General features: G+C 35.6%; 6 protein-coding genes and 1 long non-coding RNA gene across 10 annotated transcripts in view; 4 read left to right on the top strand and 3 right to left on the bottom strand.

The window, feature by feature from the left end:
- Window positions 1-12,151: 12,151 nt before the first annotated feature.
- On the top strand, window positions 12,152-18,887 carry LOC105255569. Its single transcript, XM_011264909.3, has 9 exons — window positions 12,152-15,197; window positions 15,432-15,676; window positions 15,750-15,927; window positions 16,119-16,282; window positions 16,430-16,611; window positions 17,146-17,257; window positions 17,340-17,522; window positions 18,131-18,373; window positions 18,514-18,887. The coding sequence occupies exons 1-9, from the start codon at window positions 12,152-12,154 to the stop codon at window positions 18,592-18,594; spliced, it is 4,434 nt and encodes a 1,477-aa protein (XP_011263211.1). The 3' UTR covers window positions 18,595-18,887.
- A 49-nt stretch (window positions 18,888-18,936) lies between these two features.
- Window positions 18,937-24,035, bottom strand: LOC105255571 (39S ribosomal protein L10, mitochondrial). Of its 2 annotated transcripts, none has more exons than XM_011264911.3 (3): window positions 23,896-24,035; window positions 19,323-19,844; window positions 18,937-19,244 (listed from the first exon to the last, which is right to left on the bottom strand). In XM_011264911.3, the coding sequence occupies exons 1-3, from the start codon at window positions 23,915-23,917 to the stop codon at window positions 19,018-19,020; spliced, it is 771 nt and encodes a 256-aa protein (XP_011263213.1). In that variant the 5' UTR covers window positions 23,918-24,035; the 3' UTR covers window positions 18,937-19,017. The 2 variants fall into 2 exon arrangements, with proteins under 2 accessions (XP_011263213.1, XP_011263214.1); XM_011264912.3 differs by lacking the exon at window positions 23,896-24,035 and adding an exon at window positions 19,939-20,173.
- On the bottom strand, window positions 20,310-23,889 carry LOC105255570 (partitioning defective 3 homolog). Its single transcript, XM_011264910.2, has one exon. The coding sequence runs from the start codon at window positions 23,303-23,305 to the stop codon at window positions 20,417-20,419; it is 2,889 nt and encodes a 962-aa protein (XP_011263212.1). The 5' UTR covers window positions 23,306-23,889; the 3' UTR covers window positions 20,310-20,416.
- Window positions 24,036-24,565: 530 nt separating the features above from the next.
- LOC105255572 (UBX domain-containing protein 4) lies at window positions 24,566-27,494 on the top strand. Of its 2 annotated transcripts, none has more exons than XM_011264915.3 (7): window positions 24,566-24,811; window positions 24,963-25,097; window positions 25,183-25,631; window positions 25,716-25,985; window positions 26,084-26,404; window positions 26,476-26,708; window positions 26,862-27,494. In XM_011264915.3, the coding sequence occupies exons 1-7, from the start codon at window positions 24,730-24,732 to the stop codon at window positions 26,986-26,988; spliced, it is 1,617 nt and encodes a 538-aa protein (XP_011263217.1). In that variant the 5' UTR covers window positions 24,566-24,729; the 3' UTR covers window positions 26,989-27,494. The 2 variants fall into 2 exon arrangements, with proteins under 2 accessions (XP_011263217.1, XP_011263216.1); XM_011264914.3 differs by having other exon boundaries at window positions 24,568-24,811; window positions 26,853-27,493.
- A 1,647-nt stretch (window positions 27,495-29,141) lies between these two features.
- Window positions 29,142-37,681, top strand: LOC105255573 (homeobox protein MSH-D). 2 transcript variants are annotated; one of them, XM_020028894.2, is made up of 6 exons: window positions 29,142-29,612; window positions 29,947-30,141; window positions 30,566-30,688; window positions 35,114-35,334; window positions 37,041-37,177; window positions 37,384-37,681. In XM_020028894.2, exons 2-6 carry the CDS (start codon window positions 29,973-29,975, stop codon window positions 37,598-37,600), a joined length of 867 nt encoding a protein of 288 aa, XP_019884453.1. In that variant the 5' UTR covers window positions 29,142-29,612; window positions 29,947-29,972; the 3' UTR covers window positions 37,601-37,681. The 2 variants fall into 2 exon arrangements, with proteins under 2 accessions (XP_019884453.1, XP_011263218.1); XM_011264916.3 differs by having other exon boundaries at window positions 29,142-30,141.
- A 418-nt stretch (window positions 37,682-38,099) lies between these two features.
- Window positions 38,100-39,894, bottom strand: LOC105255574 (cyclin-H). The gene is made up of 6 exons (XM_011264917.2): window positions 39,641-39,894; window positions 39,184-39,408; window positions 38,934-39,107; window positions 38,645-38,870; window positions 38,447-38,558; window positions 38,100-38,377 (listed from the first exon to the last, which is right to left on the bottom strand). Exons 1-6 carry the CDS (start codon window positions 39,755-39,757, stop codon window positions 38,239-38,241), a joined length of 993 nt encoding a protein of 330 aa, XP_011263219.1. The 5' UTR covers window positions 39,758-39,894; the 3' UTR covers window positions 38,100-38,238.
- A 13,158-nt stretch (window positions 39,895-53,052) lies between these two features.
- The window catches only part of LOC109610328, a 20,541-nt gene continuing 3,692 nt past the window's right edge, over window positions 53,053-69,901 (top strand). Inside the window, exon 1 of the long non-coding RNA XR_002192756.2 lies at window positions 53,053-53,197. This is a non-coding gene — a long non-coding RNA (uncharacterized LOC109610328). The remainder of the gene's footprint in view (window positions 53,198-69,901) is intronic.

Raw genomic sequence — 69,901 nt, 5'->3', positions numbered from 1 at the left:
ATCACCTAGATCATTCCACTTCGTCGAGCCCGACGCCCCTTAATTCCATTCTCTCCGATGGCGTCTTTTACGCTCGAGCGAATAAACGTATCAACCATATGCTCGAGCACCGGATGGAAAATATTGTTTCCCGCCATGTTATAACGGTGCATAGACGAATCATCTTCATGAAGAAGATAAGTATTACTTTAGAAATAGGGGGTTCTTTGTAAGCAAAGTAAAGGAATTCAACGTCCTCTCTCGCTTTCTTGAAAAATAATATAATTCTTTTACAATGTAAGAAAACAACAAATTATAAATTGCAAAGAATACATCATTGCAGCACACAAGGAATGATTAAATAATCAAATATTAAACGAATCTAATTAATACCCTTTATAATTATTATTTATACAAATTTTACATAAATTGAATTAAACTATGAATTAAACAGCTTTGGGTATTAATTAGATGTATAAATTTTATGACTAAAGAAATTAATAGAGATAAATTTAAAATATAAATTATGTACACAATCGCCTTGATGTGAATATATAATACTACATATCGATATATATATATTGATCAAGCAGTGATTCGCATTTTATTCACTCCGAGGGCAAAAGAGAGAATCATCGCGATGACGTTCGCATACATATCTCGCAAAGATCTTGTCGCAGAGATCGGAATTCCACGTCATACTTCGCCCGGGAAGAATGACCCCATAAAAAGTTCATAAAAACGCCATTGCGAGAATATGCCACAGGGATGTCGAGCGTGTGCAGGACGATCTCTTGAGTTACTCCGCTGCAGCAATGGCGCGTATCACGCTTCCGTGTAGCCGCGACATAATGGACCGAGGCATTCGCTGGAATTTTCATTTTTCCGGTCGACCTCGCGGAAAATCATAACCCGGACGCGCGACCGTCGCCGCGGAAAACGCACGGCTGACCGATCTCGTCGTCGTCGCGCAACAACAACGACGTCGCGTCGTGGATACTCTTTGCCACGAGCTAAAATGCTTCGCAATTCTTAGAGCATCACCCCGTAAAGTCCCGATGCATAATCGCTACCGAGGTATCTCATGGTTTTTTTCTATTTTCTTTGAGAGAAATTGCGGCTACCCGCACTCGGACGACGAGGTGAGCTGCGAAAAAGAATTTATGATTTTGCGGAACGCTTCACGGATGCGAACATCATTTGTAATTTAGACGATAATTTTCAGGTATGATTCTTTTTCACGACGTGTATTTTTTCTCGCGAAACACGAGATAAATCGCGTTTCTTGCGACTTAAATTTTTAAATTAAATCGGGTTAAGTTGGCTTCCGCACGAAAGCGAAAAAATAGATAGTGAGGAGAGAAAAAATAAACGAACAGTATGCGCTGCTAAAAATTAGAGGGCGAGAGATGCAAATCGAAAACATTTCAGATACATTGTCTTCGGCTTGGCATGGTTGTAGATTGCGAGACATTTCTATTATATATATCTCTACATAAATCTACCGATACTAAAACAAACAAACGGTGGCAATAACCAATATCCAGTTGTAGATTGCAATGGCGTAATAGTGAATAAAATTTTCATGGCGCAGAATATCCAGAGTGAATGTTTTATTGCAATTGTCGCCGACTGATAGTGATTCGTTTCTCTCATTGTGTTCGCATTCTTTCGCGCAAACGAATCGATCGTAAAGTAATGGGACCACAGTTGCCGTGACATCTATCATCCGCAGACTCTTTGACAAATTTATAGTCAATTTGTTCTGAGTGAAAGTTTATCGCAACTTCATCTTAAGAATCAAGTTTTCCATTAAACTCTTATTAAAGTGGAAGTACACTGGAAATTGAAGAATAAATCTTTATTCATTCTTCCATTTCCATTTTTTCCCTTGAAATTAACGTAGCCAAAGCTCTTCAAATCTTGTTGATGAAATAAGTATTATTAGATATTTCTTCTCGCGCAATTTCTTATTTCCATTATAAGAAAAATATTACGGTACGAAATTTAAACAGTAACTTTACAGTAAATTTAAACAGTAATATTATAATTGCAAGTATTAAATTTTAAATTCTACGACTTTATGTAAGAAATAAAGTTACACGCTTTACGAGTCTATATAATTTTCCCTTTATTCTTGCGTTCTCTCTCATCTTAGTTTTACATTGTAAAACTGATTTCTAATCTTCGATCAATACCGCTGGATTTTCCAACATAGATATCACATTCGCATTTTATATTTCGCCGAGCAGTCACAGGAGAAAATACACTTTAAAGTTTAGATTTCTCCGCTGTCTCGTCCGCACGATACGTATCCGGCGTGTCACTGCTCTCGCAAATCGAAAGCTGAACTACAATGATAGAGTTCGAACATGTTCCTTCTTGATTTCTTCGAGCTGGTTGAAAAGTCCGAAAGTCGGGGCTTGCGACGACCGTTTGATTTCCTCGTATCGTTAAATTGCGTCGAGAAAAAAGCTCGAGAGAAAGTGTATCGATTCTTCATACTTCTCATATACATTTCGCGAATAAAGCAAAAAAGAGTGAATCCAGAGGATCCACGAAGCTCTCTATGCGTCTCAGCCTTTACGAGGCTGCAGTAGAAAAGGACTGCATCATGCACGCGCACTCCTGAGACTGATATGACTACAACGTTCACGAATGAGATGCATTTCTATGACGCAACGATATCTGATATAATCGTGTAATATTGAAACAGATGCCTGATTAAAGTAAATATTAATAGACTACTAGAGATGGAAATTTTTAAACACATATGAAATCCAAATAAAAAAACATGGCTGCATATATTCCATATGAACGATATACTTTTTTTTCAAAGCAAAATAATAAAATGACCAAAAGCAGAAGCAAAAATACACTCTCAAATCCAATAGAGGCTATTGAAGTTTCGATATACATGGAGCCGTATGATATTGAAGACGGACAAAGTAAGCGCAACGAAAAAGGAGCGGTCGCTTTTAAATCGTAGCATGAATAGGAATGAAAAAGGCCGCGCTGCAAGGTAAAAGATATGCATACATCTAAAGATATAGTTGAAAATGGTTTAAAGGTGTAGACTACATTAAATATACACGTCTCATGGGTGTGCCAAAAATTCAGCTAAAGAATAAATGTACAGCAACTGCAGACTATTCAAGGATTCAAATTATTCCACGAACATCTTCCACAGAGCGCGAGTCAAGTCGTGATTTTCTATAGCTACCAATTGCGAGTGTATGCGGGAAAGAGGGAGAGAATAAGCAGAAGAGGAAAAATCCGGTTGATATCAAGTGGGTACGAAAAAGGAAGAAAAGGAAGGAGAAAAATGCGATATTACGAGTTTATACCGGATTTCCGGGTCCGGTACAAGAGTTTGTTCGGGCTCGAGTATTCGATTTTAAAGCATCTCTTCTGGGCCAGCATAACCGTGCTATCCGTATCTTTTCCCGCTCGAAGGTGGGCACTCATGAAAATATATTGCACTTTTCACCGCGGTTTACACGTTGCATTCTCTGACGATTGGATTGAAAATCGATCACTCGCGATTGGAACCGGGGATCTCGACAGACAGGATGATACTTCTTATCGTCTGCTTGTCCTTCCTCTTATCCCTCTCTGGATACGTGAATCTCTCGCCACAGAAGCAACAATTTAAACTCTTAAACCGCTATTGGACTTTTCTCAATTCTATTCTCAGTTTCTTTCAACTTTCGCTAATTATTTCCTATCTTCATCATCTCTTCCCTGTTCTTTCAAAGTATGGAAGATATTTCCTTCATATCTTATTTTTCTCAAATATTATTGAACATATTTAGATTAAAATTGTCTAATATTAATCAATACAAGCTTGCAGAAATCAATAAAAACAGCTAGTAATTATACAAATTAAAAGAGATATAATTGTTTATATTTATTATACATCTAATGTATCACTTATTAATTAGTTTACCAAACAGAAAATATTAATGAAATCTTGCCATTTGTTTCGGAGATGTCAGCGGAGTTATTTTGTGGCTTTAATTACGACAAGTCTCGCAAACAATTTCAATGGTCACGCGAGGCAAAAAACGACATTCACGACGATGTCGTAAAACATTCACAAGCTTAAGAAATGTAGTTCGGACATATCGTATCGTGAGTACCATATGCGCCAGAAGCAGCCAGATCTAGAAAAGCTTAGCCACACTGCGATGCGGCGCAGCGGTTGGATTCCGACGCCTAAGCGAATAGTATACCTGCATAATACCGGGATATGCAGACCATAAAATGCCGCGGGGTTGGCGGAGAAAAGGGACGGGCAAACAAACGCTCTGTGGGACGTAAAAATCTGTCGTAGAAAAATTCGCGTACAGTTCACCGTGCGATTTTCCCGCTCCGCGAATGGCATTTAACGCGGGATGAATATGCACGCACGCATGCATGTTAATGCGCAAGCACGCATAAATACACATATTATCCTATGGCTAGCAAGTTAAATAATAACGCCATTGTATACAGACGTATATACGAGTGCATATTCTAATGACGGTTTTTCCTTTTTCTTTTTTTTTTTTCAGAAAAACACTTTGCACTCTAATAAATTTTCAGGCGCGCCCCCGACTTCTTTCATTTATTAGCTTATTTAATTTTTGCAATTTTTTGTAGACTACAAAAAGGCATTGTGTGTGCATACCTTTAAAGATACAATAGAGGGGTAGTATAATTTTTATATGGCTATGCGTATGGTAATGTCTAGTATTTAATGTATTATATTCAGGAAGTTGAATAAAAGCAAATACGGCGCAAACAATGCTATGCAGCGTCCTATGATGCGCACATGTGCACATCTGTATCCTCCTCCCCCGCTTTTACTACTGATTTTCTTTCAAATACAGCTGCGGCCTCAATATCTTGCTGTTTACTTTCCGAGAAATTTATATCCAATGAGAAATTCGTTCGTATGAGTTCCATTGAACGTTATTGAACGTTATTTAACATAAGCACGCGCGCGCGAGCTTTCATATGTAATACAGCAGCTGTATCGGCTCTTAATGAGAGATAATTAATAGGATACTGATGATGATTGAAACATTGGAAAATAGAAATTAACGATTAATAAGTTTGTACCGCTATTCTAAATAAAGACATATCCTACATATCTACGCGCATTTATGTAAAGGAAAAACAGATATCAACACGTGCATTTCACATTTTTGTCCATGAATTGCCAAAATAACGCCGACGTCATTTTGCACATATGTGCAGACGATAAATTGTGGTTGAAGCTTACGTGAGAAAAGAATTGGTCGAGATAAAATAGTCCCGAGAAAAATCTAGGTCGTTAGGCATCGCGGCGCCGCGTGGTTCAAATGACGCGTCGCCTCGTGACGAATTTCTCGGATAGCGGTAAAGCTGAGCGAAATACATACAGTGCAATATGCATTTTTAAATTTCTAATTTTGCTAAATTTTATTTTTTCAAATTATAACCGAACAAATCAAATGAGGCGAATGTAATCAAGTAACAAAGTGTAAAGCATAAATTAAAGTAAAGTATAAATTAGTAAGAAATCAAAATAAAATATTAATAAAAAAATGCGCTGTGTTATATTGTGAATAACAGTTACATAGAACATGGAAACATTTCGTTTTTCCGCGGACAGAGAACTATTGACCGTTATCGCGATCGATTTGTTTCTTCTCTATGACAAATAGTTATGTCTGATTTCGAGTGTCGCATGCACTTTAGGTAATGCATAGAAGAAAAAGGAGGAACGTATCGTGTACGAAAAGTACGTCATATATTTTTAAATATATATATGAAAAATTGCACACATGTAGGATCGGCACTTCGCAAATTGGGGAGAGTTGATTGGCAGGCACAGATTAAGTTCTCTCCAGCTTTTAGTTTAATGGAACGCCAGATCGGATTTGATATTTCAGATTACGTCGATGAGTTCATACTGATTGACGCTACGGATATTGCTAAGCCTCGCGTAATACGATTATGAAACGAATACGCTGGAAACTCGCGATGACAACGCGTAGGAAATCGAATTTACGTGACGAAAAGGAAGAGGAGACGCGAAGATGGCAAGCGCGTATCTCATAATTTATTTTACACCTCGGGAGAATATATCGTAGAACATCGTTTGATGGATAATCTATCACATAAAAGTATTCGATAACTTATTTAGTACATACATACATTCCAATATTGTTTTATATTCCAATATTGTTTTATATTCCAATTTGTCATATTGAAAAATTGTCTTGAGTTTATCAATATCTTTTGAGATATACGATATTTTTTAAGATATTACTAAAAATTAAAACAAAAAAATGCGCAAAATAAGATATTTGGGATATATATGCAGTTATATCGTTGGGATTTATGTACAATTATATGACAAAGTATTTGGCAATCGTATCTATTTTTAAAACTTTCAAATTTTTTCATTTCATCGCATCGATTAATAAAATAACTTACTTAAATAAAAGAGCAAATTATATGTTTTAAGTTTGCTGGAAATACTTATGAAGCCTGTCAGAACTACGTTCTACGGCTTCGTATTCATCAACTCAGATACCAATAAATATTGTGAAAGTAAGAATATTACGTATGTATGGGGTCAATAGAAACTGTAGAGAGAAGAAAAGTTTAACATCATGTAGAAACATAACTTGGGGAAGACAATTCAACTACGTGTACATATCTCGCGTACGTATGGCTGAAGCAATTAAGTAACTAGCACATCCAACACGTACTGAAATTTGCTTAAGAAATATTTTATTCACTGGGGATATCTGTCTCCTTAAATCTTCAAAAATCAACGAAATATATGCATATTCATATGTCTACATTAATATTAAAAAAACTTAAATATTTAAGATAGTATAAGACTTTTTTTATAAATTCATAACAGATTTTAAATATATTTTAAAAAGTGTGTTCTGAATTTTCATCAAAATTTTTGCATATATAAAATTATTTCTAATATTTTTAACAATACCCAAAAATCGGATTTTATAAATAAAAATAAAATATATAGTTGTAAAAATAGAGAATATAATAGTTATAAAAGAATAAATATTGAGAATATTGAGATGAATGATATTGATATGAATTAAATTCGTTTAAAATAATGTAAATAAAAAATGATATAATACAGTATAAGATAAATAAAATAGTAAATAGTATGTAATAAATGGTATAACATTTTTATTAGTTTTTTGGGGAACCAGTATCAAATCGAACTATATCTTTCTTCTATGATATCTATCGAGAAACACGATCGATAGAACCTTGTGAAATTTGCATATTGAAGGCATCGCAATTCCTTATCAGACTGTCGAGAATCTAGAATCATCGTCGAGAGAACGTTTGTTTGCATTTCTCTTGGTGCAAAGCAATGTGAAGACGTAATGCTATACATTTCTAAGTAATACGACGATACACTAGAAATACACGATTTCAAAAGTGTGTCTCATCTTATAATAATAAAACCGATGTATTATAAAATATAACGAACAAACGGTAAACTTGATATCTTGAGATAAAACGTTCTTTATGTTGAATTTTCTATTCGTCAGAGAACGACTGAAAAACTAAGCTATTTTTTATTGTCTATTGCTTACAAATGTAATTTCTCTACTTTTCAGAAAAGAACGAGGATTAAATTATTGCCATAGTTGCATGTTATTTAATTTTGCTGTTAATGAATAATTCCTATGGAAAAAAATTTTTGCATTCATGGTAAACTTGCTTGTAACATATTGTGCAGGCAAAGAAGTATAAAACGTGTGTAATGTAAAAATAATTCTGCACATACAGAGCATTTTATAATTTTGCCCTCATTGAACATACTCTAATTCAAACGTAATTAATGACGGTGCCTCGATTTGACTTGAAGCGACGTTTTAATCTCGCAGTTTTATTACACGACGCAAACACATTTCTATAAAATAAATGACACGACACCAACGTCGTAGTAGCGCGTCCTCGTACAGCTGTTTTATTATGCATTCGCGTGTATTTACATGCGCCATTCATAACTAAAAAATTACGGGGAACGAACGATTCATAATTCAGCTCGTCCTGTTCGCGCAGGATCCAAAATTGTCTGTCTCCTTATTTAAATCTCTCACCAATCAGGCGATCCTTCGCTTTACAAGAGAACCCGAGGAGAATCCGTTATTCGATAACTAATTTACATGCGATTTCCGCGTGAAGTCCAACGCTACTCGAAGGAGGGGGAGGAAGAGATGCCTAAATAAAACATCCCCCGGCGAAACTTCGGCACTCTCCTCGCCGTTGACCTTTCGCGCCGGGTTCAACGACACGCGCCAGCGACGTTCCCGGAGGACGCGCGAGTATAAAAATTGTAAATCGCTGAATATGAACGGAGGTTTGTATATCCGGCAGGAATAATCTCGCATTTGCTGTCGGCCTCGGAATTTTCGTCCTGGCCATCGTGAATTGTGCGTCTAGGAAGATGCTATTAGTCGAAAGGAGAAGGAAGAAGGCGTCCCCGATGTTGCGCCACCGGCATCTTCATTAATGATAATGATCGTGCGGTCTTGGCAGTCTGCGGAAGAGCTCGCGAAAGGAAACACCGCGATTTGTATTCAGAACATGGCATATACACACGGCGAGAGCCAAGAATTGTGGGGCAACCCGGTGGATTCGCGAAATAAACTCTCTTGTATAAGAGAGAGAAAGAGAGAGAGAGAGAGAGGGAGGGAGAGAGAGAGAGAGAGAGAGAGACGGAAGCGACGATGCACCACCGACTCGAGAGGAACGAGGGGGTGCACACCCTTGCGCTCCAGTTCGGCTTCCGACAATAAAAGTGAGCTAAGACCCACGTACACCCCTCGACGCGACAACCACCGAGCGGTCTTTTATTCGACGGTAGCGTTTGCTCCGTCGTGTTCCATCGCTCCGTATAATCAAGGAACATTGGAAAAGAATCATTCTCCTAAAGCTGTGTTCTATCAAGCAGAACAAACCGCCTGATAGCATCCATTCACTATTTGCTAAACGTGGATGAAGCTACACAATCCGACAGAATCATCCTCAATTAATAATAAAATATTAATTTTAACTGTATGGTACAATTGCAAGTAATATGCTTTTTCTTTTGTCATCGCAACTGATCTTATGATCTCTCAACATTGTCGAAATACTGTAAAATAACTATTATATATTTCATAATTTATTGTTTGCTTATATATAAAATTATTTTAATGAAAGAAAGAGAGAAAGAGAAATAACCAATGGTAAATATGCTCCTAAATAAAGATATATAACGAGAATAATTTTCGATTAATTATCTCTTTTTACAGGAAGCGGATGCAATTAAAAATACATGCTCCATTAATTAAAAAAAAAAATTTTAGTTAAACTTTTATAACAAAAATTTTCATTGGTGGCATACAAAAAAAAGATATGAAATTAAATTATAAACTTAATGTGCAAAAAAACATGATTGATATGGTTATAAAAATAATAATCTTTTTAATAATAATTTAAAACAGTTTTATCAACAAACATATGCTATTTTTTATTGTGTGAAAACATCCATGATTGATGATTGTTCAGTTTATAAACTTTTATTAATCTCATGTATCCCAATAGAAGAAACTTATTGCGATAAATCTTTTATGTCAACGCATTAAACGGTCGGCAAAATCACATGTATAAATCCGGATTAAGAAAGAAAGATACAGAAATCGATAGTCCACGGTTTATTGTTTGAATAATGGACGTAAAATATGAGAAAGAAAGTTAGCATTACACGATGAGAAAATCTATGCGATGAGAAAATCTATGCGACAAATTTATTTTCACTTTATCGGTTCTCTGTCTTTCTACTATCTCAGGATAATCAGGATAATTATTACTAAACTTTACGACGTAGTATATGTATATACACAATTTCATCGAGTGTTATCTGAGTCGTAAATTGAAGAACAGATAGATCATCAAATTGACGACGAGATTGTTATATGTATATAAAATTTAAGCAGTTTTTTCGGAATTGCCAACGCTAAAAATTGATCGTCATGAAGATTAAAAAGTACAAGTATAAACTTTAAAATATCTAAAATTCGTTTATATTTAGAATTCCTTTATTATAAATGAAATTCCACTATTATAAACCATGATAATTTTCAAATGTTTTGTAGCATAAAATAATTGATTTTCGTTTTTTTTAATTTGCAAGCAATTGTGTGAAAAAATTTCATAATCATATTGTTGTATACGTATTTTAAAGATCACACTAATTGTTTTGCAGGTTTATTAACTAAATTTTAAATAAATTTTAATTAATAATTAAATAAATAATTAAATAAATTTTAATTAATAAATTTTTATTTTAATTAAATTTTATTTAAAAAAAAATAAATTATAAATAAACATTTCTGCACGATTTATCTTAAATATTATCTATCAAATATGCAATATTTCCAAGCTATTTTAATAATTAATATAAAAATTCGCATTATACAGATCTTTTTATATCCGTCGACACAATGTCTTGGTATTCACTATTTCCACAAGAAGTTTGATATATTTTTGGAGAGTTCGCAGTTCGAAATGCGCGACGTGCAAAACGCGAGTTTATTTTCGGTGGAAATCCTACATGGTGCGGGGCAGTGTCCGATCAGCTTAAAAAAGCACCTCTATCCGTCTGTTGCGTAGGATTTTCAAGAACACGGAGAAAGCTTCCCGGGAGAACGAATTGTATCGAGTGTCATGGGAGTGTCTCGCGGTCTCGGGAATTTTGTCAAAATTCAGACTCTGATTCACTCAACGAAGGAGCAACGTCTGGTCATCGCTTCGTTTGTCCATGCCCTCTCACGGGATTAGTCAAATCCAAAAATAATATCACGCGAGCCGCGCATCGTGATGCAAATGAACATAGCGATGTAAATCAAACGTTTTAAGCTCTCAAAACCTGAGATACATCGTCTGGCGCAATAGAATTATGCTCCACTGAGCACAGATAGGAATTATTGAGGAAATAAATACAATCGAAAACTGCAGACGAATTTATCAAGGATCGATTAAAGATTCGCGCATCAATCGCTATTAATATGCTCAGCTGAACATTGGCAGCTGAAGGTATGAATCTAATAAAAAATAAAACACAAGCTATATATGACGTAAAAATATAATATAAAAATAATTTTACATCAACGAATCTTTTTAATATTATTGCCAGCCAATAGCTTATTAATTGATAATAAATAAGTAATGAGAAATAACGAACAAATTATACAATAATTTGTATTAATTATCTTAATCAATATGCTGTTGTTAATTAGCAGTTTTTGCTACAATTAAATAAATTTATTATGTATTATACTTTTGAGCTAGACCAGAGAGATCGACCATACGTTTTATTAAATATTTATTCCTTCCATTCAAACTTGTCCATTAATATAAATATTTTAGAGATGCAGCTTTATTAAAATGCAAAAAAAACGATACGCACAGAATCACTTATCACTTTCAGTTAGAAACATTTTTACGTGGAATAAAGTCAAAGTAGAGCCACAATTAAATTTTTTTTCACGAAGCCGTGCATTGAAAAGGCACGGGCATTAAGGCCGTATTTCTCTGTTTTGATTTCGGTCGACGCGCGGTGTGCAAAGTGGACTTGAAAATAACCCCGCCACGGGAGGACCACCCGATCTATTAATAGAGGACCGACGTGAGTATCTTTGTCGCCGGTTCGGCATCGACTACGGCACGGTTTCACCGCAAAATCCGCCGATACAATTCGCATACGTGCACGTGTATCGTCGTCCGAAGACATCGTCGCGATGCACCTGACACCGTCATCGTTCAGTGAAGTCCGGTAAAGTCTACAGCGGACTATTCTCGAGGTCGTCGAGTTGAAAGCTTTCGGTTAAGAGCGAGAACGAAAACGAGAGAGAGAGAGAGAGACAAAGAGAGGAAGGAGAAGAGAAGTCGTGCCAAGGAAGTCTGTTCGGACGCGACCGTCGTTGTGCGAGACGACCTCTCCGAGGTTTCCATCGAGATTTTTGGCTATCGCGCGTAGCAGAACTGTGGAAGGAACTTAAAACCACGCGTTTCGAGTGAATCTAAATAAAGAAACTCTATGCAGTGCGAGGGCTGAGGCGGGAGGCGCGGTGCCTCCCGGGATGTGAGAGAGTGAGTAAGAATGGTACAGCGAACCGCGTGCAATAGCGAGACGAGCGCATCCCTCAATGGTGCATCGAGCGGCGACCGCGAAGGTGGAGGAACATCCGGAGTCGCGACAGACGCGGTGGTAACGCGAGATACCGTCGATGGCGAGGCGACTTCCTTGACACGCGGCGGCGGCAAGGAAGGCAGGTTTTCTCTGTTCAGGTGGTTCAAATCGCGAAATCGCGATTCAACCGTGGAGAAGCGACGAAGAACGAGCGCGAGATCGGACGATGAGATCAGCGTCGTCCGACGACGCAGCAGCGTCTACTCCAGCGTAGAAAGCATAGACACCTTCTACAGCACCACCACGGTTCGCAGTTTCGCGTTCCACGCGGGAACGATAAACCGTTGCAACGTACTGTCCCTGGACATCCTCAGGCAAGCTGCCGAGGTCGGCCCGTTTGCTGCCGGAGCCTCAAAAGTATCCGTTGGAAACAAAGAGAATAACGCGGCTGCCTGCACGTTGCCGATCAACGTGCACTCCAGGAGACGAGACATTGGTGCCAGATACTCGCTGCATCCGTCCACGACCTTCGCCTCATGCGAGAACTTCCCGTCGTCCAAGAAAGGCTCCTCGGGTTCGTCAAGAACCCAAATCAATTGCAACGGATCCGTGCGGCGGCGGTTACACGTGAAGGGAAAACGAAAAGCACCCAGTCCTCCCGCGGTAATCAAAATCGTGGAAGTCGATGTACGCGAAACGCCCGCGAGGAACAGTAACAGGCGGAAACGACGGGCACCGCAACCGCCGGAGAAAGCGACCGCGGAAACTCGTTTCACCGAGGAGCGGTCGAAGCTTATCATCGATGGCGGCAGCATGGAACTGAAGAATGTCGACGAGAGACAATCGATTAGCAACGACACGCTGGTTCTTCAGGGCGGTATGCTGCTATCGAAGAAGGAGGTTTGCGGCAGCCCAAAAGAGGGGAGGAGCAACAGAGGCGGCGATGATGAAACGTCCAGCGTCCTGATCCCACGGGAAAAGGCGCAAGGCTCTATTGGTGCTACTTTGAACGCGGCTATGCCGCGACCTTGGTATAAGCGCAGCGTCTTCGAGCACTCTCGCGACCTCGGATCGTCCAAGAGAGGAGGCACGGTCTTTCACGGTCCTACGACTTCCTGCGAAATGAAGGAGAAGTGTATCGGAGCAAACTTGAATTATTCCGTTGAGTCTTCATCGAGGCTAAACTTTTTTCACCGCGGTGATCGGCAGAGCGACGATAAAAAGCGACAGGAGGTTAAACGAAGATCCGGTTTATCTATCCTGACGAACATCAGCGAACTGGATAAAGAAGCGGCGGCGATCGTGCAGGAGGAGCAGGCGAGAACTCGGGCGTCGATGTTGTTGAAAACATCGAAGTTAGTCGATGACTTCGAGAAGAGAAGCGACGTTAATGAAGAAATCGTTCAGGACATGGTCACTTCGGCGATGGAGAGCTCATCGCCTCGACGAGGTACACGCGCGCTGATCTCAAAGTTTAATGCTATTAGCAACATCACCAAAGTCACGGTTAATGCTAATTTCTTCGCTAAGAAGGATCAGTCAGATTACAAGCTCGATCGCGATGTAACAAGGAACAGCAGATTCGAGCAGATCGGAGACTGGAGGAGTCAGAGATTCTCCGCACAACAGGATCTCGGCCATAGTGTTCGTGTTGATAAAGATATCTCCAAATACTTTTTGCCTCAGCAGAAATCATCGAGGAATAAGACGGAATCGACGCATACGAATGTAAATTCAGTAGACGTCAAAAGCACCTCTAGCAAGGAACAGAACGATCAGCTGATGAAGGAAGCGTCCAATAGAATATCATATCTGCAAAGCCAGCTGGCTGCGAATCGCGCGAACGAATCTTTAGCTATTCAGAAAAACATCGCGTTATCGGCAGCGGAGGAAAAGGTAAGATCACGGCAGGAAATCGTCGAAGAAAAAAAAGATAGAGAATCGCCGAGATTAAATAATGAAACTAGTAAGAAATTTTTGCTGTCCCATGCTCGTAACTTAGTTGAAAGCACGGAAAATACGTTAGATCCCGTCAGAGAGAAGGCGAAAGGAAGCGAAAAGCGGCTGGAGGGGGTGCAGAAAGAATTCTCGAACATCTTCGACGAGATCGATCGACAGCTGCATTCTAGAGAGTTCAAACTCGAGCGAAGACCAGTAGTCGAATCCGACTACGTCAGAGACAAAGTTCCAGAGGATGAAGTCGTATCGAGCAGAGTGGCTAAAGTGCTCGATATTCTGGTGGAAGCCGAAAAGGATGGCAAGGCGAGATCGGCGGTACAGTTGGAAAGATCGATGCAAGACAAGGAAACATCGCGTTTGATTAATTCAAACCAGAAGACGAAGTCTAGTAAGACAAAATCAACCGTCCTCAATACCGTCGAGGATCCAATTACCGCAGATTTGAAGGAGATGCTGAAGGAGATGAAGCACTCGTTACCGAAGCGGCCTAAACCGAGGAAGGCTACGTCAAACGACGATGACGTTCTCGAAAAGGTTGAGAAACGCTCGCCCGTATCGGCGAACAAGACCTCATACGTTGCCTCAATCACGACGACGAGGATGGAAGCAACGTCGTCAAATGATTACGAGGCAGATAAGCAAAAGGTGTCCTCGTCGGCCCAAACCAGTGGAAACATCCGTAGATTAAATCAGCCTTCTACATCCGCTGAGCGACCGTCTACGTCAGGTTGGAAGCACGAAAACGTGCTCTACAGAACTTCCGGCAAAGGTTCCGCTCTTGTCAAGAACACTTTCCAATTGATACGACCGCGTGATTTCGCCGAGATAGAAGCTACAAAAACTACGAAGGAGATTGACAAGGAAAACACTTATGTCAATATGATGGAACCATCGTTGTACGCCAATGCTCACGTCCCTCCTAGCTCCTCGCCGAAACAACGATCACCAAATTTGATGCGATCAAAGGGTATTCCCTTAAGTAATCATGTTAAAGTATCGCCCAATATCGTAAACGAAAATAAAATACTGAATAACGAAGAATTTACAGAGGAAGAAGGTAAGATTGCGAAATATTCAATAACACGATATTTTTAATACAACTATTTATTTGAAACGACAATCATATTGGAATTATTCGTTCTAAATAAAGATGGTAAATAAAGAAATGTATAAAGTTTTTTCGGAGAAAAAAAATAAATTAAAAAAAAATAAAATGCTATATATTTTTAATTAGTTTGCCTCGATTTAGTACTATTTTAAAAAAAGGAATTTAATAATATGATTATTGCAGACGATAATTCAACGGCGAAAAACATGAATACCCTGGCTATAAATCGATTGCTGAGAAAGCTGGAAGGTGCCATCGCGTCGGGCCATCATCAGCAAGCAGCGGGATTAGCGAAGGAATTGGCAAGGCTCAAGATCCATTGTTCTGTGATACGACAGCGTTCGGCGGCGCGTTTAAAGGATCAGTCGATCAAAGTCAACATGTATATCGAAGACAAACTCGCTCATCAGGGACCTATACCGCTTCAGGTAATTATACGATAGTTATATGATGGTTACTCGATATGCAAACAAAATGCTTCATGGATTCAATTATGATAAGCTGCCGATGAAAATGACGGTAGCCGAGCTGAAGACGAAGATACATACGGAGTTTGAAATACCCACGAATGTGCAGCGCTGGATCATCGGGAAAAACCTGGCTGATCATGACGAGACCACCCTCGAGGAATTACACGCGGTGGATGGTTCATCAGTGTTTCTTTATCTCGTAGCACCCGGTAATCTGATTCATTCGGCGCTAATTTTATTCAGATTAAACAAAAGATCAATTTTCCGTTCTGAGGAAATATAGAAATAAAAACAGAAATATATTTTTTAAGATACAAAACAAAAAAAACATGATTATTATAATTTATAAATATAACGCTTTTCTCTCTTGTTTAATCTAAATTAATTTTTTTTTTTTTAGAATTGCATGTCGACAATGTAACGCAAACGAATAAAGCACCGTCCACGGAAGATAAAGTTCTTGAAGAATTGCCGCAAGATCCACCAACGGAAATCTTGCAGATAATCGAAGAAAATCAAGAGACTGTCGAGACAGAGAAAACAGTGACATTAAACGAGCATCAGGTATATAACAAAAGCGCAACAACGTGCAATCTTATTTTTGTCTTGCACTATTGTGGCTTTGTTGCTCATTTCTCTATGCTAAGTAGCGTACCTCGACTAGAGAGAAAGATAAGTAACATACATTTTGATATCCTTGTGCAACAATAGCGAGAAACAGCAGAAACAGACGTATCGGAAGATGTCAAGATGGCACGATACGAGGAATTGATATCGTTGGAGAACTGGGATGTCATCCCGAATTCCGAGCCAATCGAATGTCCAATATGCTTTGTTACATACGGTCCGCGCGAAGGTGTAATTCTGAGGGATTGTTTACACATGTTCTGCAGGTAGAAACCCCTTAATCCGCTTCATCCCAGAATATTAATTATTGTTTAATCTGTAAAACGGAGGAAAACCAGTTTCACACATATCGTTCGCTTAGATTTTTGTGCTTATTAATAATAAGTGGCAATTTTTAGAATAAATTACTTTTGCTTTACTTTTATAGCTATTTGCTGCGATCAATCATCGATTTTAATTTGTCATATTGTGCAAAATACATTACATTTAGTTCGCTTGAATGTCTAAATATGTCACATCTCGTATATGACGCATCACATTTGTATATTTATCTACTTTGCAATACTGATTCATGCTGATTCATGTGCATTACTAATGCGACAATATTTATGCTAGTGGCTGCTGTAAAACGTATATGATTACACATGAATTACGCATGAATATGATAGATTGTTGCGCGAAAATATTTCGCAAACAAAAAAAAGCAATCTACAATTACATTTTTCATTTGTTCACTTATAATTAACAAAACAAGCGTACATGCCAGTGTATAACGAACGAGTTTCATCATACATTCACAGACCCTGCATCGCCAATACGATTGCATACTGTGAGGAGGCGGAGGTGAAATGTCCATATAGAGATGCCAATTATACGTGTGAATCGACTCTTCAAGAACGCGAAATTAAAGCCGTAAGCTTCTTTCTTTGATTGAAAAGATCAATCATCCTAAGTTTTAATCAAATCCTTTTTTATTCTTATTGATTATGCTTAGCTCGTCGAACCGGAAGTTTATCAGCAGCACCTCGCGAAATCGATCGCGCAAGCGGAGAATAATGCCGGAAACAAGGCCTTCCACTGTAAAACACCAGACTGTCCTGGGTGGTGCATTTATGATGATGATGTGAACAATTTCCTGTGTCCCGTGTGCGGGGCCAATAATTGTCTCACCTGTCAGGTAAACGCAACACTTATCACAGGAAAATGTCGAATTTAAAAAAACCAAAATATACAGTAATGGAAATAAAAATATCTTTTATTTCTCTTTTTCTATTATTTCTAGATGCGGAGAATATTTTTCAATATTTTTCTTGTTATATATTTAAAAACTGTAAATTTTATAATAAAATAAATATAAAATTCTAAATTTTATTTGCAATATTATTTTAATTTTTTTAATAATAAAATGAAAATATTGCAAATAAATAAAATTTAATAATAAAAAAAAAGGTTACTGTAATTTATACAAATGTTTGCTCGCATTTGAATCTGCTGACTTTTTTATCTGGTGTTTTATTTTTCCACGTTTTCGAACATTTATACTAATTTTATTTTACAACTATTTGCATAAGACATCGGCAATATCTTTATTAAAATTGTAATATAATGTAAAGAAAAAATGTCTAAAAACTTTACTGCTTGTTCTTTGAGATATTAATATTTATATTATTTTTTCTTTTATATTAATATTAAATATTATCGTACAAATTTATTAACGCAAATACTCAGATAATAATCACTTAAAGCAATTGAAGATCTTTAAAAGCACAAATTTTAATTTTAAAGGTTGTTCATACCGGAAAAAATTGCAAGCAATATCAGCAAGAATTGCAACTTTCGAAAGAAACCGACCAAGAATCTAGAAGGACAGCTGCGATGCTCAAGGAAATGGTAGATAGAGGCGAGGCACTCGCATGTCCCACATGTGCTGTCGTTCTTATGAAAAAATGGGGTTGCGATTGGCTGGTGTGCTCCATGTGCAAAACAGAGATATGCTGGGTTACCAGAGGACCACGTTGGGGTCCAGGGGTAAGTGGATTAATTTATTTTTTGCAATTTATTAAGATTATTAAGAGTGTTTTTTTATATAAACTCTAACAAACATAAAACTTGTTAGCAATTAACGACGTTGTTACCGCACTTCTATTGATTGTATTTATTTGTCACAGGGTAAAGGAGACACATCCGGTGGCTGCAAATGTGGTGAAAACGGAGTAAAGTGTCACCCCCGTTGCAATTACTGCCACTAAAAAGTCACAACTGCCGCGACAATGAGTGAACGCGTTTACGATGAAAATAAGATGTTTTAGAAATGCTTACATATTATTTATATTAAAACGTAGCATGTATAACAAACTCGATCGTAACGTGTCTTTGATATACGTTTAATATAAGTTGAAACTAATATAAGTTGGAACTCCGATAAATGCCGATGTGCCATAGAAGTTACACACTGCTTGCTCAATGATACCTTTATTGCAGCACTGTTTTCGATGGAGATTTGCAAGTGAGATTTTAATAAAGAGAATAATTTGTACCGATATTTCTTATTCTTACCGTAAATACAAGGTATATAAAGAAATAAACTGTACTTTACTTAAAGCTTTAGATAAATCTAAGACATATAATAAATTACCGAGATTATAAGAAGTATATATATGTATATTTTGCAATTATACAGGCACCGATTCTTCGTTCTCACCGGAAGTTGTTTCGTTTGTACCAATCTGTTTTAATCGAGCAACTAATGTGGATTGATGATGTGTGAGCTGCCGATTTAAATTGTTACCGCCTGCACTCTGTAACAATTGAACAAGATGCATCCGCGAAGTTGTAAGATCCATTTTGCCGTATCTCAAGAAATCGTCCTTGTTTAGCAATTGTCCCTCCAATATGCCCGCTATAAAAGATAGATAGGTCAGATAGGTTTATATCAATTGTTTCCTTATTTTAATACTTCTTGAGAGATTATTCTTACCCAGAAAAATAATTTGTGGAAACTTTTTGACAATTTTTTGAAAGCCAGTGACATTTGTGTCAAAACCGAATATGATACAAAATGTTGCTTTATACAACGGTAGCGTCGCTGTATAAGGTGAATCACTTAACGCTAATTTCATAACCGTCAAACTATATTGCTTATACTCCATATTCACTTTCTTTAATGCAACTCGGAAATCAAATATCTCCTCTTGTGTCATAGAATTTCGATGACAAATGGCAATTAGTTTAGATTTGTCAAACCAGTTTCGGACATCACGTGCTAGTATTCTTTGGTAAGGATTAGATATCTTTTCCAGCTCCTTTTTTTTCGCAGCATTTATTGCTTTGTGACATAGTTCTTCTAATGTCTTGCCTTTATTTTGAGATGGATAAAAAGGCGTCATAAATGTGTTGACCACTGCTCTCAAATAATGTGGTTTTCTGGGGTGTTGTATATTAATTTTGCCTCGAAAACGTTTCTGTTGATAAAGAACTATGTTGGGAATAATCTGGAGTGCTGAAACACACAATACAATAATATCGTTAAATTCTAGAAAGAATTAGAAAGAATCGAAAAGAAAATTAATAAAAATTTAAGTACCATTACCTACCATAGCTTTCGTAATTTTTTCACTATATTTATCCTCAATGTCGCTCGACATTTTGTTACAAATTCGATAACTTGTAGTAGGTACATTATTTGATGAGAACGATAGAAAGTATGTTTTAAAAATAATAATAATCCTACTTTGGAACTATCAATAATGTATAAACTATATGCAAATATTTTTATATCGTAATAAGTACATGATCCGAATATCGATTAAAGACAAGTACAAAATTATATACATATATGGAATTAATTATTTTCACTTAGCGGTATAAGGCACTTTGGAACAGACTACATATATATATATATATATATATATATATATATATATATATATTTATATATATTTATATATATGTATGTGTGTGCAAAAATGTGTGTATATATTTGCAGATGCACGAATATATGATATGTATATATGTATATTTTATTTACTTATACAAAATTCTATGCATCTATTCAGCAAATGATTTTTGCATTTACGCGATATAATTGATCGTTCCGCTGCAGTAATTACTGGTTTCGTGCCTCGTTTCTATGCTATCACCGAAATTGAGCGATTTCCTGTTCTTGCCCAACCGGAGCAACGCCGACCGAATACCGCCTTTCTTTCGCGAACGTTTATATCGATCGTCTAACGCTGAATTAAGAGAAGCCTGTTTCACGTCACCGCGACTATTTGAGAAACCTTCTCGCTCATCTTTGATATTATTGCTACTCGTAACTTGGCCATCATCTACAAGCCAATGTTTCCTCGGCGAAAGAAACTTATTATTGCATCCAGGTATAGTGTACATATATTCTGATTGAGCAGGATCAACAGACTTTTCATAGTGTTTCACGTTATTGTCTGAATTTGTATTTTCAGCTAAGGCCCCTTTATTTGTATGTTTGTCAAAATTGTTGGACTTGCTGTTCCTCTTCGAATAATCTTCTAAATCATTTGAATGATTGCTCGTTTGACTGGTCGATTTCTGATTGGTTTGCTCTGCGTTCTTGTTTTCTCTACCTTCGCGTAACTTCTTGTTTCTCTTGTAGGTATCCGTATTCTTAGCGTCGAGAGCAGCGTGTCGTTTCTCCGACATACTCTGTCTACCAAGAGCATCACGAGAAAATTTATTTGACGAAGAATTTAACTCTTCCAAAGATAATTGACTATCGTACGTAGGATCCCCGGAATATTGGCTGTCTTTGTCCTCGGTATTTCGTTTGGCTTCGTTTCCTTGAGAGCTATCGTTGTTGGATTCTTCTAGCAATACTGATTCAACTCGATCATCGCGCGATCCTATAACTGTCTTCTTACCAACGGGCTCTATCCATGCATTATTAGTAGCAAGGCAATAACTTTCGTTTCTTAGACTATTTTTACTATATTGCTCTGTTAATCTATCAATGACAGGATTCCATGGCGAAGCTGTTACACAAGACAATAGTCCTCCATTATCCAGTATATCTGTCTGAGAATTTAAAGAATTTTTCTCCTTAATTATACCATCATTCGTTTTAACTGAATCTGATATGTATACGCTACTAACAGATTCTGGCTTACGGTGAGGCTGTAAATTATCTACAATATTCTTTTCGTTTGTGTCATATGATGATACTCGCCTAGCTATTATAAGATTAATTACACCAGTTACTGAGCTGTTTGTATTAAGCATTGCCCTTCTTAAAGTTTCCATTGCTTCAGAATTAGACAATCCCAATAAGGACACACCGTTAACCCTGAGCAATTGATCATTGGTTCGTAAGCGACCATCTCTGGATGCTGCACCGCCATGGATAACGCTTTTTATAAAAATGCCTAAATCCATATTGGTGTTATCTTCAGAACTGTTGGTCTTACCTTTAACGCTGACACCTAAACCAGCCTTCTCAGAATCATGTACTGGTATATCTAAATTCATTATCACGCGATTCTTCCTTAAAGATAAGACAATGTCCTCAAAAGACTTTGTTGGTTTATATGTACATTTATCGTAAGTGTGAGTGTTTACTTTATCTTGTATATCATTCTTTTTCGTTGGTGATCTATTTAATGCGTTCCAATATTTTGAATTATCCATTACCTCAGCAGTTGAGGTAGATGTCGCATTAGTACCCTGAGAATCTGGAATGTTTGAAGAAATTTCTTCTTGCCGCGATACTATCATCCTAACTTTACCTCCAGGAGGAATACTTCTAAGTAATGACACAACCTCCGCTTGACTTTTGCCAGTCATTTCTTTGTTATTTACTTCTAATAATCTATCACCCGGTCTAAGTCTGCCATCCTCTACAGCAGCACCTTTTGGTAATATATTCTTAATGTATATAGGACAATGTCCTCCAGCAGGATTATCACGTGTGGTGACGCTAAATCCTAAACCATTAGTTCCTTTTATTAATTCTATCTCTATCATTCGTCCAATTTTCCTAGTGTTTGCAGTCTGTAAAAGATTATAGTTGCTACATTGAAGTCTTTTAATATTCTCATCTTCAGTTTTCTCTGATCCTCCACTGGTATTTCCATAATTTTTATGCAAAGATTTCTCGCTCCTCATTTTCTTTTTGTGTTTAACAATGGAAATTTTCAAACAAGGATCATTCATACATGTTCTAAAAATTTCTTGGACTTTTGAAAATGGTATGTGCAACAAATTATGACCATTTATCTTTATAATATTGTCGTGTAAATCAATTTGTCCATCCCTAGCAATACGACCATTTGGTTCGATACCTTCAACTCGAAGACCTTGATCATTGCCTGATAAGTCGTAACATGGTACCACATGAAGTCCCAATGGGCCTGCTTCATTTTTTATCACAATTTCTCGTACCTCCTGATCCTCAGATTCAATATTATTACCAAATTCATATGAAGTCTTGGAATCTTGACCTAAAGGTTCCCTACGTCGAGACTCTCTAGGTAAGGACTGAGCAGAATACGTTGCGAGACAAGGCTCCCTGGTTGACAACGCATGCATTGACAACCGCTTGGTACTTTCTCTCTTAATACTACTAGTAGGCATAGAGGAATGAATATCGATTGGATAAGACTGCTCCTTCCCATCCGTATGGAAGAAGTCAGGACTATTTGTGCCGACTGAGCTTGCACCATCTCCACCAATATGATTGACATCGGAGCTGACGAAATGAGCCACAATCTGCTCCCTGTCGTCGGCTACATCGCACAATCTGTCGTCTGGATCCAACAGGCCGCCTCCGGTTAAAGAAGATAGACTATTGATGGTCAGGATGCTATCGTTCTTTCCAGTAGCCTTTTTATATCTCAGGATGGCCTCGTGCATCAGATCCCTCACGAGCAGAGTTCCATCTCCGCATGGGACCACCACCCTGACGTTGTCGAAGCACACGGTTACCTTCATGCTCGCTCCGATTTCATATTCTGGAGATACACGTGCGGAGATGCGTGCGCCAGAGATTATCGCGGGGAAAGAGATGACAATTAAGTATTTGACAGTTCGTTCGGCGCCGGACGGACGCGGATACGTCGTCGCACGTGCTCCGGAATGCGTCGCTAGAGCAACGCAATTAACGCTTGTTATTCGAGTCGATCCTCTCCATATCTCGGATATGATTCACCGACACGGTACGTTGCGCGTCGCCGCGATTTTTCGCGCTCGAACTGTCAACGCTCATTCACGGGTCGAGTCGACGACGCGAGGAGAGCCCGAGAAACGCCCGCGGGTAACCGAGTCTCGTCGAGATAACCGATAAGGCGGACGCGTACGCCCAACTTTATCGCGACATCAAATACGCGGAATAGACGCATTCGCCATTACGACATTTTGTTCCGTCGTTCCCCCCGTTCCGCGAGCGAGGAACGCCGGAAGTGGACGGCGCATGCGGCGTAGGAGGCTCACGAGCACCACTATAACCATCGGAAACTCGTACGGGTATATTCTCGGGAGCGAGATCTATGAGCCAAGTGAGGATCGACGTGAATTATACGTACGTTTCTTCAAACATTGCGTCATTCTCGAAGAATTCCTCTACCAGTTGTAGTATCGATGAAACAGACGCGAGAAATGCTTCTCTACAGCAGTATCGTTTATCACGGACCACGCAGAAATGGTTCTAATCCGCCGTTTCTTGTCCAGGATGTAACTGAGGGTAAGTTCGCAATGAGCGACTGTGCTTCTGGTTTTGTCCATTTAAAAAAGGAGCGTGGTATGCGTGTGCGTTTCGAGCGAAAAATCGCAAATAAACTAGTAAATCTGCATCCTTGGATCAAAACTGGTATTTGAGTCTAGATTATTTATATTTCTCGTATTCATTTCCAGATATCGTAATCTGATTTATTACATATATCCTTAATATGTATTTTATCGATAAATTCAATCGCATTTAATATATTTTAATTAGAGCCCAAAATATTTTATATATCTTTGGGTATTATATTTTTCACTATTTGGAAAAGAAGTAGTATTATGTCACTATAATAATCACGCTAATATAAGTCAAATTATCCAGAAAAATTTAAACAACAGCGTTGCTTTGATCAATACATATATTTCTTATTCTTAACTATAGAATATATAATTATACATCAAAGACGAAAGAAAAATATGGCAAGGTTTTCATAGATGGGGTTCAAATCAGTCGTCAGATAACACGATGAATGGCGATTCATCGTGCATGTACCTAGCACTACCTACCTCTGGGAGTTTGAAACGTCAAATCTATTATAAAATTTTTAGTATTCATTCTGAAATTCATTACGTCATTGTGATATACATTATTGGAAAACATAAAAACTAAAGCAGATATATAAATATATATTCTCACAATGAAGTGGTTCACTGGAAGCATTAATGAAGCAGTTGCGACATCAAAATCGAAGAAGGCAATTTTTGTCGTATTTGTTGAAGGTAATTGCAATTTTAGGTTAAGCCAATTGCAAAAATTATCTTGTTAAATTTGAAACATATGTATATGTGAACAACACAAAATGGATGCCTTAATACACTAGTTATATTTGTATAAATATAAACATTAATGTTAATTTGGTATAATGTTTAGGTAAAGATGATACATCGACACAACTTGCCCAAACAATTAATGCTACAGAAGTATCTTCTCGCTTGGAGCAAGAGCATTTTGTAGCTATACGATTGGAGAGCGGATCTGAGGCTTACAGATTCTTTGCACAAATTTGTATCCTCTTATATAACATGTCTTTTTATTTTAATATTGTGAGAAATTTGATATTTTTTAAATTTTCCTTAATTTTAATGATCAGATCAATTGGTACCAGTACCATCCTTATTTTTCATTGGAGAAAATGGCACACCATTGGAAATTGTTGCTGGTACCATAACTGCAATTGAATTAGTGTCAAAAATTGATAGCGTGCTGACAAAGGCAGGAAAGAGCAGCAAACAATCTTCGTTAAACTTAATTGATGCAGAACAGAAAGCTACAGCTATTAGTAGCAGCAGCAATAATAACGTTACTGAAAATGCTACTGCATCTAATATAAATGATAATAACTCTAATCCAAATATAGATGTAGCTTCAACTATCACAGAATCTGTTATAACAGATAGCACAAGTGATAATAAGGATGTTATAGAAAATGCAACAAAGACGACAACATTATTAAATACAGAAAACCAAGACAATAATGAGGCATCAAAGAAAAATGTTGAAGCTAAAGAAGCAGTTCAGAATAAGGAATTGACAGCTGAAGTACGTAAATTATCAAACTGTTATCTTAACATAATCTTTACATAATTGTTGAGCATATAAATTATATTTGTTACATATTTTTAGGAGAAGATAGAAAGAGCACGACAATTAATTGAGCTTCAACGAAAACAACGATTAGAGGAGGAGGAAAAAAAAGAACGGGAACGCGAAATTGAACGACGCAAAATGGGACAAGATGTACAAAAAATGCGGAAAATGCAACAAGATTTGGAGATAAAACTAGCGCATGAAGAAAGGGTACGAGAAAAAGCTGCAGAGGCTGCTGCTCGCGAAAAAGTTAGACAACAAATTGCACAAGATAAACTAGAGCGGAAACAAAAAGAGCTTGCGCTGGTTAGTATTATATTTCAATTATTAATTTTTATTTTTATCAAATTATAACATTCATTGTTTCTGATTGAATTTAAAATTTTTTAAACTTTATTTAATAGCAACAGATGCAACAGCAGCAATGCCAAGAGCAACCAAAACATATTCCATCCAGTACAGCATCTAATAATGCGACTGTGACCAGAATTCAATTTAGATTACCATCTGGCAATTTCCATACAGGACAATTTGAACCAACTAGTACTCTACGCACCTTGCGCACCTACGTTACAGAAAACATTGAGTTGCCCTTCCGACAATTTGCTATGTCGATATCGTTTCCAAGAAGAGAATTGACTAACGAGGAAAATGACAAGACCCTTATAGAACTTGAATTGGTTCCATCCGCCGTTATTTTAATTCTTCCTTTGAAAAATGTAAATGTAAGTACTTTTTTTGCAAAATATATTTTTAATTATTTAATTTATATTAACTTATATCTTCTACTTTCTAGTCTAATCTCACAACAGCGGTCACTTCGGCGCAAGATGTCGGTTTCTTTTCGCGCTTTATATGGTCCTTTTTCACACCTGTTATTCGTATTTACAATTATGTAGTAGGTTACTTTTTCGGCACTAATGGAGATACGAATCAGCGCGGAAATTCCGGTGGTGATGCTGTAGAAGCGACGAATAACTCCGACAGAGCTATTTCACCGAATCGGCAAAATGTAGTTCAATCTTCGGGGTAGGTTTTCTCAATAATCACGTTAAATAATCACGTTAAATAATCTCAGGTATGTTGTATGTAATATTACACTTGTAATATATAAAGTTGCACAAAATATTGGATTTCAAAATATTAAATAAATGTTTTACTCTAACGGTACAGTTTATTTAGAAGATACTTGGGTAATCAAGGAGGAACAACTATCAGAGCACAAGGAAATATACACAGGCTACATTCAGGTGGAGATGATAATGATGAGAATAATACTTGGAATGGTAACTCAACACAGCAAATGTAAAATAATCTTGCTTGAGTCAGGTCACAAGCAGTCATATTTAATAGATTACTATTCTCAATATATACAATTGTTGCTGTGTTGTAATTAATATTCAACACTTCACTACTTTGTTGTACACTCTAATGTACAATACTAAAATCTATCTGCAATTTTTTGCACATACATCTTAAGCAAGTTCTGTCGTAATGTTTAAATGTTACATCACTAGAATTGCGAGAAAGAATATATTTGTTAATTGAGACTACAATTAGCAATAATGTGAATATTATTTGAATTGTCGTCATATAATATGTCACAATATAATGTTTATTATAATATTACACATGCTATTGTATTACAATATGTTTATTGTAATGCTAATCATTGTATTTTAAGAAATGTAATACATTTCAAGAAAATTGTAGAAATGGATCAAGTTGGTGATATACGGACCAAATGTAACAAAATTCATAGGAATTAACGGACTAAATTATGAAAATTTCACATATATTTTAAATTTAAAGTGTTTGAAATTTTGGATATTCGATATTTTATTTCAGAACTTTTTATTAACCATATGTTAAATTTGATGATAATGTAAATTTCTATAACACTGAATCATCTTTATTTTTTTTTCTAGTTTGGAGAAGCTAAAAATAATAGAATATTTACTAAAAATAATGTTTTAATTTATGATAGAATATATTTCTTGGTGTTATATAAATCACATAAATTTTAAAATATTCATTTTTTTAATATATTTAATAATGTGATAAGAGAATAATTATGAGATATGATAATTAACATAATTAATTAATACCGTAATCCATTTGTGTAAAGATTTTTATGCAAACTTAATAATAATTAAGAGTCTTTATTTTCCGATGGTAGTTTGCACGGCAAGATAAATAACAATTAAGAGATAAAAGGTCCTATTCTGTCTTAATATTTAAAGAAATAAAGGTTTGTGGCATCATCTCTCTTGTTTTGATTTAACTAAATCCTTTTTCACATAATATTTTAAGATAAAATATACGCACGTTTTCTAAAACTTGTGTAGTAAATATGACATCAGTTTAAGCTTATGACAGTGTGAACACAAAATTGTAATATGAAAGTTTTTCATGCAGCTAAACATGACCTTAAAAATATATTCAAGGCGAGAGAAAAAATGCCAAGAACCTGTTACATATCGCGTATCACGTTATAGATGCGTTTAGAAGGAGCAAAGATTTAGCTGTCAATTGTCATTCGTTAATGAAGCATGAAATTAACAAACATTTTGACTTAATAATTATCGCCAAGGTTTCAATTTTCCGGACATGAAATATCGCAGTAGCAACACTACATCAGTAATGTGATCTCATAGTCGTACCCACTGACAGATTTTAGAGAACTTTATTCACATTTCAATCTCTTTGCTGTAAATCAAATGAAATGATTCTCGATTTTGTTTCTGCTGAGATAACTATTTTATATATTAAAAAGCATTCTTTTAAAAAAAATTATACGGTTAATTTTTTATTTTTCATGAATTTTGTCATAGTTCTAAATTTATTTAAGAAATCGATTTGTGCAATAGATTGTACAAAGTTGGAAACAAATTTGCATAATTCATTTCTCATTAGCTTGTATAACATCAAGAAAAGTGGCTATTTTTACATTAAAACACCATGTATTTAGTGATGAAGATTGTGATCATAAGCTTATTCCAATAATAATCTCATTTAAATGATACAATTTATCTAAATTGTTCGCCGCAAGAGAAAAATTATCTAAATAACAATATAATGGAAATATCTAATAATAAATGAAGAGAGGAGCTTAGTTTTTTGTGTTAGACAATGTATTCAAAACGATCTTGTTATTATATATGATAATCTGTAAATACGTGTGTCATATAGAAGATATGTTTTTCGTTTAGCTACTGCCAAATGGTCACCGAAATAGCGATTCCTGTGGCATAAATATATTTTCAAATTGTCAAACAATGATGTAGTCATTAAATTGGATGATTATCTATTTCTAATATAAAATTATCAATACACATTTTTATATATAAATAATCATATTTCCACTATCTTAATCGCTCAAATAATTTTTACATAATAATAATAATAATATTTCTAAATATATTTTTTTAATTCAAATTTCTCTAATTTAAACATGTTATTTCTAAATTTTTATAGGTATAGATAATCAGAATCTCTCTCTATGATAACTTTATTAAATCATTAGCTTCATAACTGAATCAATTTCGCATCTGTTCCCTATCATGATTATTAAACGGCGTTCCGTGGCAGTGACAGAAATTTATGGTCACCTCATTACCACCGTTTAGTGGTAGCGTCTCGCACTACGAGATCATTAAAAGCTCCTTCCAGAGATGCATATGCTTGCCAAGATCCGCCCAGAAGTTCATACGATTGGTTGATCTCATGATGATGTTGAGAGCACGTGGCTTCAAGATACCGCCTCGAAGAACGAAGAATTTGACTTGAGTGCCAAAAAAATATTGTTGGACACCGTGAGTAACCCCGACAAAACAGTCGATGGTTTCGGCTCTAATCTCTTGAACAGATCAGGGGGTACCGATGTAACCAGCCTTATTCGTTCAATTATGCTGATTCGTTCAATTATCAATGGTACTCTTTTTTCATATTTAATTTTTAATTCAAGTGCAGTGTATTATACATATAGTATAAATATAAATGCTACAGTGAGATATTAAAATCTTGTGATCACACTTTAGTGAAGTTTTATCGTTTATTAATTGATCTTTGGAGTATCGATCAGTGTAAACTGATCTTTCTTTTAAACGTGATGAATGAGAAGAGATCGAAGATTGACATGAAAGAAATTAAAAGTACATATAATCTTTGAAGAATTAATAACAATTAAAGAAAGAATCCAATGTACGCGGGTATTCATTTGAGAGTATCATCGATTTTTTTTATAAATGTGATTAAATATTTTAAGCATTGTTTTAACGAAACGAATTCAAGATGTCCGATGAACAGCTTAAAAAATCTGAATCGTCGAAGAAAGCAAATGATTCTGCGGAAAATTCGAGGATATGTTCTTTTAGTATCGAGAGATTATTAGCACCAAGCAAGAAAAATGAAGAAGAGAATAAGTTTGCAGAAATCGATTTGTCACTACTTTGCCAGGAAAGTGAGTAGTAATAAAAATACATTTTAATTATTATAATCGATTAGCTATTATTTGAATATAATTTGCTTTTACTTACTTTTCAGTCATTTTATTATTATTGAAATTATATCACTTTCTTATTTAATTTTGTGATTATAATTAATGTTAATTAATGATAATTAATAATCTACCAAATTCTGTGTTATTTTTTTGTGTTATATACTTTATATATAAAGAATTATTTTATATATGTATACACATAAAAAAGAAATACTATGTTAAATACTTTTTTGTTATATATTTTATTATTACGTAACGCGGAAGAATTTTCATCTAAAACTGCAACGTACATCCTCTTTCTATTCGGAAATAGTAATAAACTTTATAATCTTGATGTGGTATAATTTATATGATGAGAATTAAACAAAATAATTGCATTTGCCAGGTAATGAATCGGAGACGAGAATGCTTGTTGCACCCGATTCATCCATGTCAATGGCGGAAGAAATTGAGCTTGACGATACCGACATGGTGTGCTCGACATCTCCCGAGCCAGAGATGTATTATGGTAAGTTTCATTAGTATTATTACACATTATTACACTTTCAAATAGTCGCATTAATATTTGCGACGCAATATCTTTTTGAATGAACGTTTTCTCGGCACTTTAATTAAAATTATATTTTTTAAAAACATACAAATGTTAGAAATGTATAGAAAGAGGCTTTTAAATAGACTGTTAATTAAAAAGAAATAATTACATCCTAATTAACATTTAATTATATAATTTTTATATAATTTTTATATTACAATTTGATAATCACAGAATTAGAGGATGAGGATATCTGTTTATATAATTTTCACAAAATATTGATTTATTTATCATGTGACACAAATATTTTTCAATAAAATCCTGCTTTAAAAATGTATACATATTTCTATATCATAATATTCAATAATTTTCCGTTATATAAATTTTTGCATAAATAAATTCGCTTAATTATGTGAACGCCAATGTCAAAGTTTGCACTTGACACAAGTGTGCAACACCTGTATTTGTTTTGTTAATCGCCTGATTAATAAAGACATTTTGAACGAAAACAGACAAAATAAAGATTTGAATATTTGATATTTTCATCGATAGCCATTAAAATTATTACAGCCGAGAATACTTTTCTTGAATCATTGTGGAAATACATATTTGTATATGCATATATCCTTTTTAAATTTATATATACATATATCCTTCAAATTAGATAATTAATAAAATTGTACTTGTCGATGGTAAATGCTTTTACTAAAATATTATAATATGTGTCGAAAAAAATTACTTATTATTAATTTAATTTTGATAATATGATTTGCCAATCTCCTATATAAATCTCATTCAAGAATTAAATCTGATATTTCAATAATTTTATTAAAAGAACAATTAAATTTGGAAAAACATAATTTATTCACATGTAATGTGTGTGTATGTGTGTGTATAATGATATAATTAGTAATTCATATTTGTCAGAGAGAGGCTATGATGTTAAAAAAAATGTTATCACACATTTAAAGAAATACAAATAAAGAATTCTTTTTTTAAATGGGATTTACATTTTGTTAGACAACAATTGTTTCTTTGTTTTTACATCAACATGAATAATAATTTTTTTTACAATATATTATGCGTAGAATCTGACGCTAGTAGAAAATAAAAGTTTCGTTAATAAATAAAAGCCTTGTTTCAACTAGTGATAACACAAGTGCGTATCTCTTCTTTTCTTATAAGATTTTCAAATATTACTTTTGAATCTATAGAGAATTATATTGTTCACACCGATATTGCATCGATTAGCCGGTAATATGAACACAGGTACCAAATAAACTGATTGTTATAAAATCCGTAAGACTCCTCGTAATAACGAATTCATAAGATCACGTGGAAAGGACGTCGCCTGTGAGTTTGATCCATTACTTCCTGCAGGCTCCACGCCCACTCAATGTTCTTGCTCTTCATCCACTATTTATCTGTCTCCTGCTAATTCTGCCATGGAAATCTGCAGCAACTCTTCTGCTTATAACAAAATGAAAAAAACGGGGTAAAACTTCTTTGAGAGTCTTCCGAAATGTTACTTGCAAAATAGAATGTACAGACATTTTACTAGAAATCATTGAGATGGTTTAACTTTTAAAATTAATTTAATGGTTTAAATTTAATTTAAAGATTTTAAATTTAATTGCAACATTTTATAAGAATCTTATAACTATGTTTTAATTAAAAAATTTTCCGAGTTTTTAAAATTTCAAAATCTAAATTTTGAAAGCTCAAAGTTGAAACATCGTTACAAGATTCCTATAAGATGTTATGATTAATTTGATATTATTTTTCATCATTTATTATGCATCACTATAATTTGCTTGGCACATTGCAAATCATTCACGTAAAATTATTTCCGAGAATAATTACTGTCAAAGAATTGCTGGAGGTAATACTGTCTCTAAAGTATTTCAGTCATCGTCTGACGCGACATAATGGAAGACGACCTGGCTTATGTTTTTACGGATAATTAATATAAGAGTCGAGCGACTCAATTTTGTGGCATCTCGCACACCCTCGAGGGCCTCAACGACTAATTTTCATCCGAAGGCATGTAACTTACGGCGTCATGATTTATACACCGTAATGGCCGACGCGATAAATTCGAGATCTAAGGAAAGGACAATTCTCGTTTGCGTCGTATGTTGGAGGCTGAGATATGTGGGACGTCGCGTCCAACTACAAAGCCGTCAACGCGACACGTAAATCTTTGGGAGAGAACATAAGACATAAGGAAGAAGAGACGACGCGAGAAAAAAGCGCTTCTTTTTGAACCAACCCATTATGATTTTGAATAATAATTTTGTATCCATATGTGACATTTTTTCTATATAATTTTACTCTGGACTATCCCTTGCCGAGATATTAATAACGTCAAGAAAAACGTTGGGAAAAACTGAAATTATGAGTATTTAAACTTCTTTTAAACGATATAGATTATGAATGTAATATTTTTCTTTTAAATTTTTTAAATAAGTGTGTTATTTGAATACTAAGATCTTTATTAGCAACAGAGGATCTATTCGTAGATCCATCGTCAAGATAAATTTGCCAATCGTTGCGAGTCGCATGCAAATTAATTATCTTTACAGTTGATCGCCAGCATGAAATGACCGGCGATGTCAGACGAAGATTTGGCTTTATCGCGTCTCTCCGCGTGCTTTTAGGCTATTCGTCACCGAATAATTAGGAGACAAGTTCGCTGTGGCTCGCAGCAATTAGGTAAACTAGAAGGCGTGGTATTCTATTTCCGCAACGTCCAACGTGCCTCTGTCCCTCGAGTTTGGCTCCCCTTCATCCTCTTGTCGTCGGTTCCTTTTTGCGGTTGCTTCCTCTGCATCAATCCTTTCTTGCTCCTTTCCAGAGCTCGTTCGTCAATGCAACCGAGTCAGAAACTCGACGACAAATGAGCCATGCGAGACTCACCCCTTGTAGACTCTTTTCTTCTCCTTCTTTCGGCGTGCTTCCGGTTATAAGCAGGTTGTGGTGATCTTATGCACATCGCATGTTGACAAACAAAATTTAAAATTTAAAATGTTTTTAATTTCGAAATTTATATATTAATAATAATGAACAATCTTTTGCAATACATCATTTAATCTTATTCGTTATTTAATTTAATTTTATTGTATTCTTTTTTTTAAGTGAATATTTAATTTAGGTTCTCAATGATCAATGATATGGTATATCAATGATAAATTTTTAATACTTGAAAAAGATATTGTTGTAGGTGTTTTTAGATTTAAAAAAACAATTGAAATATTTTCATAATATATTGACACTGAGCGTAAATCTCAGTCATATCATATCATATTCAACTACTCATTTGAAAGATATACGACAGATGCGAAATATTAACGCTGTCTCAACATCTGACATGGTCTTTTAAAAGTGCGAAACGTGGAGGGCTGCATCGAAGTGAATTACAGATGGTACAGTTTTAGCCGCTAGAACTTTGGCGAGAAAATGCGAGAAACGAGACAAATATATCGTCATCTGACAATCAGTATCCAGTAAATGGCATTTTTCGAGATGAGTTCGCTGTAAATAATTTTTTCGACATATTTATTATATTTTTGATTCTATTTTTAATTTTACACATCTTTTGATTTATTGATATTAAAAACTATTTAACGAATTATTCGAGAAATATTATAATTATATATAATAACTGTAATATAGTGTTTTTCAGCGTTAGTCGTACGTGTGAAAGCTCGTTCGGCGATGCCACGCTTTTTCGTCAGATGACGAATGGGCAGATAATTAGAAGATGATCCTCCGACGTCTTAAGAGAGCGCGTTCTTGTTACAACCGCCTAAAAGCGAGCCCGAAGACATTCTTCATGACACGCGGCGTGATGTCGTGTACAACCGTGCTTGTAAGCCGGGATAAATATAAATATAAACAAGTTTGACGGACAAAAAATCCTGAGATTGATGAGGAAGAGGATTCCACGGTGATAATTGGAGCCCCCTCGTACTTAGCGGCAGGATCTGATCTCTTGAATGATCTCCGGCGCGTTAACTTCGTTCAAAAACGATTAAAAGAATAAAATATGGTGCCCTGAAACGAAAGCAACGGGTTTTGAGTGAATAACGACGCGATTTCGGTTGTTCGCATCAGTTAAACCACGCTGGCCGTGATACTTTCTCGTTTCCATGTCCAGCGACTTGCGCTTTATAATTTGCAGTTACTCAATCAGGCCGTGTTTGACAGCTTACTTTCGATATACCGGTTCGAGCATCAAAAAGCATTTACGTATTCGATGATTAAGGCAGATTTGCGTTTTTCACTGCATCATTATATCGTTAATACATGCGATTGCGATGTAACTTATAGAGTATATTTCAGAAGTTTTTTTTAGATGTTTGGTTGCTCATCGCTTTAAAATATGGGATATTGTTGCAGAAGCGTGCACCAGCAGTAGTGGTGCGAATTCGACCACGGACAGAGATACTCAAGAAAAGACCGCCGCCGCTATTAGTGACGACGAAAGGAAGAAAAGGCCACGCACGGCATTCACCGCTGCACAAATTAAATCTTTGGAGGCGGAATTTGAAAGGAACAAGTACTTGAGCGTGGCAAAGCGGCTGCAACTGAGCAAAAACTTGAAGCTTACGGAAACGCAAGTAAATGTCTTGTCAATAATGTTGATATATAAATTAATCCCTCTTTTTAAGAGTCTATATTTATTTCATTTCGACTTAATAATAAGTGACAGCTGTGTCTATTTTATTCCTAAAGACGCTGGTAATCATTCTAACGTATTCCAATATTAAGTTCTACGCCATAAACATGTATAATTGGAAAAGAACACGGAAGATTGGGACGGATGTATTCAGACATAGGATATTGCATTCGATAAATCGCGATAATGTCTTCTGCTTCCGTAAATCTTTTTCAACACCTGAAGCAGTTTAAGTTCTTGTATTCCGAGTTCCTTAAAATCAACTGACTCTAAATTATGGGCCCATGGAGCACCATATGTGCAGGCGCCAGATCGTGGCGCCAGGGGGAGGATTGTCCTTTAAAACCAATTAGCACTTGTTCACCCTTCCTTCTCGCGAACTATTATGGAAAGAAATTTTTTGTTAAGCACTTAATCTCTTCAGAAGTAGTTTTTTACACACTCAACGAAATCAGAGAAGTCAGCTGTATAATTTTAAAAAACGGAAAATTTCACGCAAATATTTCATTGAAATTTGGAGTTCTATGTGCGTTTGAAATTACCAGCATAATAATTAGAGTTAGATAAATATGACAGTTTAATTTCATAAAATGTATTTGAAACAATTTTTACATCATTACTGAAATCTCACTTTAGTTCCAGCACCGAGCATAATCTCGCCGCGAGTCTTCCACGAGCGTTATCTTCTAATATTAACCGGTCCCGCTACAATTCTCCGACATGACGATTCCTCCACAAAATGCGTGGAGTGCCTAAGTCAGTTGCATAAGTCTCGGTCGTGCACTTGGTTGGGCGTGCGCTTGATACTCGCCTGTGCTCTAAACTAATTAATTTACGGCGAGCACCCAGAATATTCGCCATCACGCAGATTGCGCCATGCCATCATCGCCGGTCGGTCGCTTGCCGGCAATAATTGCCAGCGTCGGTCGAAATATCGCGAACGAGCCGGATAATTATCTCCGCGATCGCAGTCGAAAGGGAGAACGATCGGGACGACGGGACCAGAGGCAAGAGGGGAGACGCGTCGTGCCGTAGACATAACTGTCACAATATTTCTCGGAGTTAACGAGCCGGTTCGGGAGGGCTCCCTTTTCTCCCCTTCTCGCAGGCTATCTCGTATGTTCCGTTGTCGCGAGGTTTGCATCCGCCGCGGAACGAAATGTACCGAACGACGGCTGCTGCGCGCCGTCGAGGCGACGAACCGGAGAGGCGTCGATTTTTTAATTAGAATGCATGGCTGGCCGTATGTCTGCGAGCCGCTTTTACCATGAACCAAGAGAGTTCGTCGTTTTTCTTTGGGAAATTTCGATCCGCATAAAGAATGATTATTTTTCTCTACAATATATCCATTTACTGTTCACTGAGATTGGAAATTATTATTATATTAATATTATTAAAAGATATTGTATTGACAATTTTATGCTCAAATAAATCTAGTAGTATAAAGTAATCAATTACATTTCTGAATAATATTATATTGATAAATATTTATGAATTAACATATATTTGTATCATTGAATCATTATTAGATCTTTAATAATATAAACTTGAATATCAATCTTTGATCTAATCTAAAGACTTTGATTAATTGATAAGTTCCTAATTGATATATTATCGTGTGTAAATGTTGATTCGATATTTTCGCAGATAAAGATATGGTTTCAAAATAGACGGACCAAATGGAAAAGAAAGTACACTAATGATGTTGAATTATTGGCTCAACAATATTACTCGAGTCTAGGAATTCCAGCGCCACGACCTATTTTCGTTGGTGATCGCTTATGGTATAAATCTATCAGTATATCAAAAAATGTATTATTTTATTACTATTAAAAAGTCTTCTTCCTTCTATAGAAAATGCATTATTTGTTATTTATCTCTGCGAAATTTCGTTGCTAGATATACTTGAAGCAAGACAGTTACCATGTTTTTTAATATTAATTTTATGCTCTTGTATCCATATATGGCTCTAATATATATCTTTCTATAGGTTCTTCAATTATCCGGGGCAACCACAACCGGGAGTATCATTGATTCCACAACATTTAACACCGTTACCTTTACCTCCTGCGTTACCCATTGTTCAACCATTGCCTAGCAATTTGTCAGTGAGACAACAAACGTCTATTTTTCATAATATACCGACTAATCATCTTGCGCACAATCTTATTCAAAGATTGGACTTCAGGCATCAGCACGATCCTTAGTTTCAGGTAAATAAATTGTCAGTGATAGATAATATAAAATGTTAACAATTAAATCATTTAACATGCAATATGATATTAAATTAATCAAAAATGAAGTGACTATTAGATTATAATTTGAGATCTATATGAATGTATTATGATTAATTTAAAAATAATACCCGCATATATGTATCTAATTAAACCGATCGTATCCCTTGATAGAATAAATATACTTATCGTGAAATTTTGCAAAGTTACGAGATATGAAATTTAAGGTAAAGGATAAGGTAAAGATTATATCAGAATAATCGTATGAAAATTGATATTTTTTTATATTAACGCATTTATATTAAAGAGAGAGATATAGAAAGAGAATACATATAAAATATATATAAAATAAATAATTATTTAAAATACTACAGTAGTTTTAAATTGAATACATGTGCGATATTTAGAACAAAATTTTTTTCAAAAGAAACAAATAATGTGATCATATTTACATTTTAGATTAAATGCTAATAAATAAGAGCATTATGTAAGATCCTATTTATTATTATCAAAAAAAAAACAAAACTATAAATTATTTGAAGAATATACATCACAATGTATATTCCTTTATGTAACAATGCAATTTCATATTATATAAAATGTACATGTCATCATAAAATAGGAGATAAGATTTTATTAACTCCTAATATTTTGTCGTCATAGGCCGCTTGATCCTGAATAATTTTTGCATATCTTTCATTATCCTGTAAATCTTCCTCGTCTAGCATTTCCTGCATTCTTTGCTTGTATCTAAAATTCCCCAATATTGCATAAACAATCTTCCTTAAAATATGATAATGAACATATAAATGCACTTACATTTCACTATCAGGATTATTTTCCTGATTTCTGCATTTATCCAGTTTTTTCTCCAAAGCTTTTATTACTTCTCGCGATGGTGGTTCGACACATTTAGCCATTGAACGTATTTCTATAAGAAGCAATTCATGAATGTGTAAAAAAACTTGTATCATAAAAGCATATACGAATTTGAATTGCAATATAAAATGAAATTACTTCGCACAGCTTCTATAATCCCTCCCAATTGTTCTCTTGAGAACAGTATGTCAGTAACATAATTATCTAGGTTTGCGGAAGCTCTGGATGCTGCATGCAAAGTCGCAGCCAATGCAACTTGACTTGGAGCATAAAGAAGAACACTGTCTGTGAGGAAAACTCTTTCTAAGAATTCATCTATATGTTGCCTTAATTTTTCAGGATTTTCCAAGGATGTATATCTTGTCTAGAAAGCATGCATAATATATTTATTTCTTTTTCATCAAATAAGAATAAAAAGAAATTGTACCTTTATATCAATCATTAATCCTTCCACAGGTCTAAAAGGATTATGAATTGTAAGATTATAATTCAAATGCTGCATAAGAAGCAATTCATTATTAAGTATTATATCAGATGCTTTATCTCTATCTCCTTTGATATTTGCTACAAATTGAGATATGGAGACATTAAACTCTTCGACCTAAAATCACAGAATTCATATAAGATTGAAATTACATATGTCATAGAAAATGATAAATATAAAACAGTATAATTACTTTGCATGCTAGATAAACGCAAGTAACCAGGATCTCTTTTGGATGATAATCCATGACACTGTTCTTAATATAAAATCTTTTAAAGTAATGTAAGGCAGTGGCTACAGTAGGGCGAGGCATTGATGGATTAAATCGACGACAGAAATCTCTCAATTGTAATTCATAGAAACGAAGTAATGTACGCTCCTCTGTATTTGAAAGAAAATGTTCCTCCTTTTGTTCCAGCTGTTATAACAAAACAACCATAATTACATCGTGCATAATAAATTTTTTATTTAACATATAAACATTTGATATTGCAACATTTATTTGCAATATTAAATATAATTATATATAATCTAATTCAATATATAACCTAGATTTTTGACGTTAGTATTTCATCACACAAATATGCATAGAAATGAAAAAAGTGATAATAAAAAAATTTAATGGTTGAATATATAAAAAATAGACCCACAGTCATGTTAGCTCCATGTTTTTCAATAAATTCAGCATTGGTCTTTTCCCTTAATATGGTCAAATCATTTTCATCGCTAAACATCCAAAACTTGTTCTGCGAGCTCTGCGGAAACATCTCGGTAATGCTTGATTAATAGAAAGAACAGATTTGTTTAATTATCGAAGTTCACGCAATGCGAAATTCAACTAAAATTATAAATTGTATCAGAGAAAAGAACGACAGACATAACACATGGCACAGCTTGTTTTCAGATCAGATGGTCCTGAAGACAGTACGCTCTCTGTGGAAATAAAAACGTAAACATGAACTACGAAGCGAAACTCCACGTTTTCAGTGGATAACATAGTGTGCACAATTTCTGGTTGTGTTCCGTGCTATGTGCACGAAATAACAACACTCGGTAACATAGTGCAGTACAGGAGTGCAGTGATGCAGGACACACTTAGGTGCGTATTAAATAAATTTTTTTATTAAATTTTTATCACAATAATTCAGTTGAAAAAATGAAGTATAATATAAAATATCCTTATTAATTTATCTCTATAATAGTATTCTCTATGTGTTTTTGTAAAATTAGTTTGGTAATTATAATTTTGTAATTATAATTATAATTTTGTATTTTGTAAAAATATTAGGTTAGATTATAAAGGAATCATTAATTATATTTAAGAAAAACGAAGAACCTTTGTAGCAAAAGAGAAGTTAATTATATAAACAAATTATTTAGTTTTTTTACTATTGTTAAATTGTCGAGCTATAGGTTTTCGTGATGATAGCTATTCACAAAGTAAGCACAATGAGATAGTCAGTCATTATCGCCGAAAAGAAGCAATAATACATTTCGATACTTTCGAGTATTGGTATAATATTTTTATAAGAATCGATTAATTTACAATTCAATTAATTTACAATTCAATTAATTTACAATTCAAAATACTTTTATAACTTAAAATACTTTTAACTGCGTACATATGTATATCGCAGTACGTGAAATATTTTCTCATGAATTTTCAATAACATTTTATTTGGCCTTCGGCTTTCGCAGCGCGGCTTTGGATATGTAAACAAACGCTACACTATTCCCACGGCCTTATTATTATTCGAACGGCGACATTCCAATAGTAAAGTAATGATAGAACGCTCCGTACATTATTGAATTCGTTTCCTAAACGCGATCGCGATTAGTATCAAAATCTAATTTGTCATGATTACTGTATATCGAGAGAGATCATATAAAATATCATTTCATAACTTTCGATCAGATAAAAATTATTTTTCTAATAATCTCTCACAGTCAAAAATATATTTTGTCTAATATTTTAATTATTTAAATGCAAGCATAAATTAATTATTAATTAAAGAATTGCAATATCACATTTTAATCTCTCGATTTTATTAACGTATGATTCATATTAATATATTATATTAACAGTAATGATAACATTGTCATAGTGACTTATGATTTTGATCTCGTGTCGAATGAATCGTTTTTCGAGTTGCTCTTTTACAACATAATAAAGCGTGTATCTGTGATGTGATTGTTTCATAAATAGTATTGTCGTGTAAAATATCTCTTGAGATTGGTACGTTTAATCATAATTAATCGTGTTTCCGCTAGTGAGTGGCCACAAGGAAACAAGACAGGAAAAGCTTTAGAAAAGCAACATACGGAACAATAAGAGCATATTGTGAGTAATTTATAAATTATTCATTATTTATATTATTTGTAAAATAGACATGTTATTCGTTCTTTTTTCATTTGTTTTATATTATTCTATATTATTCTTCTATATTCTATATCATTTCCGCTATAATATAGGGTATAATATGTATATACATGTATATTTCAAATTTTATTTTAAAATATTTAAAAACTATATATCTATATAATAAAGTATTTCACAATATAATTATTTAGATATCTTATATGTGAAAATTATTATAAAATTTCTTTTTTATTGTCTTCATATTTTTTAAAAGTTTCCATTTAAAAAATTTTTTTGGTAATTATGCAATTTGTAATATTATAATATTTGTCCAGACCGTAAATAAAAAAATTATTGCGCAGAATTAATTAATTTACAAAATAAAATATTTTGCACACTTAATACAGAATATATTTGTAAAATTATTAATTGATTGTATTTGCATTTAATTCGTTTGTGTGACTTTTATCTCCAATAAAAAGAAAAAATCCAATTTATCACAATTATGAATATTCAATAATAAATAATTAATTAATTATAAAGTATATATGTACTGTTTATTGATAATTAATTAGAAAGTAGTAAAATATTTTATGTTCAATTATATGTTATAAAAAATGAAATATATATGTATAATAGAAGGCAATACTATAAAATTATAATTATAACAAATCGAATAGTACATATTCTTGATGTTTAATTACGCTGATTGAGACGCTTTGTGTAATGTTCTTTGCAATCATTCATGACAATTAGTAGTAGCAAAAGGCTCGTAATTAACTTCACAGTTAAAGATTTATAAATGTGTTAAAATAATGAGAATTGGAGAAAAAGATTTCTAAATAAAAGCTATAATCTTATAAAGATGTAAGCTTTTATAAAGTTATTAGAGAAGTATTAATAATAATAATATTCTTTTTTCAAAATTTATAGAATTATTTTATTAGTCTATTTATTGAATTATTTGCATGGAATATAAAATTCAATGCATACAATAATAAATTTTTTAAATATTAATTATTTTGGACGCTATTACAATTTAAATCTTTTATTTATGTGATAGATCTACGTAACAACCTTGATTTCTAGAGGATTCTTGAAATTTTCTTATTCTTGAGAGGAGGAGCAGGTCTAGGAGAGGCATCCTGCACCAGCGGAACAACCTGATGGTGAGTATTATTATTTATTAATTATTATAATATAAATCGCGCACATATTAAATTTAGTTCGTTTATTTGAATGATTTAAACAAGAGATATTTAAAATAAAAAGATTTTATATAAATCCTATAAAAGTTTTTATTTAAAAAATAGTTTTTTTAGAATTTATAAAATTATTCCATATTTGTTTATTATTGGACGTTTTGGATATACAATTTTCGGTGCGTACAATAATAATTGAATATAATGAAATATTAATCATTTTAAGTGCTGTTATAATTTGAATTTTATTTTTGTATGTTATAGACAACGTAGCTTCAATATCGACAACTCCGCTGTTGCGCACCAGTGTCGGTGAGTGAAACGCACTTATTTAATTTTAAGGTAACGGATTTGTGAAGTTTGTAGATGTAGAGATTGTAGATTGTAGATCCGTTATCTTAAAATGGATAGGCTAAAAAAATTACATAACTTAATAGTTTTTTTTTTAATATATATAAATACAACATATTACTAATTAAAATTAAAATTACACACGAACCGGTTTTTCTTTGTCGCCATTTATTTTTCGCATCTCTGTTTAATTTTCAAATATCGTGTATTTTACCCGTTTATTTTATTTTATTATCAAAAATAAATGATATTTTGGTCATCTTGTTTAGAATAATTAGTCGGATCAGTTAAACTTTCACTGATCTCCGTGTTTTATTTGGCTTTTAATTTTACTTTTATCCAAAAAGTTTGATTTCTCTATCAAAAATTAATGAAGGAGAAAAACTTCTTTCAAGTTACAAGTTATTTATTTTCGCATTTTGATGCTTGAGCATAATTTTATGCTCGTTTATAGTCGTATTAACGATCATTGTTGTGTATCGAAGTGTAAACAACCATTGTTGCATGTCATTTTAATATAACTTTGCTTTAACTAATATAATGCTAAGTCATTAATCAAAATTGATTAATTAAAATTTTTATAATATGTATATATGCATAATAACATTTATAATAAAATTTATGATAAACTTACAATAAAATTAATTAAACATTCATTTTTGCATTTTTTTACTGTACTTTATACTTATTTACTTATCCGCTAATATTTTTATATAATCTTTTTATATCTATTATATATTTTATTATATATTTTAATTGATTGATAACTTAGATTTTATTAGTCAAAGCAAAATTTCTGATATGCTACATTACATAATATTACACTACATAATTGTTATATATAATATTAATAAAATTATTAGTGCGTTCTTTATTAAATAAAATAAATAATTGATTATAATAATTAATTGATAAGGAATTAAAATTTCTTTTATATTTAATTTTAATTTTAATTAGTAATATGTTATAAAATCCTTGAGAGCATTTCCAAATCTTGAATAATCGCAGATTCCCTCTGCAATCAATAGAGTTGTGGATTGTTAAAGTATAGTATTTTATATAGTAGAATAATCAGTATATAATTTATTAGAAAGCTTTCCTTTGTTAAAACGTAAGATTACAATTTAAAATCGCAATATTGTTATTATATATTGCTTTTAAAAAAATATAATCAAGATTGATGTATAATGTTTGATATCATTTTTGACTCTCTTTTTATAAATATCCACATTGCATATAATATGAATTACATGTGAATTTTAATAATTTATATATATCTTATTGCAATATTGTAAATAAAAATATAAAAATATAATAAAATATAATAATATAAAAATATAATAAAATATAATAATATAAAAATATAATAAATAATAAATATATAAATAAATTGTGACTTGATATTTATCGTTTGCTGAATAGGTAGGAATTTGCTGAAATTTGAGAACTGGTTGAGTAGATTGATTCTAGAGTACAGCATGAGTCATATTTTCAAATTAACGCGATTTTTGGCACTGATAAATCAGGGCCTGCATGCATCTTCTTATTTACATAATTAATAAATTAATAAATTCTTGCGGAAGAAGTATCGCGCATGTACGCAAGATAGGATCCATATTGCATCAGATATGGTAACATAAAAAATATATAATGATTAGATTTTAATATAAGAAAAATATATTCTTCTATTATATTCTCCTGAAATTTATATTTTAAATGTCTATATGTCTATGATATCATCATAATTAAAAAGAATAAAGAATCTATTGCTTAGATTAATCAAATATGCATATGTATTTATACATACAATTTTAGAGACTGAAAAGATATATTTTTATAATATTTTTATATTTCTTTTTTTTTATAAAGGAAGATATAATTACACACATCGAATTTACAATAATATAATAATATATTATTATCATTCATAGATCTCACAGTTTTTTAATAAACTTAAGAAAACATTCGTAAACATTAGCTATAGTTAATATTAATAATAATTAAATATTACATCAATTCGCTAAAAATGTAAATCGCTAAAAATGCGGCGAGTCTAAACATCATGCTTTGAGTCAGCTGTAACGCTTGCAACATACGTCGGGAAAGGGTTGCCGCGTTTTCTGGCAACTATATAGCATGTAACCACGGCGCGGGGGTAATAAACAAGATCGCGGGACCGGTCGATGGTGGGGCACGATGGGGGATAACAGGGATGAGGAGAGGGAAGGAGAGACGGGTGGCCGATTTTAATATGGACGCCCCCGCAAGCGGTTGTGCGTCCGATCTGAGTAGGCGTTCCTACAACCCTTTGTCAACCGACAACGCCGCTGCATCTTATCGCGATCGCAGTCGGGGATCTCTCTCATTCCGCTCTCCTCCACCACGTTCCCGGGGCCCTCGGGGCCATCGCTGTCGCTGCCGCTGTTCAAGCAGAGAGACGCGTCGTGCTCCTTCTTCTTCCGTTACATGGATGGCTATAACTCTTCGCATCGTTTTTTCCACGTTGGTTTACGTTGCCGCGACTTCGACGTCGTCGTCGTCGTTGTTGTCACGCAGCGATCTGGCCCGGCACGCTGTTGCGATCGGAGATAGAAACTGGTTCAGATGCTTGTCACACAGATTTACATACGAGAACGCGACTCGCGTGGGTAGAGGCGTAAGTCTGATTTACGGGTTTTGAAATTTTTCGAGCGGTTAATTGTATTTAGCAGAAAGAAAAAGGGAGAGAAAAAGAAAGAAAGAGAGAGGCGATAAATTTATATTTATATGAGGATTTGATTATTCTTGATTTATACTTATAAGAAATATAAATCTTTTTTTTTGTATGTAATATAACAGATAGATATATCTAATTTTTTAATAGTGAATTTGGTTGGATACATTGTACAATTTTATAATTGCATAAGTAAAACAGTAAATTAATTAATTCTACAAATTATTATTATATCGCTATTCATATTAAATATAATAATAATAATAAAATAATAATTCGTAATATTAGCTTATTATTTTAATTATTTATGCTATTGTAAATTTGTGTATCGTAAATATAATAGCAAGCTTTTAAGTACATCAGTGTGCATTAGTGCATCCAACCAAATTTTCTATAAATACATTAATAAACACCAAATTTTCTATCAATACATTAATAAACATCTTATTAATTTCTTTAAATATATTCTTATTAAGAAGAAACTAACTGATCATTTTTAAATATTTATAAAAATATACTAATTCTCGCGATGCACTTTCTTAAAATTACAATGCACAATTGTTATTCATGTCAAGGACTCGCGTTATCGATTCGTTGTATCGGCAATGGTGACACTTTCTTTTTGGAACTTTGGCTATAAAGATCGAAGTAAAATATCGAATTCGAATTTACGAAATGTAGTAATCGACGGCATATTCGAGGAGCTTAATTTCCGTGAAGATTCCATGATGGGCGCCCTCCGAAAGTGAAGTACATCCGCCATTAATCTAATATTGCGGTCGCCGCCGCCCTCGACGTTGCGTGCCGCAACCTGGCCGCGTCAAGCTTCGCTCCCTTTGTACGAATGGAGTCGCGGCGACAGCACGTGAACGTACACGTGCGCGATGTGTATACATCGGCATCGACGATGAAGAAAGAGAAGGAGGACAGGAATGGGCGCGATGTGCTCTGGTCGCACTAATGCGAAATCAATGCCCGGCCTGGCTGGCGAGGTGTGACGAATAAAGTGGATTACCTTCGCACCTTTCAGGCACACCGCAATCAAGAGGAGAACTTTCCAGCGAATGAGAAGAAGCTAATAAATTACCGTTCCCGCGGTGGTTGCAACAACAGTAGTATGGACAGATATTGATGTCGGTGAAATATTGTTAGGGATGTTTGCGGGAAAAAAGTGTATAGTTAATGTTGCGTTGTCATATATTATCTTGGCTCTAACTACGGTATTATACGCGAATGGAATAGATATAAATGAGCGTACTTCATAGGCACTCTAAACCATGAATAAATTGTGAGACTTAAATAAATTATATCAAAAATATCTCGAAATTATTTCCTCATAAGACTGCATTACTTTATCGCTAATTTGTTGTTATTATATTTAAAATAATTAAAGGGCGCTCATTTTATCGCATAATTTCCAATATTCGACGGACTCTCGGACTCCAATAAGATCTGATCGAAGCTACGGCTCTTGCCGGATCAACATGCAAATATGAGAGACTGATGCATTGCATGGTGCGATAGTAATATCGGTAATCCACAAAGATCGGCTCGATTTTAACACTCCGATCGGTCGCGCACGCGAGCTTCTGATCGAAAACGTGGCAGATGCTGTATTTGCATAATATACGAATAATATCGAATCGATAATCGCGATCTGTTTCTCTTTACGAATAATTCTATACGTATATATCTTTATAATTGGATTCCTTTGTAAATCGATGATTGTAAAGAAAAGAACGTTTGCAAAGAACAGCAATTGTAAGAGAAGATACAATGACAGCTTGAAAACATTGTATTCTGCCAAATTTATTGACAAAATGACCAATTTTTAATAATGAAACTTATGGATTTATATTCGAAAGACAATATAAACACAATAGCAAGTAAAAAAGATTAGTATTATTTGTTTGACATGCACATTTCGTCATCTTTTATATTTGCTAGTCATAATGTACATTATCTAAAATTAAATTAAAGTGAATGTTTCTTGCTAATAAAAAGAAAACTTACGCAAATAACTGATTAATTAATTAAGCGAGATGTAATTATAATAATGACGACAAAATAATTTTTTAATTAGACAGGATGTTTTTTATTATCGTAAAGTTCGAGACATTGCATTTGCGTGACACAACATCAGTAATATTACGCTTAATTCGTATAATTATCAAACGGTTAATTAATTAATTACTGAAGGGACGATATATTTAAAAATGTCCTAGATGTATAGATAAATGATACCGCAGGGAGAATCGCCACCGTTTTTCTGTACACGTGCAAGAAAATTAAAATCTATGAGCCGAGGAAACATTTGCCGCTAAATTACGATTAATTAAAAAATTCGTTGCAGGGAATAGTATTCAAAGTCCGCAAGTACGTTTTACATGCACTTTGATACACGACAAATATCCAGATAAAAAGGAATATAATGGGAAGAATAAACGTCGACGAGAAACGGATTTGTGGAAGATGAGAGAAAGCCTCGTTAATTCTTTAATTCACCGTTATATTCGTGTTAACGGGCAATATTTCATGGCGTTGGCAGACATTGCGCGCGTTATCTTCTTATCGGGTGTCTCGAATAGCGTTAGTTCATTAGTGAACAATTATATACGTTATGGAGCGTTGTCTCTACACGCGTCGTTGCGTAATAAAGCATAAATCTCTGTGCCCCAGCAAACATGTACACCAAATGGAGAACGAAGACGGTGCAATAGTTCGCGCTACTACAACATGCATATGTATGTTTCATACATTGTTATTCATTAATCTTGTCTCGAACCCTTCTAGCAGCTAATCCATGCATCATTTGCGAGCAAAAAAGCATATAAATTTTTGAATTTTTAAATAAGAATTAAAATTAGCATAACTAGTAACTTCATAAAAAATTTTACAATTGAAATATCAAAAAATCGAAATTCCCTTTCTAATGAGAATTCCCTTTCTAATTAGATGATAATCGAAAACTATATTCATAAATAAATCATAAAAATAATTAAATTTCACGAAATATTGATTTATGCTACAAATGTATTTGTAGAAAAATAGAATCTTTTTACAAATAAATAGAATTTTTTAATAAATAAATTATAGTACAGGAATAATCACAATAACACATTTTCGCAACAATTTATTGCTTAATAAGTATTGTATGCAGATCATCTGGTACGCAAACTCCGATGCCAGCGTTATCGATAATATCTATGATATGAGTTACAGAGCATTTAACTAAGATTACTGCAATTTATCAAGACTACTGTAGACTCTCGTTATAAATCGAGCGATGTACATAATTCGGCTTGAAACATCGGATCGAACTTGACATTATTGACTTTTACGTCGAGATAGGCTTTTTTGTAAAATAAATAAAGAAAAAATCAGATGATTTTATTTATCAAAATCTTGGTGTTTATAAACAACTCGATGTTGCACCAGAAAAATCAATCTTATCATTTACAATGTAAAAAATATCGATCGAAAAATATCAAAGAGCTTAAATTGCTGTAGTCTGATTATATTCGGGCTTATTCTACTGGCATATTCTAATCCGGATTTGTCGATTGTCCGGATACTTACATACATATACATATGTAATAAAATTATTTCGCTTATTGTACATTTTTTAGCTGTAAAATAACCAAATGATAATAATCAATGTATTTGTATGAAAAGAAATTTAACAAGTGATAAACAAATGCAAATACGCGCTGTCATACGGCGTATATTCAGTCTCTCATTTTCTTTCTTTTCATTTCCGTGATTATACGCGGTGATACAACGCACGCAGAGAGCCGACTCGATAATTTGTAGAATAAATAAGCCGATGAAAAAACGAAGACAGCTGAGGGGACTACGCACTCGTTCTTCGTCCGCCAAGCGTTTTTCACGAATATTAAATCGGCTCGTGGAATCGCCATAGCGCCGCTGCTAGATACATATCGGGATACGTATCACGGTGATCGCGCGAACGAAATGGCGCTCCCGAACCAATTATCCTCTCTCGAATATCCACAACACGGCACTAAGCACCCCGGGGCGACCGAGATGCAGATGATGCGCTGCTGCTCGTTGAAGATCGACCGCGACGATGGTCGGCGCAATGGATGGAGGGTATCTGCCTATCTACGCGTCGACATGCGTGTGCGTGAGATAATTGCTCGCACGATTTTGCGTAATGCAGTAGATACAAGATTGCGAAATCTCGGGATCAGAAAAGCGAAGCGAGGCAGCGCGGAACTGAGAGTCCCCGATCCCGTAAATCAAGGGTGCGCGTTACTTACAATAATTTCTCAGCGCTAATTACATCGAGTAAAATTAATCTCGATTCGACGATAAGAGAGCAACAACGATAACTTGATCTTTATGCCTCAGGAGTAATGTAGGAGCGAAAGGTTGAACGCGCACCGACTTATCGTCTGTTGCAATCGATAGAGCTGATTTTACTTTGTTGAGGCTCTTATAGAACAAATTTTATATAGTGACGTGATTTATGTTTTAATAAATAATGAGAGATAAATATGTCGCATTTTATATACGATTAAAATCATCAAGAATAACATTGTGTGATACGAGTATTTTTGCTCTCACAAAATGTGAATGAGTGACTTGAGATACGAGTATTTTTGCTCTCACAAAATGTGATGAGGATACCTTTGTACGGCATGAGCCGCGAATTATTTTCCTTGTCAAATATTCGGCTACCAACGTCGGACAATCATTTGCAAAGGATAGACAAGAAGATCGACATGTCGAGGATCCGAGGAAGATTGCAAAAGAGGTACTCGAAGACGGCTGCTCGAGCGCAACCTTCGCCCCCGGCGGGACCACGGCCGGCGAGACGCACGTTGAAACAACAAGAGGAACATCGTCGAGGAACAGAAATGTACGGGGAACGAGGAGAGAGGAGTGACGCTCTCGGAGAAAGAGTAAAGCCGGCGGTGGGTTGTACACGGTATAATTACAGAGGGTAGAGCAGTGGCTAGACCCACTGCAGCAAACTTACCGTTGCCCAAGGCGCCAGCATACTCGAAATCGACCGATCCCGCTGCGACTCCGGTCCTAATTCGTATTCGTGCCCCGGGTGTAGCAGATAGGATACGCCTCGAAAAACGGCGGAAGGAATCTCCCGCACTACGCCCTTCTTTCTGTCGGCCACATTCTTTCTTCCTCGCCTCTCCTTTGCAATGCAGATGGGGTAAGCAAGAGTCTTTTGTAGCATAAAGTAACGTCTTTGTAAGTGAAAGACACATAGGAGAAATCTTCGAGGAAAGGAAATAATAATGTAGCGGATATCAAGAAAATTAGAGTGATTTAATTACCTTCTATATTTTTTTCATATTCTTTTAATATTCCACGTGTAATATACGCATGTGTTGACACGTATATAATTATTCTACTGTCTCGCATCAATTTAATCTCGTAATATTTAATCGTATCGCGAAACGTAAATCTGCATTAACCACCCCTCTTACTCGGATGGGCAAACCATGTTTGAACCAAATGATATTTTTTTCTTTCGATACGCGATGCAAAAGGAGGATGGAAAGGGGACCCCGGTTTCTTCGTACTTTTATTTTTATTCTGGCGTAATACGCGCGAACCGAAGAGTGACGATCTCGAATCCTCTAATTTCGGCTGGCCGCAGCCACCGATAATTAACGAACTATAATCAACGGGGCAACGTAACGAAACGTAACGTGGCGCTCTCTTTTCGGGCCCCGGCTGGTTGGGCCGCATTAAGTCCTATGCACACCGGCGTAATTGCGCGTGTGTATGCACACACAATTTATTAGATGTCGCCAATTAGATTATGATGAGGTATGCCGACGTCCCTGGTGCTGAATAAACTTTCATCTCTACGTTCGCGAGGTCGTTCGTATAAATTTCATTTGCATAAATTATCAAAATCATTAAAATCCAATCGATTGTAAAGGAAAGGAATTTACGTTGATATTAAGATATTCCACGAAAAGTCGTTAAAGTTTATTAATGTGATTTTATATCTTTGCGAAATATAAAATGCTAGACAATAGCTGTCAATTTTTCTTGCTCCAAAATTAAGAGGAGAATAAAAATATCATTACTCGACCTCTGAAGCTTTAAATAATAATTCTCATTTCCTCTTTCCTGTTGTTGGAATTTTTACTACGTCTTGCACATGAAGAGGCGGTTTTTCAACGACGTATGAGAGGAGCCTAAACATTTCGCTGTTATAATTACATGGTGCCGCGAACGGGAGCTGGCAGCCTTGCGGCGGCAAAGCCGGGTGAGCGACATCGCGAGTGCGATCTACAAGTTCAGATCGCGTGAGATGTTTCTTCGTTAGGTCAAGATATACTTGCATATATACGTATAAGCACAAAAGCGACGCTCCTAAAGCGATGATTGACATGAACGAGAAAAGCGAAGGAAGTTATCGCTGATGGTACTTTTTTTGCGCGTCCATGGCAAAAGACTCTGCGTGCGAAGAACCGCTGTTTCTTGATGTGATCAATGTATTATTTGGTTTATAACTAGATTCGAATAATGCATTATGTATTCGGAACATTAAATAGGGTACGCTTTTTTCGCTATCGCATGTACAGTCTTAAAAAGTTAATTTCTTTCTATTATATAGAACAATCAAACGTTCCTACTAGATACAATTGCGCAATTTCTTCGAAATGTAATTTTTACAAGTGCGAAGAATAAAAATATTATTACGCACAATAATTATTATTAGGTTTAATGCGAATTAATAATTCAATGTTAGATAATAGTAATAATTTGTGGAATAGCTTGAAACATTACGTAATCTTTTTTATCTCTTCACAAAAAATGCTACTTTTGTTTTATTAGCTATTCTTTGCTCTGCCTGCTTTTTGCGTCTTGTAATTCCGTAATAAGTTGTAATATGTTTATCTCCCTCCACTCTCCTCCCTTCCATTACTTCTTCCAACAAACCCCTATGTTTGTTCGCTCCCTTTTCTTCTGCGCGTGCCATTTCCTTATCAGATATTCAAGCAAATGCTTCTACTTTTCCTTTATCGTAATCACTCCCTAAGAAAATGACATAGAGCATAGCTATTTCGCGTGCGGTTGTTAATTTATCGCGGTTATTCGTATCGGGATCGATTCCTCTCGTCCGCTAAACTCCATCGTAGTTCTTCCGCATACAGGTTTCGGAACTGGATCGAGCATAGAACGGGGTACACAGTGGATGGCGCGTACCCCGCGAGCAGAAATTATCCACTTTTGCGGTAATTCGTAGCTGCCGATGCGCATGGGGCACCACGCAAAATGGCCGCCGACTCGCGAGTCCCGATTGGTGACGACGGGGTGGGTTATTTGAACGGCGGTTGGTGGTTCAGCGTTGCCCGGCGCGAGTAATTTTGATCGTGATTATACTAATTTCATAGTATACCCCTTCTCGGTGGCTTAAGCATCGGCCGGGTTCACACGAGCAGCGACGCGAGCCAAGAGTAACAGTGCCCGTGAAATGCAGAGCGGTTCGAAAAGTCCTCTCCGCGCCGGCCGCATCCGATTTTCGAGTTTTGAATACCGATCGCAACTATTATCAATGGATTGCGTCGAAATTCAGGTATGTTCTTCCTCTAAAAAAAAAAAGCAATCAAACGTAACTTATCCGGCAATATTAAGTTAAATAGTTTTTAAGATTAAAAACTAAGAAAAAGGATTAAAAATTCGGGTCTACCTGTTTTTTATTGGTTTTAATTATCCACTTGAAATATACAATTTCTTAAAAAAAATTTTTTTCTCATAGAAATACGAGTTCGTTCAGCAAACGCATCTTTAATATTGTTATGTAACGTTTAATTATTTGACTGATTAATTCGACTGATTAATTGTTATGCAATTGTTATCAACGCATAAAAGGTGGATTTTATAGAAATCTTATATCTTTTCCGGGTTAAACAGAAACGTAAAGACGAAGAGTACCGAGCGTGCGAAATGGTAATCGCCTCAGCTATTGCTATTAACGTCGGCTATATTGAACTATAATTGTCTTGCGCTAGCGCGGCATTTCACAAGCAAAAGTCCCCCGTTTTGCTTCCGCCCTTCTCTTTACCATTCCTCCTATATCTTTCTCTCTCCATTCCCTTTGCAGTTTTCTCCTTGTCTGTTGCTTGCACTCTCTTTCTTATTCTTCTGAGATTTCTCTCCTTCTCTCTTCCTCTTTCTCCCTTTCTGTCGTCCCTCTTCTCCTCTTCTCGTAGGCAGCAAGCGGAGCAGCGCTGCCATCGCTGCCGTCGCCGTCGTCGCTCTGGTGGGGGCTAAATTACCACAATTTTGTACTTTTTATACCGCGAGGGAAAAAAAGAGGATAATTTTTGGTGGAAACGCAACAATTTTATCGGCCGTTGTTATGTGAGATCAGTTGGTGTCTACTGCCGCTGCGCGTTACACCTGTCCGCCTCGTACGCTTCGATTCCAAACGCGTCCCCGAATGTCACTTTGACCGGGAACGACCCCGCGATCTCTTCAACATCGAGATGCGCGTCGCCATCTTGGTAACCCTGATGAATGATCCTTGATGGAATCGCGCTTCGACCTTCCAATCAGCCCCGCGATCGCAGAGTTCATCGGAACTATGACAGGTGACGCGTAATGGCTATCGTATATCATTTTACTTCCTTCACAGTGACATTAAAGTGAAGTGTGATGTTTTTGCACGTGTGATAGCACCACGTAGAATCCATCAAATATTTATCATTCGCGAGACTTTTAGTTTCAAGATATATATATACATGAATATTCGTGCTACCAAGTGTGTGCGGCGCAGACAAACGGTCGCCATTTTGGAGAACTTTCGTTCTTTTCCCGCTAGGCGTTATATATGTTATTTTTATGTGTGGGTTGTTGCTGTGATAGTGGAACCCTCGAACTAAGATTTTCTGCAAAAGTTTTTTCTCTCTTTCTTTCTCTCTTAAATTGTTATTTTTTTAACCGTTTTGCTTCGGATGTTTGGCACGATGGGAATGTGCACACGTGATAAGCTAGCCGGTAGATTTTCTGAATAGCTTATAGCTATCTAGGAGGGAGGGGTGTAACTTATACTGAATAGTATATAATATCAACCGTGCTATTTCAATGCTATGGTGCTCAAGTTTGCTCAGGAAAAATTTTCCTATTAGAACTTACAATGAAATTGATAAAAATTGATATTTAATTGAGTTGATGCGTTTCTGTGCACTTATTATTGATATATTCTAAAGTAGAGAGTTAAATCTTTTTTTTTCCATAATTAATGAAATAATTATTTTATTTCACTAAATGATTTTGGAATCTAATCAGTTTGCAGTAGCTGAGAAAACGAAGGCTTCTTAAAGAATTGGCCGTGTGATGAAATAAAAACAATCGGCTACTAGCAGACGATTTTTAATTACTAGTTGTCGCTACGGAATTCGCTATCTTCCATGGCTTCTTCGTCTTCAATGTATAGCGCCTTCCCGAATGGATTCTTTTCGAGTTTCATGCCGGGGGCAGGAGCATCACTGTCCCAGAAGATTTATATCCTTAGAAGTTACGTCCTCACGGGGGTGTTCGCTCTGTGCTCAAAGTTCTTTTCTTTGTTGATTATTTAGCCGTGAGCGATCTTTCTGCCATACACAAGAATTTCGGAGCAGGTCGAGGGTATCGCAATAAGAAGGAACGAAGCCCGAAAGGCATGTCGATGATCCTTATATCGCCTTTGAGGCGATCTAGATGACGTAATGTTGTTAGAACTTATCTGATCTAGGGTTGGATGCTATTAAAAATCTTGATGCTATGTGATGGAAGGCATTCTTTGCCTTTTCGTTCATCGAGATGAAATCGAGAATGCACAAGGTCGATCGAACACCTAGATGTTGATCACGCAAAAATGAAAGCATGGATGAACACATTGTTTTAATGAGATTTATTTCGCCGATGGTGAAATCGCCTCGACGGTATTGTCTATAAGTGTTAAAGTTAAATGAGGATATTATCTCGATGCTATAAAATAATGTAAGTACCGTAATATTTACAAGCGTTTATGTTTACTCGGCTTATGGGTTGTTAATGGTTGCATAAAGACGCTATTCATTGTTCATCGGCAATTTCAGAAAGTATACAAATCAGCATTTAACCGTCAGTTTATGAAAACCTAGAAGTACGCAAATTATAAACGCATTATTTCCTACCGTATCATAATAGTCGTTTGTTACATTCTGATTATACCATGCATTGTTTTAAAGATAATACCGAACAATATAAGAGCTATTTGAGTGAGTCATTCATTAAAATTTTATGTATCACGTACTGTATCGGCGCGAATATATGTATATGATTTATATATAATTTTATGTATCGTTTAAGTAACTCATAAATTTAATAACTGTTTTAGATTCGATATTAAGATAATTTCTAAAACTAAAAAATATTATAAAAAAGGATTATTTCCAATTGCAATTATTCCAATTGCAATAATTATCGTTGAAACGACGTAGATAATCTCATCGTGAATCATCAATATTGCAATTTTTATCTTTCCATGTGTCTCTTATGATTATTCTAATTTTTTGAAATTAATTTAATAAAAGATTATGGTTGAAATTAATTATAATATAATATTAATTATAATATTATAATATAAATTATAATATTAATTAATTATGGTTATCATTTTCTCTCGAAATTAGAAGTTGAAAATTAATATCATTGCACAGAAAATTACGTTTGCAATTTCGCATCATCTATGACAAATATTTTCTCTTTCGGCGCGCGACTTGCGCCTCTTTACGTCGCAAAATCGACGAGATGTGCGGATCAGTTGCGTTCATTATTAATGCCGAGGGTATCTATCGCTCCCGGGCTTGGTGGACCAACGTCGAAAAAGGGGGAGAGGAAGGCAATAAAACCGCAAGGGCGAAGAGGACGGAGGTAAATAACGGTGGAAGAGGCGTGGTTGGCGCGATGCGGCGCCCTCAAAGCACGGTCGTTCCTCGAGGATACATCCTTTAAGAGCTCGAGATACGACGACCGACGAAACTGGGAGCCCCGGAGATAAGATCCTTCTAGTTATCGAACGGACTCCCGTTCTCGATCAATGTACCGAAACCCGTTCACGGATTTCGACGGAGCCGCGGGCGAGGCGATCTGCCTCCCGATTTCATCTTACGCCCGAGACACTTCAGCCTTGAACTACCACAAGGACGCTTAATCGCAATCTCGACCACTTCGGATGTCCTTGATTGATTTTAAGAAGTCCTCTACCGATTCAACTCGCCGCGCGAGATCACCGTCGGCGATTTCCTCGACAAAGCATGCGGCTACCCGTCGCAATGCTCGTTTGTCTTTCCGACGGCAACAATGTTAGCACCTGCTACCATTCATTGGTCATCGCGATCAATTTTTTAGTTTCACGTGAATTGAATCTGATTGGAATGTAATTCGTGTTGAAGACAACTTGGGCTTTTTTATGGAACGCGCACGCCTCAAATTATATAGAAAAAGTCTTGTAGATATTTTGATGCGTAACCTTAGTATTTACTTGGTCCCAAATGAAATGAACGAACCTAGAAAGTCGAATCGTTCGATTCGGAAAATAGTGACGAAAGATACGCGATATCCGCCCATGTCCTGTTTCCTCGAAAACGAGACAAACTACATCCACACCGGATAGAAGAAGTGGTCGAAACACGCCTAAAGCCCCGGGCATCAAATGGGGATACCTTCGACCCGAGCCGAGGATCACTTTAACGATGATACGATGAACCCGCGGCCACGGAAACAAAGACTGAGACGTAAGAATGAAGGAATATACGTCGTTTAAGGTGGTAATTACACCCTCTTTTTATATCTCACAGCCGCGCGGCAGATGCGGCTAATGACAGCCCGAATGTGCCGATGTGTCTCACGGCAGGAGACGCGACCCGGTTCCTCGGATTCTGGCGCCGTTGATCACCAGACACTACAGCCGGCTACCAATCGGAATCGTCGGGATATCGCGTGTGATCCCGATGACGGAAACCCTTACATGTGAGGAAATTGCCGCCGAGTTTGAAGGATTGAAGTCTGCAAATTGATGGCTTTGGACATTTTCTGTTGAATCTTCCGCGTATCTCGCGACGCGTGGACGCACATCGCGATATAATAATAAGTAGTCATCGATAATTCGCGACTATTAGCTCGAGAAATAACTACAAAATAATCTCAGAACTTCCTGTAGCGGATTTCAAAATTGACGGTCTTCTTCGCGTGTCGCTTCCAGGTGTTCGAACAGTTCTAGGATACGATTAGAATATTTAATGAAATACGTACTAAACTGTTGATTATTTATTTTCTTCCTCTTGCTGTTCTATTTCTTTTCCCACATTTATAAGTTTATTATACATGAATTATGAATACCTCTCTTTCTCTCCCGACTAATATGTTTTATTTAATGATTATTGTTGAGCGCAAAGAAATATTTTTCCATTTATAATTATTAATTCTGCGAAAGCAATTTTGAAATACTCACGAAGATATAGAATTGCAAAACTCGTGTGGAATACAAAGGTAAAAGATTCCGTTGGGTGAAATACAATAATTATAAATGATAATGAGTATTAAATTTCCTGTCTATTGTACATGATAAGAAACACGATCTCGCATGTGTATAACAGCTACATCGATTTATCTGAATAACATCAAGAAAAAACGGAGCGGTTTTTCGGAACATACGTTTCACGCGATCCATAGAATTCCGAGAAAGCTATAGTATTGCGTGAAAAAGTCTGGAATCCACGAATCCTACGAAATTCATTTCTACGTCTCTATTACACGGGCGATTCCATCTATATGCAGATTCCAAATATGTTTTGTCGCTTTCTGTGAAATTAAACTTGTACTCTTTTTGTACGCGGTTCCACCGTGACGGAGTTGTGTCCACGAGCGACGAAGCAAAGGTCTGATCTTGATCCGCCCCGCGTCTACAGCAGCCTCTAATTACCAAAAATTTTATGAGCCGCGCTATGGGTTCTGTCATTTGTTTGTTCAAGCACGCCGGAAGTTCAAGCTAATTGATTATCTGCTAATTTGTAACGTTGCTTGCTTAGAAGACATTGGTCTTCGGGTACCTCTTTTTTTCTCTTCTAATGTCGCGTATGTTCGATCAAATTATTAATGATACAAAAGGTCATTAAAAACTGTTATTTATTTTATAAGCAATAACATGTGCATTAAATATTTTCATATATAATTAATTTGCAATTTTTTAAGATAAAAATAACAATTTAATAAGAATTTAATTATAAAGTTTTACATCATAGTTTCATGTCTAATTTTAAATTGTGAATTATATTTTTATTGCAATGTTTACGAAAATTTATTAATGTAAATGTAAATATCGCGATTGATGGAACTTTCAGAGAAAGAACTTTGTACATCGCGATCCGAACAATGCATACGCGTGTTTTCAGACGCTCGACACGCGATCAATGATTGAGGCTAGGTATAGGCCAGGTGAATATACAGCTGTTCCGTCCATGAATTTCTAATGCTTCAAAAATCGCGGCTTACTTGCATGAATAATAAACGGCCGTGAGAAGTGTTCGTGTACAAGAGAGAGTCGATTGGCCTTTTTTCGTTGAGATTTTCGAAGTTTGATAACTAAATAGATGATAAATATTATGTATTAATCAATAATCATATATGTATTCTTTAATTTAATAATGAATAAAAGAGCGAAGTGCGTGTTTTAAAATAATTGCAAATAATAGTTTAAAGCAATGCCTATTTATGTCAAATTTTCCATTACTTCACGTACGCACAAACATTTAAACCGAACCAAAAATGTGGCGACTATCATTCACATGAAAGTAGAAGCGAACAATGTTTACCCTTGTCTCGTTAGCGGATTGGATAATTATATCAAACTTGATCTGATAAGAATAACGCAATTTTAAGGTCGTTGACTGTGCATCTTAGGGCGTATTACTCACGATGATGAGATTTGTCATTATTTTGATTATTTTTACCTCCGCGTTGTCTTCAACCGTGAGAAAAGAAAAATAATGTATTTAGATTTAGATAAAAGATTATATGTGTCTTCAAGAAAGGCGATTGAATGTCGTTAAAATAATTAACGATTAAATAATTGTTACTTGAAGCATTAATCATTCGGATGCTTAAATGTCATTTAATATTAATGCATTCAATATTAATGTTTTTTTTTTTCAACAAATACAGCTTATAAAAAAATTTACTTAATTACAAAGCTTTAGGACTGTCTGGTTTCTAAAATTATATGATTTTATTAACAATTCGAGATAAAATAATCCTAAGCAAAAAGTTTTAAAATGGATATTTTGGATGCATATTTTGTGTATGTGTTAAAAAGTAAAATTAAAAATCAACTATTGTTTAATAATATAATAATACGTATGCGATAGGCATAAAAACTTAACAAAGCAATTAAATTATACTATATCCTATAAGATATTCTAAGCTCAGCTCGCTGGCGAAAATTGTGGATTTTTTAAAGCTATCGATTTATCAAGAAAACAAACATATCCCGTTGAAATTTATTTATGTCATACGAACTATTTCAACCATAAATTTTTATCAAAATTATTTTTATCAATTTTTAACAGCATTTTTAAAAATAGACTTACGCGAACAGAATTTTTTTCGAACTGATACTTTTCTTTGCCATTCCTTTCACCTTTCTTTTTCATTATTTTATGTACCTTTCTCGTCTTATAATTGTATTTAAACAGAATAAATAATACATTCATATTAAAAAATATTTCTAGATAGATATGAAAAATTCGGCAACACTTTGCTCGCGTTACTATTCATGATTTTCTTCTCGTAATAATATTTTCTTTTGTAATTTCATTATACGTACGGAGAGAGATTTTCATTAGATTTCATTATTCTTACGCAAAGGAGAGAATCGATTATTTATCTTTACATATTGATGAAGAAATTATGCACCTATGCAATTTTATTGAAAATTGACTTGGATTGATCAAAGTGATATTGTTATTGCATCCGTATGATTATTACGTCTTATACTATCTATGCAAATCATTAGTGATACGCAACGTCTCATTACTATATTATTATTATATGTAATATATAATTTGTTCATTACTGATTACCTAACAATTTGCTACTTTCATTTTCATTACACCGTGTTCGATTCGACTTAAAATGCAGTGGCATTAATCGTCAGAGACGACGCAACCAAGAATCGCATCTTTAAAGAAATGTAACGCGGCGTAGTGTATACAAAAACACATTTTTCGAGAACACCTCGTCGGCTTTTGAGGTCATAGGCAGCGTTCCGGCGCGGGTCGCAGGAACTCGGCGCTGACCCACTACGCGGGCCCGAGGCTGCGTAATAACACGGCAGCACGAAACAAACCAACGAATTAGGTACTATCGGGTTCTGCGAAAGCGGTCGACAGACAGACGTTACCAGGACGAACGAATGAACCAAGTGAACGAGCGAACGAACAGACGGACGAACAGACAGCTAGTGCGAGAGGGCCGAGGTAAGTCGAGCGGAGCGAGGAAGAGACTACGAGGAGCGAGACCTCGAAAGGGCCTGGCCTCGTGCAATTACGGGGCCTCGGCAACCCCGGCATTATCCCCAATTATCCGCATGCGTTTTCAAGTTAAGCTTTCGGATCCCCTCGGGGTCCGGGGCCCGCGCGAGAGCCACCGCGAGGCATCGCGACCCAAACGTCCATACAAGCCTCGGAGATACGGAGCACGGAAGGAGGAGAAAATGCAGAGAGAATGAGAGAGAAAGATAAGGAGAAAAAGAGAGAATGAAAGAGAGTGGAGCACCGACGATCCATTATGTGGCGTCTGCCGTCAGACACGGATCGATTTCACCGTTTTGGAGCGGTGTCTGGTCTTGCTCTGCGACCGCAAAAGCTGTGCGATCAGAACGGTCGCATGCCTTGCGGCGGGCATCGCGAGGAATCTCAAGATATGACGATTTCAAAATATCTGAATCAACATCTTAAATTTACGGCAAAGAGCTTAAAATTTCTCACAACAATGAAAAATTATTCAGGAAGTATTTAAATAAATGAAAAATTATTCAAGTGATATATCAAGGAATAAGATATATATTGTTAGATTTTTTTAATTAGAGGGTTTTATATTTTTTAAGCAATAAAACTATAAAAAACTATACAATTATAGGAGAGAATTAGAACTGTCATCTGATACTTTACTCAATGATAAATCCTACACTGAGAAAAATGTCCGATGAAAAGGTAACGAACGGATAAAAAAGAAACCGGTCAGATATCCAATCAGAAAATATCGATCGATCGGATATCTGATCAGAAAGTTCAAAATTCGGAACTTTACGATACGATACGATTAAAGTGATCGGTATAATATCCGTTTGTCACCTTTTCACCGGATATTTTTCTCAGTGTATATGTATATTGTTTTTCTTTTATTTTTACCATTTTATATTTGTATGAAGATTTTTCTGTTTGAAAAGAGAATATGTTTACAAAAATGACTAGACATCTGCAATAATATTGAGTTCACTAATATTATTGAGGACGCATGGCCAGGAATACACGCCACAGTCGAGCGTGCAGTAAATCGAAATACTACCGATCTATTATGTGGCATCAGATCCGAATCGATATCGATTGTTTGAACCTGCGGGTTCTTAACCGCAAGGCATGCGACCGATTCGTCGCGAAGAGCTGATGCAGAACTATTCTGACGTCCGCGCATCTCGAATGCCTCCGGTGTAATCGTGAGGGAAGGACGAGCGAAGGAAGGTCGAGTGGTCGATTACGCGGCCGCCAGGTGAAAACCGTTACCGATCTACGGAGAGTAGCTTTGATAAATCTAACGTATCACATGATTGTTGGATTTTCTCTAGATTCCACAGATTTTGATTATCATAAAGCGAAAAGACAAGATGGACTGACGATATTTTAAAAAATAATAAAAGGCGAAGATAAGCAAGAATTGTTTTCGATTATAATTTATCGCGATATTTTAACGAAAACGCTACAAAGTATGATCAAATATAAAGACGATTTCGAAGGCAACAGGATCAGAAAGAGACAAAGAATACCAATGGCAGCGAACAGCTGTAAATGCATTTTTGTGGTCGCGCTCCTTTTTAGAGCCTAGATGCGATGTTTACATCGAGAAAGCTCCATTGTGATCGCATAAAGTCTCTCCTCGACGTTGGAAGATGAGATAGAGAAGATAGAAGGAAAGAAGGCATCCCATGTAAACCGTTATGATGACACGGCATTAATGGAAGATTGTTTACCGCGTATTTTTCGTTACCGTTATTTTTCTCACGAATGTTCATAATTATCCTGTGTTTCTTCCGAGTAATATCTACTGCGACATTGAACTTGTATGCTGTGTGAAGTAACCGAAAACTCACAAGATTGGAAAAATTTTAATACTTAAGTAATTCCAATAATGAGGTGATCGCTAATTGCTAATTACTTGCTTAATAAAAATAATCATTTATTGATGTATGCTAATGAAAATGCTAACTCGAAAGCTTATATTATAATATGCAGATATTAGGATCTTTGAAAATAATTTCCAACTTGTTATACACAGAGAAAAATATCATTCTACTGCCAAGAAAAGCAATTACTCAGTTTATTTTTCTTTTTTTAAATAATAGTTTTCTTCAACAAAGAATATATTCTTGATAATAGTCTTAAAATATACTCATCACAAGTGTTAGAAAATCTCATGATCATGTACTCAAAAGAAGAATTTATTTTCTCTTCAAGAATATTGTAAAGTTATATCAAAGAAAAATCAAACTTATTTTATGTTAACTCTTGTAGTAAGCAAACCAAATTTTTGTTTTAATTTAATATTCTTGACTAAAATACTGCACTTATTAAAGTTCAGAATATATTCAATTAAATTTAATGCTTATTTGCGGATATACAAACTTATGATACACTTAAAATAAATAATATTTACTTGATTACAGTATACATCTTCCTCTGTGTATTATCCAAATCAAATATTATTGTATCACGATTTCACTAAACATAACATTAATGTTTGAAATCTAACGGAAGAAACCGCTAACGATACCAGACACAAGACTCCGATAAGGATTACTTAACTGCCTCTCTCATGCATGAATCGTAACGACTTAAAGGTGGCCAAGAAATTTTACACGCTTACGTGTGATTAAGTATAACCGACGCGCGCGAGATACCCGATATTAACCGATTCATCTGAGCGAAAACGAAACCGAGCAACATATTCGTAATTGCGATGGCTAGCTGGTCAACTAACCATCGTATAGCTTACCGTGTTCCGACAGAAACTTCCTAGCCGCCTGAAAAGGTATAATTCGCCGCGCGGTATCTCGTAAGCTTTCGTCAATCGGCGGAGATCTACGCCGTTGATCTAAGCCGCTCAATCACGGAGGGTAGGGCCGGGTGTGGGCACTTGAAAACGGAGCACTTTGGAAGAACTCTCGGGCGAGTTCCCCGGGAACTAGCTGGCGTGCAACGAAAGATTTACAGTCTCCGCACCGGAAAGGATATCGAGAGGGCGGTCGGTGAAAGAATGGTTTCCGGTGGCGGTAGCTCATACAGCCCAGACATTGCACATGCATACATTTACGTTAAAACTGATACAACGCCTGCAAAACGAACGCCGAATCGGCCAGTAGATAATGTCTCGCGTCCCAGGAATTTGTAAAAAAGAAGATTTCTCATTCGCTGTACTTGTGTCAAAAAGCCAGCTGCGAAATTCTTCGCTAGAGTGTGCGCCAAAATAATTTTTAACCGGGGACAGCTTTCCGACATCCGTCGCGATTCATGCTCCTGCTTTCTGGCTTATGCTGAGTTAATTCCGTCGAAAGTACTATAGAATTTACTATAGAAAATGTGGAAAACTGATGTGACTTGAAATGTCATTGTCAAAGTATGTCCTAGAGCAAAGCCATAATTTTAAGCGAACTACTCCTTCGTAATTACAGTCGAATTTATGCGACTTTACATGCTTATAACTTTTGTCACAAATTTTCCACTTCCTACTTGTTAAAATAATGCTTTCCTGAGAAAAGTTTATACCCCTTTTACCCTACCGTGTGCTATACTTTCCATTTTTTTTGCAACTATTCTCCGACATATACTACTAATCGAACTTGAGGAGTAACTTATAACGTGCAACAATGGCGAAGCATTGTTACTCGACTTGAAGCATACGGTCTGTTTACGCCGGCGATTACACGCGAAACTAGAAGTTAAAGTGTTAAAGGGATTCCAGCTTTTGTTCGTTCCGCGTTCGGGCGTAAACCACGTGTCGGTTACGGTCGAGGCTGTTATTTCCCGGCGGACGATCCCTTCAATCAGAAATTACATGCAGCATGGCGTTGTGCGCGACCGGCGCAATTCTTACGCGACTTACACCTTTCGAGCACAATTTTCATAATGATATGCGAAAACGGAAGAGATCGAGTCGCGCTGTATGGCTCCACCTGACATGGAATGAACCGCGACAGATGACGACCGATCCTGTGCTTCCAAGAGTGATATTCTTCGGGGATAATGAGCACCAAACCCGCCTACCATCGTGTCAACCGCGTGCGCGACATTGACATTGTACCCTGTCCTCTTCGCCGCTGCCAAAAGTCGAGCGACGCGCTCGTTAAAAAAAAAAAAAAGAGGGAGAAGCCCGACGTAGCAAGGTGCAACGAACTCCGCCGGCCGGCCAAATTGCTACCTTCTTCAGCACACCCTCCTTATTACGGCTCTAGTTCCGTCGTGGAAAATCACTTTGAGGGAGTTTCCGACGAAGTTGGGGATTTAAGAAGCGGCAACTATAATTGGATAGATGTACGCGGACAATGCACTCGCGTGGTCAGAGAAAAAACGCTTTAGGAATTGCTCGAAATACATTCGAGTTTTTATTCGAATAATTTCTTTGCGATCGAAAATCTTGCGTTTATTAATTTTAAATTGCCATATATTTTGAAACAGATTATTTGGTATTGCTACTTGATATCGCGAAATTTTATTATGATTTTTCAAAATGAAAGAGATAAAGAAACAGTGAATTTTTCATTCTTGATCTCTGTTTCATAAATATTCCTCGACAAAAATAATTAATGAAATAAAAAATAAAATCTAAGCATCTAATTAATAAAATCTGCTCAATGAAATATTTTTATTATATTTTTTATATTATGTAATGCTTGCCTTGGCATAATCTATTACCGGATTGAAGGTGCTTCGTGATATCTTGTAGTAAAATAATGAGTTTGCGTCGACAAAATATCAGATTGGCGACTTTCTCTATCCGCCGCAAAAGTAGCGGCCTTGATCGCTCCACGTAGGAAGTTCATGACCGTGATTCAGGAAGATTGCATCCGAGTCCGCTTGCGCGGACTCGGCCGGAACACAGTGGGATTCTCACGCGAGTTTCCGCGTACAAGCGTATTCGCGCGTTCCTCGCATCACGAGCCCTCGGCATCGCTTCTCTGCTTCCCGCGCGTGCAGCTTTCGAAATATCGTGGCTCGCTCCGCTCTATGGTTCGGTGCCTATCAATCACTTGGTGCATGGTCCGACAATAAGACTCCACGAAAGAGGGAGCTATTATCCTGCCAGACTCTGGTGATGCACGACCTCCAGGGCCCGACGCTGGACCTTAAGCCCTCGCCGAACGTGATCGTGAGCCGCACGAAAATTTCGTAACGTTTTGCGAAATGGCGAGAGCAGAGCGTCTAACGGCCTTCGAAGTGTAATGGAATTCCGCATTTCATGTTCAATCTTGATGCCAGTGTAGATAACGTTTGTCTATGTTATTTAATTTTTTAAAGAGACTATTTTACATAAATTTAAAATGCGAATTATTAAAATATCTAATATCACAAATGAGAACGCTGTGAATAAAAAATTCGTCTCGCATCAAACTTTTATTATAATGAAATTAAATTCCTGTTTATTGAAGATTATGGACTTGACAGGAAGTATATATTTTACAGAGCTTGAGAAAGATTCCTTTGAAAAATCTTATAAGATTACAAATACGTACATTGTTATCGAGTACATCGTAGAAATCTTTCTAAAATAAGCGGGGTAATATCAGTAAGAAGTACATGTCGGAGCCGAGGGAAGAGAATTATGATGGTGCGGGCCCCCAGGAAGCCTTACGTCCGTATTAAATCTCAGGCAAGCACGATGGCATAATGAAAAATCCGACAGTAGACATAAGTCAGGGCCGTCGCGAGGAAGAGCGATCGGGCTCGTTCTCCTCGTGAATATTCATCGATCTCTGCTTCGTTGTACAATGGCAGGGCTGAGAGTGGCGAGGAGAGAACGAGATTCCGCGCTATTGGCGCGAAAAGAATGCCAGTAACCATACAATATTCTCTGCTCGTATAACGTGCTCCGATCTTCGTGAAACACGCTAAAATTTAGACCGATTAGTTCTTCATATACATTATTTCTCTATTTAAATATTTTAGAGAATGTCAACTGTTAGAGAAAAAATATCTACTTCACTTTTCTTATGTATCATCACTGGTTTCCACGCACATTTATATTTTTTTTATTTTATTTTCTTAACATTTTTCATCAAATATTTAGATATCTATAAATATTTTGTCATCTTGGACGTAATTATTACGTAAATATGTGGTATATTAATTATTTTATGAGAATGTTCTAAGATTTAAAAAATCGTAACCACTGTTTCCTTCAGAAACTTTTTTCCAATATCCATTGGATATCCCAAGGGTGATTCGAGATGTTCGCCATCTTTAAAGGAGTCTAGGTTTGCGTGCCTAGCATCCACATATCTTCAAGAAAAACTCGTTATACATCGTATGTACATTGATGTGTGTGTGCAATCGAGGGTGCTTACAATACCAAGACGATCTATCGCATACGCATACCATGTTTGCCGACGGCGTGAATCGTCACGAATGCAGGTATAGCAAAGGCTGAAATCCCCAATCGCTGGGAATTCTTAAGTCATACAACACATCGTTATCAAAGGTAATTTTTGCTCAACGATATTTATTTTATTAATCCCATTAAATTCGGCATGTCTCAGAATTATCTCTCGATTCTTCATTATTACATTTTATCTCATGTTCCTGACCAAAGCATTGTTGTCTATATTTGTGTAGCTTCTCTGCATAATTAATATTTTATAAAGTACATTAGGCTGCATCAATTCTTTCTTGGAACCGACCGATGAAAGATTTACTTGAATATAAAAGATCATACTTCATCTCAAGAAAATTTCAATTACGAGATTAAATATAAGAATTGAAACGTTAACAAACAATCAGGATAATTCTGTTCCAGCTAAAAATCCACAGATCAAGCGCACTAGATAAAATACATTACATCGTGCAACGTTACACGTAAATTTAGGGAACGATAAATTTTTTGAGCAGAAAAGTGAGATGAAAAGGTCGCTCTTGGGGGTTTTCTTGCATTTCTTGGCTACTCTCGGTCGCGGGGTGCAGTTGCTTTCGAAATGACATGCAAATGCAATGGGTATCCAAGGTGAGTCTGGTTTTTCAGGGCGTTACTCTCAGAAATTCTGGTCGGTTGGTTGGTCGATGCAGAACGTCGAGGGCGGTACATCTGTCGGCGGAAGATTTATATCCCGAGGCCGAGGTTGTGCTTCTACCCATTCCCGACTCGCGACCGTGCTAGGCACGCAGGCAAAAAACAACTTTGTATCGGAATTCACGAATCAGCGACGCCTCGAAATTCATTTCTTATATCACGCAACGGATTAAAATATTCAAGACTGATTTACGTACATCAGCATATGCAACTACCTGAGTTAGTAAAGCTAAGGGACATGAATTAGAGAGCATTACGTATTTATATACATGTGTGCAAGTCGTGAATGTTTTTTCGATGATTTTTCGAGCGGAAATCTATGACAATGTCTGTTAATAAATCGACTGACAATTTTTGTCCCCTGATAATCCCAGGGAAATAATCAAGTCGAGCTTAATTAATTAAATATTTACCGCTACCGTTTTGCGGCACGCAAGACGGGCATTTTAATAAACTGTGTAACTATGTTTAATAAACGTTGCAATATTATGCGTATCAAATACTGATACATTACTGTAAAATTAAATATTGTTTCATCATCGATATGATGCACATTTCTTAAACAGTTAAAAAAGTAATAAATAAGTCCAAAATTTAAATACTATGTCTCGATTATGTTGAATTAATTATCGATATATTATTACACTAGAAAAACGAATATTTTCTAACGTACAATAACTAAATTCAAAATACCAGAATATATGATTAAAAAAAATTCTAGTAATAAATAATTATAATCTAAAAATGGGGGAGCGGGGGTGGAAATCCAAATGATCTCGCTGAATCTTGCGGTACGAATAGCAGACATTAACGTTCACCACGGCGCGGTTCAAAATAGAGGATTCTGGCTTGGCGAGAAAACGATGCGATGCGGCGCGATTATAACTCGGCCGCAAGGCTCCGTCGGGTCTATCAAAACCCGCTCAGCCATACATCAATGCCATCTATACGTATAATTTCGATGTCGACTGACTCTTGGTTTTATTTGCCACGTGTAAAAGCGAAGGCGTACGCGCCGCAATGCGAGATTTGATGTTAGGCAGACTCAACGCCGCACTTCGCTCCATTTTTTTATACGTCGATCCAGATCCTTTCGTGATGTTTCATGTGGATGCAAACTGGTACCGATACAAAGATAGATATTTTGTAACTAATAATTATTGTGCAAAAATCGACGCGAGATATAGATCATTGCAAGAAATCGAAAGGAAAGAAACTGGCCTTACTAGTAGCTGTACAATTATTTTTTCTTGGAAGGATACATAATAGTATAATTTGTATATTAACATAACGTACAAACTTGTCGGGAAATTTTATTGTCGTTCAACAGTCACTTTTATATTTGACAAATTGATTAGAAATCGACACTAAATAGTAAGTATAAAGCGTACATAGAGCACGATCAAGGAAGATGAAGCATTATTAGGAGTTAAATGATACGGTATTATTCGAAGGTAATGTGGTTTAATAGCCCTGCAATTTTGATCACTCAACTGTCATCAGGCTGCAGATATATAAGCAAATAATGTCAATTCGTGTTCTCTCTATATGATTATGATTCTGATTAACATATATCGAGATATGAATGATTTAGTTCTCGCGACATCTTTACTTTTTGATGACATGAAACTAATGCACGATTATGTATCTCTGACATTTTCTTCTAGAAATTCTTCTAGAATTTCAAGCAGACTTTTTTATTAAA

This window comes from Camponotus floridanus, unplaced genomic scaffold (genome assembly GCF_003227725.1).
Source record: "Camponotus floridanus strain SB8 unplaced genomic scaffold, Cflo_v7.5 scaffold11, whole genome shotgun sequence".
NCBI classification, from domain to species: domain Eukaryota; kingdom Metazoa; phylum Arthropoda; class Insecta; order Hymenoptera; family Formicidae; genus Camponotus; species Camponotus floridanus.
This window is presented reverse-complemented; position numbering and strand designations above follow the sequence as displayed.

Coding starts and splice junctions, on each gene's coding strand:
- LOC105255569 (XM_011264909.3), top strand. CDS start 12,152: ATGGTACAGCGAACCGCGTGCAATAGCGAGACGAGCGCATCCCTCAAT. Junction 15,198..15,431: donor AGAATTTACAGAGGAAGAAG/GTAAGATTGCGA, acceptor TGATTATTGCAG/ACGATAATTCAACGGCGAAA. Junction 16,283..16,429: donor TGACATTAAACGAGCATCAG/GTATATAACAAA, acceptor GTGCAACAATAG/CGAGAAACAGCAGAAACAGA.
- LOC105255570 (XM_011264910.2), bottom strand. CDS start 23,305: ATGAAGGTAACCGTGTGCTTCGACAACGTCAGGGTGGTGGTCCCATGC.
- LOC105255571 (XM_011264911.3), bottom strand. CDS start 23,917: ATGACGCAATGTTTGAAGAAAC. Junction 19,845..23,895: donor GACGCAATGTTTGAAGAAAC/GTACGTATAATT, acceptor TGTGTGTTTCAG/CACTCCAGATTATTCCCAAC. Junction 19,245..19,322: donor TCCACAAATTATTTTTCTGG/GTAAGAATAATC, acceptor TATCTTTTATAG/CGGGCATATTGGAGGGACAA.
- LOC105255572 (XM_011264914.3), top strand. CDS start 24,730: ATGAAGTGGTTCACTGGAAGCATTAATGAAGCAGTTGCGACATCAAAA. Junction 24,812..24,962: donor TTTTGTCGTATTTGTTGAAG/GTAATTGCAATT, acceptor TATAATGTTTAG/GTAAAGATGATACATCGACA. Junction 25,098..25,182: donor CAGATTCTTTGCACAAATTT/GTATCCTCTTAT, acceptor TTTAATGATCAG/ATCAATTGGTACCAGTACCA.
- LOC105255573 (XM_020028894.2), top strand. CDS start 29,973: ATGTCCGATGAACAGCTTAAAAAATCTGAATCGTCGAAGAAAGCAAAT. Junction 30,689..35,113: donor CGAGCCAGAGATGTATTATG/GTAAGTTTCATT, acceptor ATATTGTTGCAG/AAGCGTGCACCAGCAGTAGT. Junction 37,178..37,383: donor TTCGTTGGTGATCGCTTATG/GTATAAATCTAT, acceptor ATCTTTCTATAG/GTTCTTCAATTATCCGGGGC.
- LOC105255574 (XM_011264917.2), bottom strand. CDS start 39,757: ATGTTTCCGCAGAGCTCGCAGAACAAGTTTTGGATGTTTAGCGATGAA. Junction 39,108..39,183: donor GCGTTTATCTAGCATGCAAA/GTAATTATACTG, acceptor CTGTGATTTTAG/GTCGAAGAGTTTAATGTCTC. Junction 38,378..38,446: donor AATAATCCTGATAGTGAAAT/GTAAGTGCATTT, acceptor GGGGAATTTTAG/ATACAAGCAAAGAATGCAGG.